A 58,955-nucleotide genomic window follows, 5' to 3' on the forward strand; every position below is an offset into this window, starting at 1 on the left:
TTCAACAGGGGGTCCGGGACCCCTAGGGGGTCCTCAGAGTTACCACAGGGGGTCCTCCAAATCATTGAGTGACACCTTCTTTTTTTCTTTTTTATATTAACCACTTGAACCCTATTGTCCATATTCTGAGAACTTTGACAAAAAACAGCTGTGAGGCGTTGTGAGCTTGAAGATCGGCTGTTTTCGGCAAAGACGTTTGGTGTAGAGGGGAAAAAGAGCAGACTAAGTACAGAGTGAAAGGTCAAGTTTATTAAGTATTGATGGTTCAAGTTGTTAAATATCTGAAAACACAAATTGACATAATCCAAAATACAATGATGATTGTTGTCAAACGAAACTAGATGTAATCTATGAAAAAGGTTGTCGGGGTCACTGCTTCATCTCTCTCAACTAAGGAGTCCTTGGCCTGAAAACGTTGAAGACCCCTGCTTTAGGGTAAAGTGAGTTCAATCTGAAATGATTTGACTTCTATTATTTGCCGCTCTTTAGTTTACCCACTTAGTCATGTGCATTATTGATGATTATTGTAAAACAAAACAAATCTCATTGTGTACATGTTTTTGTGGAAGCAGCACTAATCATCCTCATCGACATTGAGGTAAAAGATATTTGATATTAGTCCATATCACACAGCCCTACTGAAATAAATCGATGGATGGACTGGAGGTTGCCAGAAAGTTGTTTGCATTGCAATGTGATATTCCTAGTTACTACGTGGAGCTGATGTACACGTCGAACTGTGTGATGATCAGTGTTGTAAAGTAACTTAAGGACATTTTTGGAGCTGTGTGGAACACAAGCTCCCTATACGTGGCCGTGTGTGTGGGTCTGTCTGTCTGTCTGTCTGTCTCCGTCCGTGTCTGTATGTAGCCTAAACTTCGGCGCGTAACTAGTGCCGCACCATTTACGCCACTCGCGCAATATATACATCAAAATGTGCGGCTCGGCCGGGAATGGTGTTCTATTACCTTTCGTTCCGATCCGCCTTACCATGCCGACGTAATCGGCAAAAAACAACGCTTAATTGTCCCCATTGACTTATAATGGGACAATGCAAGAAATCACTTTCAAGTATTTTTCTCTCGTAAACCATAGGAGCTACAGTTTGAAACCTCGGAGAGGAGATTCATAATGATTTTAAGAATGAATCGAAAAATAATTACATCACTCGGCCTCATGGTGGCGCTATAACGGCCCACTTTACGTTTTGCCCCGTAACTCTTGAACCGTAGATCGGAAAATTAAAATTATTTTTTCCCTGGATTCCTTGGGTCAAGACGCATCTCCCCATATAGGCCACGCCCATTTGCGCCAGGATAGATTTTCCGCCATCTTGAATTTTCTCCAAAACACACTTTTTGCTCCTTTTCCTACATATTTTCTTCAAATGTCACAAAAATCGGTACACATGATCCTGGGTGACCAGAGAGGTGCTGTTGAGTCTAGCCTGCCCTGAGCATCAACTGCAATACACACACACACACACACACACACACACACACACACACACACACAGCTCCACTTCGAACAGAGGTTCGATTTTTTTTTTTACTTTACTTGACTAATTACAATTTCCAATACTTTTACTCCAATACATCTCAGAGGCAAATATTGTACTTTTACTCCACTACATTTATTTGAAAGCTTTAGTTACAAGTTACTTTGTAGATTTAATCAAACATTCATTAACCATTACAGCCCTATATGTATTTCCTGTTGGAGGTACTGTAGGCCTAATGCCTAGCAGGAATACCATCACCTGCATCATGATATGTAGATCTGCTATTTTCAAAAGATTTTTTATACATTTGAAAACTGTATGGGACATTTAATTTTGGTACTTTAAAGTAGGCCCTATGCTTTGATACCAATACATTTGTACTACTGTCTTGTAACAGAGTAGGCCTATTTCTATATTGCAGTAGGCCTATTGATACTTTTACTTGAGTAAAACATTTGAGTACCCTACTTTTTCCTCCAACTGCGTACTCTACTATAGTCTATGACAGGGGTCTTCAATAGAGGGGTCCGGGACCCCTAGGGGGTCCTCAGAGAGTTACTACAGGGGGTCCTCCAAATCTTTGTGTGATAGAAACTTTTTTTCTCCTTTTTTATATTAACCACTTAAACCCATATTGTGTGTCCATATTCTGAGAACTTTAGCCAAAAATAGCAGATCTACAAGCTCACAACGCCTTGCTCGGCTATTTTCGGCAACGAGCTTTGGTGAATTGGTGTAGAGGGGAAAAAGGAGCTGACTAAAGTACAGAGTGAAAGTTCAAGTTTGTTTATTACGTATTAACGGTTCAAGCTAGTGGTTAAATATCTGATATCTGATAACACAAATTGACACGAATCCAAAATACACATTGACTGTGATGAAACTATATGGAATCTGCCTGGGCCCTGGTGGTCCCTGCAGGACCCTGCTTCATCTCTATCTCAGCTAAGGCCGGGGTCCCTTGGCCTGAAAACGTTGAAGACCCCTGCTCTACTATGATGATGTGAACGTGATCAGGGGAGCTGTGCGCAGAACGTCACAGTGCACGTTCCTATCAGAAGTGTGTGCTTTCCTTACACACACGCACGCACACACACACGCACAGCTCCCCCGATGCTTCCGGATGTGTGAACGCCAGTTCTGAGTCCCTGTTTCCGCCGCCATTGCGGATTTCTGGACTGGACCGAAGATCAGCGCCGTGTAGCCGCCGCTGTGGCCGTTCATTGATGCAGTGGCGAAAAAACCCACACTGACGGCGACGGGGTGGAATACGTTCAACACTATTTTAATGCCATTTTGGGGGAAGTACTGCTAATAAACACTCGGGACGGTATTTTCTTTTAAATTTCCCCCAGACTGGCTCCGACCTACACCGCTCCAGTGAGGAGGTCGTAGCTAGCTGCGCCGCTACTTCCTAGCTATAGCTAGCGTTAGCTTGTGTATTCCGGGGGAAAAAGCCGAAACAGAAGCTACCATCATGGCTCAGATTCTCCCTATCCGCTTCCAGGAGCACCTGCAGGTATGTGTGAACAGAACACACACCACCCAGACACCCACAGACTCACACCATGGCCGGGCTCATTACCGTGGCTGTTTTGACAGCTCCTTCGGCTAGCCTGTTAGCACAGGGCTAACGGGCTAATGTTAAACGTCAACACCACCAAACCAACCAGCAGCAAATGAATGACCTCCCTCCTCCCATCCCCCGTTCAGCCGACAGACAGCTAGCGTTAGCAGCCCCAGTTGGAGTTGACGGGCAGCGGTTACGCCGACGTCGGTGACCTATTGAATTACGTGAGCCCACAACCGTCTCCCCGAGAAAACGGATAGCCATCCCAATATGTAACCGGTCACACGACTGAATATAAACCTCTAACACAAACCAACTATTGTTTGTCCAAAGAAGATTATTGATTTCTGTCTGAAATTGTAAAACTTTAATTATTTTGATGGGGCACCGTTTTCTGTGCAGCATCATATCAGCTCGAGGCTATTTAGCTCGGCTCCATATTAGCTATCTGTCAACGTCGCGACTCAGTGAAATAAAGAAGGCAATACGTTATTTTTGCGATGTTGCCCCATCGTGATCGATTCACGCCCATCGTGATCGATTCACGTTAACCCATGCATGCATGTTAAGCTAGCAGTTTACTAGTCTGTGTTGTGATCAAACTGACTTAACGTCACGATAATGGTCTCTTTAAGCACATTATAATGGAGCTGGCAAAGTTTGACTGTATGTGTATGACGGCTATTTCCAAGTGTTTGGCATCTTTTATCACAGTATATCACGATCAGCATCAGACCCACATATCTGTCAAATACTGGCCGGCATCACGTCATCACATGATTGCTCACATCACTGTCACTGCGGGCCATTTTGACACACCTGCTTAGTTGTGGTTAATACTAACCTGCTTGAGGAGAGCTGAGCTAAACGGGGATTCCTAGCAATATTTTAAGTGTGACATCATCTGCATCATCTTCACTACACCCCCTCCTTCTGTCTTTCTTTCTGTCTCTCTTCCAAACTGGTACCCTAGCTCTGGTCCAGAGCGTCAGCTGACGCTCTGGACCAGAGTTACTGGTACCCATACTTAACTTTCTCTCACAAGTCATCATCCATGAGCCTGATATGTTAGAATCATAGATTAAATTATTACTGGAAATTAATCTTAGAGCAAATCAAAGCAGCTTCCACTGAAAAATTACCCAGTAGCCAAGCATCATTTTAACAATAGGCATTCAAATGGGGAATGGAACCCTGTGGCGTTCTTTGGCTTTCATTTCCGTACTGTGGCTAACTGGTTATGAGCCCCAAATTCACCTTGTGGGTGCATTATTGCATATTAACTTACCAGGTTAATGGAATTTTCCTTCCTTGGATGTTTAAAAGGTTGTATGTTTTTTCCTATTTCAGCTCCAGAACCTGGGGATCAACCCAGCCAACATTGGATTCAGTACTCTAACCATGGAGTCAGATAAATTCATCTGCATCAGGGAGAAGGTGGGCGAGCAGGCTCAGGTTGTCATCATTGACATGGCAGACCCAAACACTCCTATCCGCAGGCCCATCTCTGCAGACAGCGCCATCATGAACCCTGCCAGTAAAGTTATTGCTCTCAAAGGTAAGTTCCAGACACACAGGGCTGTTGGCTCTTAGTTTTACCAGAATAAAAACCGATTCAGAGGATGGCCAAACCTTCATCTATGTCTTACTAGTTTTCTAACATCAGCCTCATTGGTGTAGTTTGTCTGTCTTTGTCTGCAAGTTGCCAAGTTGTCTGCATAGTCTGCTTTACATTGATGTGCGTTATCGTTATGCAGGCCAACCCATTTGTTTGTAAAACAAAAATTCAATGGTAATTAAGATTTGTACAAAATGCGACCTACAGGACATTAATATTATTATGATACAAATAAAAGTAGCAAATAACAACGCTAGCAGAAATGTCACACTATCATGAATGCTTTGTCTATTTTTGCTTGTTTTTGCTCTTTTTCATTTCTTACTGCTTTCTTATGTTTGCAGACGGTGAGTTGAATTTTACCTCATGAGTTGTCAAAGTGTAAATCCTGTATGCACTGTGTTGAAAATGTCTGCACAGTATTGATGTTCCTCGCTGCTGTAGTAATGCGTGCTTGAATGTATAATGGTAGTAATGCAAGCTGGGTGACAACAGCAGAATACAGGGGGATGCTAAAATAATGGGAAGGTTTTTCCAGAATTTGAATCAGGTAATTTACCTACAGTACCTAGTTGAATGTCTGAGACTATGGTAAAATAAAATCCTGCATCATTTGAGTTGAATAATCTAGATGGCAGAAAGCAAGCAGTGGCATTGTTTTGCCACCATGATCTATTATAATCCGAATATATTGCAGACAGTGTGGTGTGTTTTTGCATCTTTGAAGATTCATTAGATTATATTTAATTGGCACACAGAGAGACTTGCATTTCTTTAACCAAGTTTCAAGCACATTGCAAGAGATATTTTTGCAATTTAGGCTTATCCAGAGTGACTTAACAAAGTTCAAGTTCGGAAGTTCATTTTTTTTATGGATATACTGATGATGCACATTTACCTCACAGGATGAGGCCCAAGTAGCTTAAGAAATATAACCTAGTAAGTAACCTCTAATTTGAAAATGAAATAGAGGAGCCATATAAATGGTAGATTCTGTTGGTAGATCTGTTTTTTTCATACTCCCACCCCTACTGTATTTAAGTTGTTACCTAACTATTGTGGTGTTGGGAACTATTGCTTTTGTTTGTCCTGATCTTGAGTTAACCAATAGTTGTGTGTCTACACACTACACAGCATCAAGTGTGTACACATAACGGGAGAAAATAATTTGTTTCGATTATTCACACGGTTTTGAGTGTGAGTAGTTGTGTATAATATATTTATTTTATAGCTTTTTATTATTTTGAAGCTCAGTTAAGTATTGGGTATAGTTAAGTTGAAAGAAGGAGACTGTTGGTTGGTCTTGATGGAGATGCATATTATAGGCCAAAAGGCTCAGAACTCCTCCACTAATAATAATAATAAGGAGAAGCCTGTATTTGGGGGAGGGGCTTGAAACGGAATGGGCGTGAGTGCATCCCTCCACCAACCTTTCTGTCATCACATCTGTTTGTCTGCTTTGTGGTCCTCTTTTTCTTAATCTGCATTCAGCCCCAAACCAAAACTCCCATGTCCCCATTTTAGGATTAACATAATTGAATCCCAAAGAGGCTCTGTCTGAGCCCATGCCTGAAGTTTTCGGTTTATTTATTTTATTTCTGTATAAATATTTGCAGAGCGTGAGCAAAATTAACTAGAATGCTAAATAATACATGGGGGGTTGCACATGGGCCTTGAAGATCCTATTTTAAATCGCATTGGACACCAATTTTTGTCCATGCCTTACCCCTTATCCTTAAACTCTTTTGCCATTTTTTTACTATTTTGAAAATCATTTTGAAATATTTCAAATAGCTGATCTACAAGCTCACAACGCGTCGATGTAGATTGGCTATTTGAAGTATTTTAAAATGATTTTCAAAATAGTGAAAAAAAGACGCAAAGGTTTAGGGGCAAGGCATGGACGAAAATATTGCTATATGCCTCAAATGATGGGTTCCCATTTCCAATTGATCAGATTTCTAGATCAAGAAAACAATTGTCACTGTACCGATGTATAGAAACAGACGAAAGCTATTAATTTAGAACTGCTTGATATTAACAATAGTTTGTACATAATACATTTACAGTTTACAGTTTTAGAATGTAGGCATTTTGCTGTGTATCAGAGTAAATGGCAGTAGTCAACAAACAGGTAAATGGTCACGCAAATAGATAGCCCTGAATACATGACTCTCATATACATGAGAGTCATGCTGTGCCCTTAACATGAGGACCAGTGGGGAATCGAGCCCTCAACGGTTTGAGCTAGGAACGTCAGATTTCAAAAATAAAGTGCTTACCCAAGCCAACTCTGCTAACGATTTGACGCCGTGCAACGTTCATTACACGCCGCTGCCGGATTGTTGAATAAAAAGCATTTTTGTCCGAAATTATTTTGCTTAACATAGGACTTCCGCCTCTAGTGGACAGTCGCGTCATCGCATCATCTCCGTTCACTACAATGATCAACCGGAGATGACGCGACTGTCCACTAGGGGCGGAAGTCCTATGTTAAGCAAAATAATTTCGGACAAAAATGCTTGTTATTCAACAATCCGGCAGCGGCGTGTAATGAACGTTGCACGGCGTCAAATCGTTAGCAGAGTTGGCTTGGGTAAGCACTTTATTTTTGAAATCTGACGTTCCTAGCTCAAACCGTTGAGGGCTCGATTCCCCACTGGTCCTCATGTTAAGGGCACAGCATGACTCTCATGTATATGAGAGTCATGTATTCAGGGCTAGCAAATAGAGTGCAAGAAGAACAATTTACTAGTGCTTCAAATGATCTAGTATACAGGTATACAACACATTTAGCATCTAAAACACAATATCTTAATAACATTCTTAGGTTTTGAGGTCAAGTATGATGAACTAAATAACAATGTATATGAGGACAAAACCAACATGCATTGTATAACTAGCTTCTATCAAAAGATTCCACGTGTGTTTGTAGTTTTGTAGTGGCTTGAAGAGTAGTTTTAGTGCCCAAGGATACCATATGTTTCACTTGAATAGCGTATTCACTTGAGGTTTTAGAATTATCTGTTTTTTTCTCAGTTTCTGTAAAGTTGTCACTTCACTGTATCACAAGATGTTTACATAATATATTCAGCCACAGTTGCATTTGTTTGTCCCACACCTGTTTATTGTCTCAGACCTAACTGAATGCAGATCCTCCTAGCACTTAACTTGCTTTGCCCGTTTGTTGGCCTTGCCCCCTATGCATTTTCAACTGCTGCTGTCTTGATGTTATGGTCATTTGGTGATAACTCGCACCAAACCCTGACTTACCAACATTTCCCCCACAAGTGGAATTTTGGTAGTTCCCCCCCTCCTCCCCCCTCCTCCCAACGCCTGATGTGGTTTGTGTGTATTGGTCTCAGTAGCAATACCTTTTGCTTCTATCAAACCTCCGCCTATGCAATCGGCGCACCTCAACTTGGGTTGTGAAATATTTTCAGCGGCAAAGACCCTGCAGATCTTCAACATCGAGATGAAGAGCAAAATGAAGGCCCACACCATGACAGATGATGTCACCTTCTGGAAGTGGATCTCCCTCAACACGGTCGCGCTGGTCACAGACAACGCTGTCTACCATTGGAGTATGGAGGGAGACTCGCAACCACTCAAAGTCTTTGACCGGCACTCCAGCCTGGCTGGCTGCCAGATCATCAACTACCGCACGGACGCTAAACAGAAATGGCTGCTGCTCATTGGCATTTCGGCACAGGTAGACAAACAGACCCCTTCTGGTTGAAGAGCTTTAACCGATCAGCACTAATTTGCTGCCATTTTCAATGCAATCCCCATCATGTCCTATTCACATTCTAAGTAGATACTGTAGGAAAATAATTTCTTCTGAATGTAAGCAGTAGATTGATTTAATATATTGACTTAATCTTTTGTTTTTGTAGGTTAACAAAAATACCAATGTCTCCTGAAACATGAACAATCATGTGCTTTTCCCTCTGCCTTTATCAAAAAGATGCCATTACAACAATTTATTTGACTGATCACAGGTCATGGGTGTATTTGTAGTTATTTTAAGATTTTGATTTGTCTATTGTCTGTAAAGGGCCATTTATAGTTACGTATGGTTGATTTTGTGTACGTTTGGGGGCGAGACAGTACGTACGGTAATTGCGTTGACATTCATACTACCGTACGGTCTCTGTGTAACAGGGTTCAATAAAGCCTATATGTACATACTATATCCACTAGATGGCACCCAAATGCATCTTCCCAATGAGCAAATGCTACATGCTACATACATAGCGCCTACATTGTTGACAGAGAGGTTTATAGACACCCTTGGAGGATACACTCGGATTGAACGACACTAACCATCGGCGCTAGTCACTGTGCTGTCCGGGTATAATATAAAAAGGACTGGAGAATGGATGAGCTTGGACACATGCCGTTGCGAACGCCTAGAGCGCAATCTCAAGGGGGGGCGCCGCCGACAGTTAATGAGCCACGGTAGCCACCCAAACCGACCCAAAACCGCAAAAATCGCGTGCACGGGAGTGGAGAGAGACGCATTCGAGAGAGCTCAGCTGGTAGAGAGCGCTGATTAGGCTGACATGCGGGTCTGCGTCCTGGCCTGTTCACTGTTCAGCGTGTACTTGTGATTTTTTTGTTTGTTTTTTTTACTTCCTCCTACGAAATGGATACAAGAAAAAAAGACGAAACATTTCTCCCTCTACTGCCCCCACGGTTGACACAAGTTCGCCACGGGTAGTTCATGTGTACGTACGTTCTTATCGGTTTTTATCCGTCGGGTTGAGTGTTGTCCGCAAGGTTACGGAGACAATCAATTACGTCCGGACGGCCGGAGGAACCGGATTAAATCACTCTCCCTTCCGTTTCTTGTGTATTCCTGCGGTCCTTAAGTACTACTATGCATGGTACTTAAGACTTTTCTCATTTCAGAATACAGATCAGTTTTTCCTTGTCTGCAAACATTATAGATGTGATCAAACCTTACAGATGAATACATTCTAATTCTTTAGCATCATTTATTGTGATGCAGCAATATGTTTCAAGGCCTTCCAATAAAACACCATGTAAACAAAAGCTAGTATTGAAACATCAGTGTTTGAGCAGCAGGTCACTGTTATAGCATGGTCTTTTTAAAACGGGCACATTTCTTCCAATTTTCTCCAGCAAAACCGTGTAGTGGGAGCCATGCAGTTGTACTCTGTGGACAGAAAGGTGTCTCAGCCCATTGAGGGCCATGCTGCAGGATTTGCCCAGTTCAAGATGGAGGGCAACACAGAGGAGTCGACCCTGTTCTGTTTCGCTGTGCGAGGACAAGCAGGGGGAAAGGTATTGCCCACAGTGCCAAGTCCCAGCCTTTAGTGCTGCATTGCTAGAGTGATGATATCCAAACAGAAAAATAGTATTGCGCCAGGGGAAATGGACCTCACATCTCTGTTAATCTTGATGACAGTTCGCAATCCTTGGCAACTCTTTATTTATTAATTTAGACATCATCTTGTCACTATCTATTTGATAGTGTTTTCTTTTTAAACATATGTTACATTATCAATAAAGATGTCAAAGCTGTGTTGCGTTATGAATGTTAACTTTTGGCTTTGGTTCTCAGCTGCACATTATCGAAGTGGGGACTCCTCCAACAGGCAATCAACCATTTCCAAAGAAAGCTGTGGATGTTTTCTTCCCTCCAGAGGCTCAGAATGACTTCCCTGTTGCCATGCAGGTAATACAAATTAGTTTAGAGTAGACCTACGGTATCCGTACTTGAATTCAAATATCGTCTTCATTCTCAATGCAAAAAAATTATAATACACTGTCCATGCATAGTGATAATAACTAGACTGCACTCTGTCGAGGTGCCAACTAAAGTTAAAGTGCCAGGCTAAAGTTATGGCCACATACATACCCACAGACAGCTATCTTCACCCTACTTGCGTGCTCTGCTGGTGCATGTAATAATATGGTAATAATTTCTATATTAATAATGAAGTTTATTTAAGCTTTTGTTTCTTCCTTGCCGACCCCTTAGATCAGCTCCAAGCAAGATGTGGTCTTCCTCATCACCAAATATGGCTACATCCATTTATATGACCTGGAAACCGGCACCTGCATCTACATGAACAGGATTAGTGGGGAGACCATCTTTGTCACTGCTCCCCACGAGCCCACAGCTGGTATCATTGGTGTCAACAGGAAAGGACAGGTATTGTGTTTAACTGACACTTGTATGAACTGCACATACAGTATTGATCATTTAGACTCTATAGTACAATTATTGTATAATATGCCCCTTCATTGTGTCCTACGCTTCTGATCATGTTTCAGTGCTCAGTTGGGACAGTAGTAGAAACCCGAGTCACAGTAAAGGTTTATGCAGCACCTGTCCGAGGACCAGCTTACAAGCTAGTAGAAGCTAACACTTAAATCCTTGTAGCGAGAGGTATTGCTTAGTTTTCCACTCAAGTGTCCACTAACCTTGAAGAGAGGAAAACATAAAGTAACTCCTAGAGCCATACGGACATTTGCCTACTTCTAGAATCAGAAACGGTGGTGTACTCTATTGGAATGTTTAGTGGGCTTAGCTCAGTTCCATTTGTCTATTATGTACATCCATGTCATCCACCAAGATGCTATGATTATTATTGCGTAATGTTGGGTGTAACTAGATGCTGTTGACTAGGCCTGGGCGATATGGCTTTTTTTAATATCGGTTTGATATTAAAAATAATATCGCGGTATTCGATATTATCGTCTATTAAAAAATATTTTATTTTTTATTTTTTTAAGTGTAGTCCTTTTTTACGCCACTAGAGGGGCAGCGGTCACATGCAAAACACACAGGAGATGAAAAATCTGCATGCGAGCCCTTGAAACAATACATTATTACGGGGCTTCAGAGAAGGCTGAGAGTTGTTTTTAGCAGTTTTGCTAACTTAGCGACAGAACTAGTTCAACAGAACATGATAGAAACTATATCAGGAGACAATTAGGAGTCAATGCCAACCAAATGGACTTGTAAGGGTCCATTTGGTTCCATTTGTTATTATGGAGCCGACAGAACTAATTCAACTATGATTATTTGGGATTATATAATCAGGAGGAGTCACGCGGAACTCATGCAAGAGTCATCGTTCCATTTATACACTCTCAGAGTTACGGGGGTCCTTGAAAATTAACATTTGGAGAACCACTGCTACAGTGGACTGTGGACTCATAATGTGCGCGGCACATTGGTAGCAAATCAAACCTAGTGGAGAATGACATCTCTCGCCACGGACACATATCATCTGTCCATATACACTACGGATATATTGATGTCCCCTGGATTATATATTATTCATGCCATATGATATGGTCAACCATTTTCATCGGAACATTATGACTTCTTCAGACCCGATACAGAGACTGCCCACAATAAGAAAGTAAGTGTATGCGGTGTGCTTTGCTTTACTAACAGCGTCAGGGCACAACGTCACCCGGCCGCTCCCCAATGATAAAGCTTATGTCTCCTTGAATTAAAATTCACATCACATGTGTAGAGGGTCTTGTTTAAAAAATAACTGAAATAGACACATCAAATTATATCAAATTTACAGATACAGTGCTTAACAAAAAAGTAGTTGGGCGTTTGTTTTGCAAAAAAAAAAAAAGACGATATTTACGGTATTAATTTTTAATATCGATATTGTCATTTGATACCGCGATATACGATAAAACCGGTATATCGCCCAGGGCTACTGTTGACCCAATGGCAATCAATGAGTTTCTTGTCCTAAGCACACTACTGCAGACAGTGTGTTGGGTTGTGTAGGCCACACATTTGATGGGTGTTTTAGACAAACTCGATGGAGAGAAGAGAAATTAACAAAAGTCTATTTCCAATATCTGTGCATTCTGACGGTCCATCTCAGCCTGTTAGTGCTGACATTTTTTAGATAACAGGCCTTGTAGAGTGTAAAAGGTGAAAGGCTTATTCTTCAAGAAGAGAGACCAGATTAAATGTGTCAGTTTTGCGTGTCATCGTGTGACCTTGATTGAAGGGAATCCCTGTAAACAACAGTGTGAGGCATGTGACAGCCCACAGCAGGAGGGCCCATCCCAGCCTGCCAGTTAGGCATCCTAATCTCCTTATTGCGCTTGGCTTTCACCTCAAGTCTGGCCGATATGGCACAATATGTTACTGAAATAGACACATTTGCACACCACTACATATACCGCAACTGCTAAGCCATCTGTGTTAGTTAGTAATGTGACGAGTCCAATTTGACTAATGCTGTGAATGTGATTAACACAACATTAAGTGCCTGATGTGCACATAAAGTCATGGTTATCTTAAATGCAAAAGTGTATTTCATTCCAGCTTTATGAAATTGCAGTGTTCATTCAGGCCTGTTGTAAATATTGTTTAGATATTGTGCTTATAGAGTAAACATGTCATGCACACTTAAGAGCTTGTAGATCTGTAATTTTTCTAAAAGGTTCACCTATAATGGCAAAATAGGGATGCCGGGTTGAAAGGAGTTAACTGCCCTATTCGATTTCATGGCCCATTTATACTGTACAAATACTATACAAAAATATATAAACATATATAAAATTGATTAGTTCTATTACCCATAACATGACAGGTGTCCCGGCAATAGCAGCTGGAATCGTCAAAAGTCATAATGCATGATCGGCATCAGGTCTAAAACATTTGACGTTTTGAATGTTTTTATAACCCCAATATCTGAAATGCATGCTTCCTGAGTGCCAATGTGTTTTTTGTCCAGGTGCTGTCAGTGTGTGTGGAAGAGGAGAACATCATCCCTTATATCACCAATGTCCTTCAAAACCCAGACCTGGCTCTGCGCATGGCCGTCCGCAACAACCTGGCTGGAGCAGAGGAGCTGTTCGCCCGCAAGTTCAACACCCTGTTCACCGCAGGGAACTATTCAGAGGCTGCCAAGGTGGCTGCCAATGCTCCCAAGGTACTGTAACATTAAGCCTATGCAACCGTCTTGCTCCCCAGCAAGTAGAGCCTGACCGATGCCAGATTTGTTTTTGGGACGATATTTTGTAAAAAGGTGCCTAACCTTGAAAGCAATTTGGAAAACTTCAATTTGATTAAAGTTTCTATTTGAGAACATTTCACTTCTAAGCAAAAGCGGTGTGATGCGTTTTAATATAATTTAACACTTTTGTTAAACACAATTGAACAAAAGTGTAGTTTTCTTTTGTTGTGATTGACTAAATTCCCTCAACACCATTACTTGCCTTATGCTTTTGTGTTCAATCAAAACCATAAGACTTTGTTACAGTATATGAATAATGGGCTATACGTTGAGCAAGAAACCTTGTTTTTTTTTTATGTAAAACAGTGACGACATATCATATCTATCGTTGATTTAATCAGCTACCCATCTCCACTGAATTATTTGTTGCTTTTTCACTCTTCCAAGCATCCTTTAATTCTAAAAACCTGAAATGATCATGATCTAGAATGCTGAACATTGACTTATTTTAATGCCTATGCATAATTAATCCTTCCCTCTCCCTCCTTTCTTTTCCTCCTCCTTGGTTCTGTTCTCTCCAGGGAATCCTGCGTACCCCAGACACCATCCGTCGCTTCCAGAGCGTTCCAGCCCAGCCAGGACAGACCTCCCCCTTGCTCCAGTATTTTGGCATCCTGCTGGACCAGGGTCAGCTCAACAAGTTTGAGTCCCTGGAACTGTGCAGGCCGGTCCTCCAGCAGGGCCGCAAGCAACTCCTGGAGAAATGGCTGAAGGAGGATAAGGCAAGTTTGCGTCATTCGCTGATGTCGGTGGTCTCTCCAGATGGGAGTTTTGTAGAGTTTAAATTGAAGTTTAGATTACATGACAGATTTTAGTCTTGACAGGGCTAACCTGGTTTACATTTTTAGGTTACTAGCAAAAGCCGATCAGATGATATCCGTGATACAGAAGTACACAAAAATACACATTTGCTCTGGTTTGCTTTTCACATGATTCTGATATGAAGAATTCTGACATGATTCCGTTTTATCCTGGAGATCATCTCATCATCATGGCCCTTGAAATGCTCTACTTGACAGTTTACTGCCTCAAGTAATTATTATAGATGCACTGTGCTTTTCTGCAAATTGTTTGTATTGTCACTAAGCTCATTGGTGTCTCTGTGTGTCTATAGCTGGAGTGCTCTGAGGAGCTCGGGGACCTGGTGAAGTCAGTGGACCCTACTCTGGCCCTCAGCGTTTACCTTAGAGCCAACGTCCCCAACAAGGTCATCCAATGTTTTGCAGAGACTGGCCAGTTCCAGAAGATTGTCCTCTATGCCAAAAAGGTCAGAAGACACTTGATTTTATCCTGGTTAAATAGGCGAGATTTAGATTTCTGCTAATTAAGTAACTTTACATTATTATTCTGTTGATGGAAATTAAATAAGCTCTTTAAGTTGTCCCTTTGTGCTGCATTATATCATCATATGTCATATATACTGTATACTCTGTCCCCTCTTAAAAGGTGGGCTACACTCCAGACTGGATCTTCCTGCTGAGAAACGTGATGCGGATCAGCCCAGAGCAGGGCCTGCAGTTCTCCCAGATGCTGGTTCAAGACGAGGAGCCTCTGGCTGACATCACTCAGGTCAGATGCACTCAGTCAGTCAGTCAGTCAGTCACTCACTCAGTCACTCGTCACATTAACCCATTCAGGCCGGGTACACATTTTAGTGTATGGGAGGGGCTTACAGTACATGTACAGTATGTATCAACATATTTGTTTTTGTAGGCTAATTTCTGATTTGGGCCTAACTATAGGTTAGGCCTAAATGGGTTAAGCATTGTCACTCCCACCTCATAATTCTTTGCGTGTATCTGCATAGGGGAGGGGTCCTAAAATCCGGAAGTTAATTCACAATGCCTCTCCAAATATCTTAACAGTGAATTGTGAAGCTCTTTTTATGCTGAGACCTTCAGCCAAGAAATACTGGATAGTAGCGTATGTTTGTATGTACAGTATTATCATATTCAGTCCGATACTAGTCTTCAAAAATATGCTTATATGGAGATTTTCTTATTGAACTAAACGTGAATTATGCAAAACCTAGTGCATTTATTCCATTGGAAATCTGACGAGGTAGCGCTTTTAGCCTACAAAAAGATTAAAAGACCGTTTTTTGTTGTAACTGTTTATTCTGTCTGCAGATTGTGGATGTCTTCATGGAGTACAACCTGATCCAGCAATGCACCTCGTTTCTGCTGGATGCTCTGAAGAACAACAGACCCATCGAGGGACCTCTCCAGACACGCCTGCTGGAAATGAATCTAGTCCATGCCCCACAGGTACACAAATACACTGAATATTTATATGTAAATGATTAGTGTGTGTGTTAGGGTATTCACGAATAGTGATTTTTTTGTATTCGAAGTATTCGACCTCAAAGTATTCGAATAGTCGAATATTCGACAGGACTGTCCAAACTGTCAAATATTAACACCTTCTAAGCCAAGGGGGGCCCCTTAATGTTAAAACCGTACTATATCGCACATCCCCCCAGGGACTCTCAGCCAGGCCGTCTATTCCCGGACTTTGTCTTTAAAACCGGAATAAAAGCTTTTGATCCGAAAATCGGCGATCGTCTAACCTTCCCTAGTCACCACTCGTGCACTGATGGCTCATGCAGACCGTGCATGAAGCAGAGGTGACGTCAGCGCCTCTCCTTCTCCAAGGCACCTTCCACCCATCCGTTTACTGTCTACACACTCGAGCTCCTCCTGCAGCCATGCTTGGGGCTATGCTAGCGAAACTTTTCAGTTCTGTTCTTCAGTCACACATGGACTATTTGCGGGGACATTTACGTGAAAGGATCGCGCACGCGAAACGCACGGGGACATCGACGATCGGCCAAAACCCCCATTCTATCCCAACGGAGATCGAGAAAATCATGGTGAGTTACTGGCCTGGGGGGAAAAAAAAAAGAAAAAACAGCGGCGCTGTTCAAGATGGAGGGGCTGCGGGGTCATGTTTATAAACATAATATTATGTCTCAGATCACAATACAATAATAGAAATTTCACGGCTAATCTACCAACCACCATTCTATTTCGGACTGCAACGTGTTAAGTAAGCAAGAGGCGAACATTGTGAAAATAGCCGATCTACATGCTCACAACGCCTCGCAACGCGAGGCGTTGTGAGCATGTAGATCTGCTATTTTCACAATATTTATCTGTGGAACTGAGTCACATTAAATGTAATGCCTACAATTCCAAGTGCTTGTCAGGGTGGGGGTCCCCAGTTCAAATGTGTTTATTTTGGGGGTCACGGCCTAAAAAGGTTTGAGAACCCCTGGTATAGAACATTAACAAATTCATCCACCATTTGTCAGGGGCATTGACAAAAACAAAATAGAATATTCGACTTCGGTGAACAACGTTGAATAGTGACTTTTATATTCGAATATTCGAATATTTGGTGAATGCCCTAGTGTGTGTGTGTGTGTGTGTGTGTGTGTGTGTGTGTGTGTGTGTGTGTGTGTGTGAGCGAGCAGGATAATGTTGTAAATGTGTTAATAACATCGCACTTGGACATGTATCGTTGAACCAAAGCAGACCTGCTATCTTACAGCAGTGGTTCTCAACCTTTGTAGGCCGCGGCCCCCAAAATAATCATATTTTAACTGGGGACACGCCACCCTAAGAGTTGAGCCATTACAACACGGTTCTATTGTGAAAATAGCAGATCTACATGCTCACATGAGCATGTAGATCAGCTCTTTTCACAATTTATGCCTCTAATATTTTGGCCAATGTTTAATTTGTCATTTTAGAGGTATTAAAAAGTCACTTTGGAGTTTGGACATGTGCGGATACACTCTATAGTATAGAGTTTAAGTGAATAGAGTATACACTTAAACTTTGGTTTGTTTACACTTGAGTGAGAAAACAATGTTGCACATTAAGTTAATCGTCTGGGGACCCCCCCAAATAATTTGAGGACTCCCCTGGGGGTCCCAACCCACAGGTTGAGAACCACTGTCTTCCAGGGCCCCAGCCTGTAGTTAAATATATTTTTGTGGTCGTGTCATGATTCACAGGTTGCAGATGCCATCCTTGGGAACCAGATGTTCACCCACTATGACCGTGCCCACGTGGCTCAGCTGTGCGAAAAAGCCGGCCTCCTCCAACGGGCACTGGAGCACTACACCGACCTTTATGACATCAAGCGCGCCGTGGTGCACACGCACCTGCTCAACCCTGAGGTAAACGCCACCTGCCTAGTGCACACAACGCCTCGCACCGCGAGGCGTTGTGTGCTTGTAGATCTGCTGTTTTCACTACTTGTGCGACGGTCTTGTATGATGAAGCCGGGCTTTACTTTGCGAAAGAACATACAACGACGATATTCAAATATAGCATTTTACTGTGGGAGCCATTTAAAACATGAATATCAGTAACGTCTCTTGACATAAATTCCTTGACTCCCTGATTTCCATACAGGACAATGAATTAAATACATATTCATACATTTAAAGTTGGCAGCCATTAGGGTAAATCAAGTAAGGCAACTTTGGCAAGGCAATGTAACTGCCTGTTTCCCATTCAGTAAAACACGATTGCCATTGAGTTGTCCTACTGACCATATTGCTTCTCTCCACTCTATTCCATCCAGTGGCTGGTGAATTTCTTTGGCTCCCTGTCAGTGGAGGACTCCCTCGAGTGTCTGAGGGCCATGCTGTCTGCAAACATCCGTCAGAATCTGCAGATCTGTGTCCAGGTGGCCTCCAAGTACCATGAACAGCTCTCCACTCAGTCCCTCACAGAGCTCTTTGAATCCTTTAAAAGCTTTGAGGGTAAGTTCTGAGGGCACACACATCTCATATTGAATATATACTGTATATCATATTTATACATATGGATGGTGAGATAGACCGATAAATGGTCAGCAGCCAGGTTACACTTAACCCTCCTGTGTTTGCTTATTTTGGTTTTCATTCCCTTTGTTTAACCTATTTGATGCTTCCAGGTCTGTTTTACTTCCTGGGTTCTATCGTAAACTTCAGCCAGGACCCAGAGGTTCACTTCAAGTACATCCAGGCTGCCTGCAAGACGGGACAGATCAAAGAAGTGGAGAGGATCTGTCGTGAGAGCAACTGCTACGACCCTGAACGTGTCAAGAACTTCCTCAAGGTGACTACTAGATCTTTATACCATATACTGCATATCTATATCTATCCGGATTGCTAGTCAGACAATTCAAGTCCAGCCTTTTCTTTATTTTTTTATTTTTTATTATTTAATTTATTCTTTCATTCTTTAAAAATGTTTTACAGGAAGCCAAGCTGACTGACCAGCTGCCTCTGATCATTGTGTGTGATCGCTTTGACTTTGTCCATGACCTGGTGCTGTACCTTTACCGCAACAGTCTGCAGAAGTACATCGAGATTTACGTGCAGAAGGTATGTGAAGCTCTTCGGTCAGAAACCTCGTATCTCCCAAGTTTCAGTTTTTTCGTGAAGTAAAGCCCTGCTTCATCATACAAGACTGCAGCAGAATACTAGTGAAAATAGCAGATCTACAAGCTTAACACGAGGCTTTGTGTGCTTGTAGATTGGTAATCTTCTCTATTTTAAATCGTTTTTAAAATGAGAAATATAAAACACGGTATTAGACATTTCCACCGACAACGACGATATACTTATTTAAAAAGTGTCCTTTTTTATGCGGTGCTTTCCCTGGGGGGAGCCTCACTGCCAATGACAGAAGCAGGATCAACAAAACTATTAAAAGACAGGCTCATACACTCAACCATAATTGGTTTCATCCTCAGCTCTTTATAGGTCACTCACTATAGAAAGAACTACGCTGCAGACCGCTCTGTATCCTTTATTTAGTCATGTTAATGATCTTAGAACTGCAAACGCCTCTTTGTTCCACTGAAAGGCTGCATTTTTGTCTCTACTGTGTATCGTTGCTGCCTGTTTTGGGGATGAATTAATCAGTCAGTATCACATACAGGCAGAGTACATAGAGCAACAGGAATCACATAATACAAACACTCGACACCGGAACTCTACACCTAAGCAATTAAAACGACTTTGAAGTCACTCTTGGCTGAAGTCAGAGGCTCTTGCTATGTACTGTAGGGTTTTGCAGAAAGAAACCTATTTTTCTGTGCTGCATCTACCTAGTGCTTTTCTCTGCATTCCCTCTTTCTTGAACGTTTTTCCTCATGTAAATAAGCAACAGCAACATAAGCATTGCAATGTTCTGACATATATCCACAATGTTTAGAAGGTGCCGTAATTAAGACTGCTGTTTGTTCCAGGTGAACCCCAGCCGTCTGCCGGTGGTCATTGGAGGCCTGCTGGACGTGGATTGTGCCGAGGATGTGATCAAAAACCTGATTCTGGTGGTGAGGGGACAGTTCTCCACTGATGAGCTGGTAGCTGAGGTGGAGAAGAGAAACCGGTAAGGAGGAGGTCCATAAGCCAGCACAGCAAAACCACAACTGCATTGTCAGCATAGACTCACAGAAAGGGTTGTGCAAATACGCCCATGCTCTGAAGCGGGTTTTAAAAGTGCATAATAATACAGCATAGCATAAACCATATAAACAAATGCTATGGTAGAGATAATTGAGCATTTCAATAAACATACGTGGATATAGTAAGTGGATTATGCTTCACAATATGTCTGTGTGTGTTTGTGTGCCTCAGATTGAAGCTGCTGCTTCCCTGGCTGGAAGCTCGCATCCACGAAGGCTGTGAGGAGCCTGCCACCCACAACGCCCTGGCCAAAATCTACATCGACAGCAACAACAACCCCGAGCGCTTCCTGAGGGAGAACCCTTACTATGACAGCCGCGTGGTGGGCAAGTACTGCGAGAAGAGAGACCCCCACCTGGCCTGCGTGGCCTACGAGAGAGGACAGTGTGACCAGGAGCTCATTCACGTGAGTGGGGAGTGGAACCCGATGTTGAACTGAGAGAATCTTCAGGAATGCTGGGTTTTCCTGGGCACATGTGTTTTCTGCTTTCACGTGTTTCAGTCTGAAAGGATTGAAGATTTGATTCACCTGTTTTGAGAAATTTGAGATTGTGTGAAACGCAATGAATAACTGCGATTGTGTTCTATAATCTGTATACTTAAAATGAGGAAAGAATATTGAAAATTCACATTGTTACAACCTTTTATCTAAGCACTGTAATATAGGCAATGTTTTTGTTCTTACTGTTCAGGGATAACGTCTTCACTTTGCATATCCTCAATACAGCAGAAGAATAATAAAACAAAAAGAGTAGGAGACCGAGACAATCAAACCATTTCCATCTCGTATTTATTGGCAAACATGTTTCTGCTCCAACTGTTCCGTGTTTCTTCATCACAGTCGTAAAATGATGGTGACATCGATGAGTCTAATTTGTTTACCATTGTTTGTCATGGTGTAGGTTTGCAACGAGAACTCCCTGTTCAAGAGCCTGTCTCGCTACCTGGTGAAGCGCAAGGACCCGGAGCTGTGGGCCAGTGTGCTGCTGGAGACCAACCCTTACAGGAGACCTCTCATTGACCAGGTATGACCAAGCCAGTGGTTCTCAACCTTTTTTCTGCATGGGCACACTTTTCATGTCCCAAGAATCCATGGGCACACCAACATGATACGGGGGTGTAAATATCGTCACTGTCGGGAAGAAACCTTGTATCTCCAAGTTTCAAATTTGTACGTTTCTTCGCAAAGTAAAGCCCTGCTTCATCATACAAGGCTGTCGCACAACGGTAGTGAACACAGCAGATCTACAAGCACACAACGCCTCGCGGTGCGAGGCGTTGTGTGCTTGTAGATCGGCTGTTTTCACTAGTTTTAAATAATTTTTTAAATGATAAATACAATACTGGCTTTCAAGCAGTTTCAAGGGGCACACTTGACCCTTCTCAGGGGAACACCAAAGATCCCCAGGCACAGTGGTTGAGAAAGACTGGACTAAGGCACTCAATGCACCAATCACCAGCCGAGTACGAGCAGGTTTTGTTTTTTGTAGTTGAACCTCCACAACCTTTTGTCACCATTTACATCACATGACATACAGTATGGGTGTTGTCCTGAATGTGTGTGCGTTGAGCTAAATGTTAATGACCAGAAAAACTGTTCATTTATTCAGAATGCCACTTAAATCACTACTTGTGGCTGTAGTACATTTTCTCTTTTTCATGGTGACACTAACTCTTTTTCAATTAAGGTGACTAATTCAATTTGTTTGTTTACTTAAACTACTCATTTACTGCCAGATGTATGTATTCATTTACCTCTCTGCCAGGTTTTTAATATTATAGAATAAAATGTTTTGATCCAATCTGTCCATTGGTGGTGCACAACGGTGCACATAGATGTCATAGAATCAGTATTAAATTGTCCAGTTTGGATAATGCCCATGTAAAGTTACATCATGTTGAATGATACGCACGCACGCACACGCGCACACACACACACACACACACACACACAATCATGTCATTGACACCTGTAGCCTCACACACAAGCCAGAGACCAAGTCTGACTGCATAGCCTGGTGAACAGCACCCTCTAATGGCCAAAAGTGGACTCTCACAAACTAGATCTTTGGCAGATTGGCTTATGTAAGCACTCTTGTCATTCTACGTCCCTGGTAGTAAACAAGTTAATAAACTTTTCCTCCATGAACCTTTGAGCTAATCTGCTCTTCATCTTTCCTCCAGGTGGTGCAGACAGCCCTGTCGGAGACCCAGGACCCAGAGGAGGTCTCGGTCACGGTGAAGGCCTTCATGACCGCTGACCTGCCCAACGAGCTCATCGAGCTCCTGGAGAAGATCGTCCTGGACAACTCTGTCTTCAGTGAGCACAGGTGAGGCTCTTTACAGACACATGAGACACGTTTTGACTGTATTCAAAATGAAATCAGGAGAGAATATTTTCTGGAATGTGGCTGTCGGTGCCCATTTGATTCAGTATATCCACGAGTCTACACTGACGGAGTAATTGTCAGCGTAATCTGTCTATCCTCCAATCTTCTCATTTAAACTCTTAACAATTGAGTTGAGGCACTTTTCTTTGATCTATAGTCAGTTGAAAATATTCCATCCGGTTTCTTTCAGAAACCTCCAGAACCTGTTGATTCTGACGGCCATCAAGGCGGACCGGACCCGCGTCATGGAGTACATCAACAGGCTGGACAACTACGACGCCCCGGACATCGCCAACATTGCAATCAGCAACGAGCTCTTTGAGGAGGCCTTTGCCATCTTCAGGAAGTTTGACGTCAACACTTCCGCCGTGCAGGTCAGCGCACAGTGTGGTTGGCTCTTTGTAGCTTTTTCTTAACCCTTCTTGTGCCTATCCCGAACAAGTTCGGGATATTTTCAATCCAATACAATATTTCTTTTGCTATTTTACATACCCTGAGCTGCTTGTAGAGATGTGGGTGGTCCTGTGTCGCTAATGGCTAAGTGTTAGCTAACTTCCTCCTCTCGCCATACATAACAGTGGCTGGAGTGAAATCCCAAGGCACTATGGGCAGTGTCGACGGAAGCTAGAGCGAAGGCCTATAGAGATATTTCTGGCACTCTAGCGGCACCTTGTGGCCCGGGGCACTCATTGGGTTAAGCTAGTCTATGAACGATGAGACCAGTGACCTAAACATAGATTTTGAGTTCCTGTTTTTTGATACTGTGATTGAGATTAAATATGGAAAAGAAGGGGACCATATGCTCCTTGCGAGTGCGAGGATTGGTGTTTGAATCCGGCCCTCATCTTACCTAAATAAAGTATAAAAATGCTGCAAAAGAAATCTTGAGAAATCTAGAAAAGCACTTCAAAGACTTTAGCTAAATGGGTTTATAAATCCTATCACTAACTGTTCAACATTCCATGCTTATATTCAGGTCCTCATTGAGCACATCGGTAACCTGGACCGGGCCTACGAGTTTGCGGAGCGATGCAACGAGCCTCCAGTGTGGAGCCAGCTGGCTAAGGCTCAGCTGCAGAAGGGCCTGGTGAAGGAGGCCATTGACTCTTATATCAAGGCTGACGACCCCTCAGCGTATATGGAGGTGGGACAGGCTGCTGCCCAGAGCGGTAAGAGGATCTCGGTTAAATCATTCATCTTTCATTTATAATATTTGCTCCAAATCCATGTGTACATGATATTCCTTACTATAACGAAGTATATTTTAAGTGGTTAATGTAAGAATATCTAATCACATTTGATGTTGTCTCTGTGCCTGTGACATGTACCAGGTAACTGGGAGGACTTGGTTAAGTTCCTCCAGATGGCTCGTAAGAAGGCCCGCGAGTCCTACGTGGAAACGGAGTTGATCTTCGCCCTCGCCAAGACCAACCGCCTGGCTGAGCTGGAGGAGTTCATCAACGGACCCAACAATGCCCACATCCAACAAGTAGGCTTTATGTTGCAAATACGCATGGCCATTCAGATACACATACACTCAACCTGATGTGTTATTTCTCTTTTTTTATCTAAAGGACTTTAGGCTGCATTTGATGTCATGAAAGGTGCTACACAAATAAAGTTTATTATTTCACTCACATTGCTTTCTTTCTTCCCTCTCTCAACCTCACCCCCACTTTCTATTGCTTCTCTCTCTCTCTCTCTCTCTCGTCCTCTCCTTCTCCTTGCTCAGGTGGGCGACCGTTGCTACGACGACAAGATGTACGACGCTGCGAAGCTGCTATACAACAACGTGTCCAACTTTGGCCGTCTGGCCTCCACCCTGGTGCACCTGGGAGAGTACCAGGCTGCCGTGGACGGAGCCCGCAAGGCCAACAGCACCCGAACCTGGAAGGAGGTCAGAGAGAGTTTCCGTTTAGCTTTTCTAATTATGCGATGCGTCGTAATTTGATACATATATTTGATTTATTGAAACGTAACTGTACTCAGAGTATAGTGACTGTTTTGAAAGTTAAAAGGAGTTTCCCCAGCCCACTATCCTTTTTTTCAAGATTGGGGAAGAGGACAGTGAAAACATGGTACTGAACTAGTCAGAAATGAGTTGGATTGTTTTGTATGTTCCTCCAGGTATGTTTCGCCTGTGTGGAGGGCAAGGAGTTCCGTCTGGCCCAGATGTGTGGTCTGCACATCGTGGTCCATGCTGACGAACTGGAGGAGCTCATCAACTACTACCAGGTAGGTGGCTCATTCTCACATTTGTCCAAAGAGATGTAAACATTGTTCCTTCACCCCAGTCATCGTAGCATGCACCATATTCGATTTATGTTGTTCTATATATTTTTTTTTACATTGCATCAATGCCAGTTACAAGTTATTGTTGTCTGTATCTAACTCCATATTTGAAAAAAACCAACATCATATTTGTGACATTCTTTTCACAAATCCACACCTAGTAACTTGTTATCCATAGTTGTGGATTGCACTGGAAAGACACTCGTTTTAAAGGAAGATCTTATTCAGGGCAGGATAACGTTTTTCATCAACTGGCATTAGAAGCTGGTGCATTTCAAAGTTCACCAGACCGTTTCTGTAATTCACCTGCTGCTTTGAGAAAAAGAGATATGAGGGTTATATTAAGTGACTACTTGAGTGTGACTATTCATTTCCCTTGCTGGTTTTATGGAGGGAAGACCATCTCATTGTATGTTTTATTCAAGGATCACAGAAATATTGCATGGCAATTTAGTAAAGCTTGAGTCTACTCTTGACAATCCATTCAAGTTTAAATGCAATGTATAGCCAGCTGTAAGCCGCTGTGGATGAAGGTGTAAATCTCTGCTTGCAGGACCGTGGCTACTTTGAGGAGCTGATCACCATGCTGGAGGCCGCCCTGGGCCTGGAGCGCGCTCACATGGGCATGTTCACTGAGCTGGCCATCCTCTACTCCAAATTCAAACCCCAGAAGATGAGGGAGCACCTGGAACTCTTCTGGTCCCGCGTCAACATTCCAAAGGTAGGTGGAGGGGGAAATCACTACTGTAGAATAGTTCATAGTTTCACTATCACTGATAATTTCATAGTGTTATTATGATGTGCTTCAGGCAGCACCATATTTTACTCTTTAGACAATATTAGCCATCAGAGCCAACCAAGCCGTAAATGGGTTGATGAATGAATGTGTACTTGTGTCAGGTTCTGAGGGCAGCAGAGCAGGCCCACCTGTGGGGGGAGCTGGTGTTCCTCTATGACAAGTACGAGGAGTACGACAACGCCATCATCACAATGATGAACCATCCCGCAGATGCCTGGAAGGAGGGGCAGTTTAAAGACATTGTCACCAAGGTATTGCAGGCAGCTATTCGCTGTGCTTGACTGAGGGATTATTGGAGTAATCTGCAGTCATTTGATCATGCATCCTTCACTTGACTTTACTTGTCTTCTGCACGTGTTCGGTTTTGTCACTGCAGGTGGCCAACGTGGAGCTGTACTACAAGGCCGTCCAGTTCTATCTGGAGTTCAAACCGTTGTTACTGAATGACCTGCTCATTGTACTCTCCCCAAGGCTCGACCACACGCGCGCTGTCAACTACTTCAGCAAGGTACTAAGACGCCGTTCCTCTTTTCTGCTATTTAGTCTTTCTAACTAACTAAAATATGTCTAACAATAACAGATATAAAAGCATTTTGGTTAGTTGAATAGATGATAGCATATGGTTGTCTATCTTTTATGTAGTTAATGTTGTGTGGTCTTTTACTTGTATGTTTAGTTATTGCTGACATGTCTCATGTCTCCCCTGGTTAAATAAAGTACTAAAGGGGGCCTTCCTTTTCCTCCTCCGTTTTTCTTTTTCCTCTCTTCTTTCATTGTCTTTCTTTCTCTCTTCAGGTTAAGCAGTTGTCCTTTGTCAAACCATACTTGCGGTCAGTCCAGAATCACAACAACAAGTCCGTCAACGAAGCTCTCAACAACCTCTTCATCGGGGAGGAAGACTATGCTGTAAGACATATAAATATTCTTGCTACAACTTGACCCATGTCACATGTCCTCTCGTAGGAAAAAAACTCACAAGTATTCTCATCTTTGGCTTGCCTGACAAAGTCCACAAGTTTGATTCCAGGCCAGCCGGGCCATTCTGCTGTGTGCCACTCCCCCACACTCACTGTCAAAAACAGTGCCCCAAATACCCCTAAGGATAAAAAGCATTGCCAAAAATAGAGAAAGAAAAAGTATTCTCATCTTTCATTCCATAAATGACCGTCCAGAAGAGACAGGAAGAGTAGCTGGGCAACTCAAATGTAAATGACTTGGCGAATTGTGATTAATTATGTTTTATATTTATCCTAATACCCCTCCTTTCTCATAGGCCCTGCGTACCTCAATCGACGCCTATGACAACTTTGACAACATCTCGCTGGCCCAGAGCATGGAGAAGCACGAGTTGATTGAGTTTAGGAGGATTGCTGCCTACCTGTTCAAGGGCAACAACCGCTGGAAACAGAGTGTTGAGCTCTGCAAGAAGGACAAACTCTACAAGGTACTGAAACACTATAATGTTTGTTAATATAACGAATCTGTTATTCTATTCTATCGCTGTTATTTGCTTAATGCCAACAAGATGCATGATAAGACGGATGTTATTACCATTCTGGTGCAATGTTTTATCTCTGTATTACAATATGGTGACTAACTATAACCATCACAAATCTAGTCTCGTTTTTTCTTTTTTACAGGTAGTCTGATTTATCGGATTGACCGGTATATCTGTATTAGCTTTTTACCATATTGATTGGTTGGATCATCATACCGATATCAATATGGTAAAAAGTGAATTCTAGGATGCTCAAATTCTTTTCTTTTTTCAACACAAATATTTGGTACTTTTTTTGTTTATAGATACATTGTTGATGTTGGGTACCAAGTGTAATTCAAAAGGATTTAAATGTATTTTGGATGCGTAAAAAAATGAAATGTGAAATAGGCAAAACAATAAACATGCCTCGCAAAGATGTTGCCTTTTAGGGTACAGAATGTGCTACATTAATTATGGGGTATCCGAATCTTTGAGAGAAAGGGGGGGACATTTTTTTTTGGTTGATATTGCCCCCTTCGCCTTCCTGTTCTCAAAACAACCGTTGTGTTCCCGTGTCTCCAGGACGCCATGCAGTACGCCTCAGAGTCCAAGGACACGGAGCTGGCTGAGGAGCTGCTGGCCTGGTTCCTGGAGGAGGACAAGAAGGAGTGCTTCGCCGCCTGCCTCTTCACCTGCTACGACCTGCTGAGGCCCGACGTGGTGCTGGAGACGGCCTGGCGGCACAACCTCATGGACTTCTCCATGCCCTACTTTATCCAGGTCATGAGGGAGTACCTCAGCAAGGTGGGTTGGCCTCGGAGGGGCCTTTTGTGGACGGGAAATCACACAGCCGGTCTTGGATGAAAAAGGGCAGTTATGATCACAAAACCTGACTCTGCAGGAAGGTTTCTGAGGGTAGAAAGTGGTAACTTGTCACAGTTCAAAAGAAGATATTTGGTTGGAGGAGATGTGTCTTTACTGTATAACTGGAAAGACCTGGGCCAAATAGTAAAAAATATTTTTCTTTTTTTGTCCACTTGGTGTACCACATGGGTACAGAATTAGTTTTATGCAGACAGTCATGTTTCCATATTATGTGGTCAATCAAGAGTATTATAGACCTTGACATACAGTACTTCCTTTGACTGTCCAAAATGGCAAAACTTGCTCATCTGGTACCATCAAGCCGGTTTAAAATAAACTGATTTTTGTTTTTATTTTTTTGTTAACCCTATTTCACCCAGGTCTTGAGTTGCCTGTTGAATAGGCTGCCTCATGTCGCCCAGACAGTGTTAGAAGCAAATTTGAACAGCCTCCAATCTAAGCCTTTTCACTCCTTGTATTCATTCTCATCATTCTGCTGTGATGCTCCTATCAGCCACGTGTCCTATGGACATTGGTGTGTCCCTTTTTTGTTATTGGGTTACAGTTTTCTGCTACTTTTCCATACAAATGTGTTCCAGAAGAGATTCACCACGTCCACGGCCGTATTCTCTCCCGTGCCTCGTGTGTGTTACATGGCATGAGATCCTATTCATTCATGTTTTTGGTACTCTGCACTATAGAACTGTTAGGCAAGATATTGTGTAGGCTTTAGACCTGGGTCAAACTGTAGATACACTTACCAATGATCTACCTTGCATTGTTTAATGCCAATGCTTTAATCTGGTTGCAGTGCCAAATCAGTGGTGTTTACTTTATTAAAGACAATTTGAATTGTCTTAGCTATGTTGTTTTAGTAGGGCTGTCAATCAAATAATAGAACCTTGAATAATTATCGACTTTGGGGAAGAATTGCACAATGTAAGAATCAACTGTACATACTATTAGTATTTGTGGCTTCCGCTCAATGTTTTATAGTGTCAATTAGGTCTTTGATATGCCACTTTGTAAACAACACATTCCATGTCCATAACATAGACAACTAAATACTAACTAAATATACTCCAACACCAGACAAACAAAACGGCTTGAGGGATGTTAATAGAGTTTAACTGACTTTGGTCAGTTGGGCAACTATTGCAGAGAGACCTAGTGTATTATTTTACACCTTCTTATTAGTCCTACTTGTTGTCATACATAAGGGTATTATTCATTAATATAAACCTTTGTCAGCTTTTTGACAATCGGCTGCAAGCGCCCTCTTGTGGATATACCGGTACTGAACAGATCTTGTGGTACATGCATTATGTGCATACTTTCTTTGTAAAATATGATGATTATTTAATTGAACACAAAATCTGCCAAATTTTAATTGAAATCATTCCTGAGCTCAGTTGACAGCCCTAGTTGTTAGTCATAGAACGGTGTGCTAAGTGACTTTCAGATACTGTCGTAGGATTGACATGATTGTTCAACCCTTCTGGTACTCACCGCTTTCTCGTCTGTGTCGAATCCCCACCATCTCATTTGTTAATTTCTATTTTACCCAGGTCTGAAAAGCAATTAGCTCTCTGCTGAAATACTGCACCTTTCAGTCTAATATTTCAGAATGTAGTAATAGCTCTTAAGATTTTCAAACAAGCTGTCTCTTAAAATAGACAGTGACCATGTCTGAACTACTTTCTTTGAGCAGTACTACAGTATGCTATATGCTTTGAGCAGTATTTAAGCGCTGGGAATATTAAATCTCTCCCGTTGTTGTAAGTAAATGATAGAAAGTGCAATGTGCCAGTGTAATCTCAACCGTGTGCATTTGTATCAAAAGTGGCGTATGTCGCATGGCTTTTGATGACTTTATTTTTTCTTCTCCTGGTTTTCTGTAAGCGATGATTTCTCTTATTTGTTGGCTCTATTTTTCTCTTTCTGTCCCTCTTTTCCTATATGTTTTGGGAGACTTCTGTTTTTTGGTTTTTCTCCTTAAGTTGCCTCTCTGAATTTCCCTTTCAGGTTGATGCGATTAAGGAAAAGGTGAAAGTCGAATCCATTTTCCAATTCATTCTTTTTGAGCCCGTCCCCCCTGTAGCGTGTAGTTTGGAGGAGTGATATACTAGCGGAATCTGCATGAGTCTGACCCCCAACCCTCTCCTCTCCTTTCCCTTCCCATATGTCACTCTGCTGCTTTTGAGTCCACACTCCACACCTCCACTAGATTTCTACCTTTCCTACCTGTACAAACCCAACAGGACTCCAGAGTGGGGCTCTCCTGTACTCACCCTGCCCTCACACATACACTGGGTTTACTGGCATCTGTGATGGCCGGCTCCATTCGTTTTCTGGTCAGAATACCATGTTGATGATTACGGCTGGGTCAGTGTCAAGGAAGGAAGGAAAGGTTGTTGACAGTTGAAGTACCGCAACAAGCATAGTGTCAATGGATGTTTGCACAGACCTTTTTCCAAACCAAAATTAGTAATAAAACAATGGCTTTTTGAGAGTTGGTCAGATGTTCAGATTTATACAATAGAATTAAATACAGTTAATTGTTAGTGCAGGCTACCACTCAAATGTCATTTTGCAGCAAGTTCATGAGCTACGTTTACAACATCATTTGATTGATTAGAATTGGCAGAATGACGTAAAGACCTAGTTCAGGCTGACTGATGATACGCTCAACCGTGAAACGTACTTTTCAATTTGTCAATCCTGGAAAAGGTTATCCACGTTGAAGGATTTGTTTCTAAACTTTAAGTCTGCCCTGAAACTACTTCCGCATTAGTTTGTGTACAGTACACTTTGTGATAAATACATTTCTTACTCCAAGCCACAGTCAAGAGTCATCAAACCCTTTCCTCCCACACCTCACATAAAGTGGTATTCTGCACCTGATGCCAGCATGCCCGGCTCCTCTCCAGGGGCGGGGCATGGGGAGCACTGCTCTGGATAACTGACAGACCACCTGCTCTTCTCCCTTAGACCCGTAGATACGTAGATACTAATGTCAAAATTGACTGTAACGGCGCTTAGCTGCAGTCTGCTGCTGACCGCCAATCCTTATGCACTCTGTCCGATTTTGGGTAAGGCTTGGTTGGGAATTTAGCTGTTTATTAATAATAATAATAGTTACCTACTCCTCCCGCGAGGGAAATTCAGATATCGCAGCCCAACCCAGTGCTGCCCACAAGGAGCGCGAGAGCGCGAGGGGGAGGGGAGCAGTGATAGCTGTAGCGGGGAATCTGGGGCCTCCGGAGTCCTAGGTATGGACACTAACCACTCAGCCATCACTGCTTAGAAGATGGTTGAGAATGTTCAGCCATTTAATCAGAGGAGGCTACAGTGGTTGGCAGGCAGTAATGTAGACCGCAGCAAAGCATCAAGACTTAATTGCAGGAATAGAAGACCCAGTGAGTGCAGCATTGATGAAGTGACCATCATTACAGAGATTTCTTCCCCATTATCTTTTCCATGTCTGCCTATTAGACTGAACCTCAAAGCTGTCAAAAGAAAACAGACATTTCCATTACTTTTCAATTCATTTGGAGCACTTTTCTTTAGTGTTTTACTTTTTTCGCCTCATGTTTGAGTTTTTCTTGGTACTGTAAAGTGTGGTCTCTTCAGTGACGTGACTAGGGCCTGTGGAAAAGGCATAACCTGTACAGTAGTTTGAGTGTGGAAAAGGAGCTGAATTGTGTAGAGCAACAAGCATGCGTTCCCCACCGCCCCTCTCTATAGCAGCACTCTGGACAGGCTAGGAGACATCGTTGTTGGCTGTGCCTGCTTCTGAAAGCCTTGAATTGGCCGTACAAAACCATTCCCTCCACCCCTCTTTCACTCTCCCTCCACTTTGCTGTCTCTCTGTCTGTCTTTCTCACTCTGTTTCTGTCCGTCTCTCTTGCACTCTTCTCTTTTAACAGAGAAATTAACAAAACTGCCGCTTCAGCATGTTGGTCTCTTCCCTGTAATACTTTCTCAATTGAAACTAAAGCCCGACTTGACTTGAAACAGCCTGCTTAACCAGACTGACTGACTGGGTGATTGTTGACCAGTATGTTGAGAACTGAACCCCAGGCTTGTGAGAGAGGTATTATCGTATGTTGTGAGCTATAATACTTAAGCCGCAGACTATCCTATAGCCTGAGACTAATTTCTGAAATTAGCTGCTTCCTATGTAATCGCGTGAATTATTTGTCAGAACTGTTTCTGTCCTCTGCCAATCCACACTTTGTCTGAGCTGCCAATACATACATATTTAATTTGCGCATTTCACTCTTAGATTCTGTGCTGTACAGTAAGAAGTTGACTGAATTCTGGTCTTTCCATATGGCAATAGTTTATGTATCTTAACTTGTGTGAGGTTTGTAATGCTAGTTATTCAGAATGTGGTAGTTGAAAGTGAAACTTGAAGGGGTTTGGTTCTCTACATACTTACAATACTTGAGATTTAGACTAATTGGGTGGCTGGATGGTGGGACCATTATAGTCTAGTAGCTATTTGTTTCCCTTTCTAATTCCTAACTAGTCTCCCTCACCTGCCAAAATGCTGGTCTATCCCTAGAGCTAAATGTAGCCAAGCGTTCATAGAGTAGCCAATAAGGTCATAGCTCATAGTAGTTTCCTCTTTGGCCAGTAGTGGCCTTCCCTCCCAGTAGCGAGGTCGGCCTCTTCGGCCTTATTTTAATCTGGACTCTTATTCATCTTCGCCTGTCAGGAATGGTCCCATCCGTCAGCCAGTGAAATAACCCAGAGGTCAGTTTTTTTCTACAAAACCCGCCCTCGCTCTTCAAGAGCCACTGTTTGTGGCCCTATCCATGGTCTCACTCCAACACTGTTCTGTTTTTCAACCAGGTCGACAAGCTCGAAGCCTCCGAGTCCCTGAGGAAACAGGAGGAGCAGGCCACAGAGTCCCAGCCCATAGTTTATGGTACAAACAAAACTAAATATCACCAACAAATATGTACAAATATAATATTGATGTACATCAGGGGTCTTCAACAGGGGGTCCATAAATCTTTGTGTGATATGATCATCTTTTTAACATTAACCACTAGCATCCCTATTCTGAGTGGAACAGTAGCCAAAAATAGCAGATCTACAAGCTCACAACGGGTGTTGTGAGCTTGTAGATCGGCTATTTTTGGCAAAGAGGTTTGTAGAGGGAAACGAAGAGCGGACTGTATTCGACGGTTCAAGTGGTTCAATGTCTAAAAACACACATTACTCAAACATTCTGTCAAACAAGTCTAAGCTTTAATATGCATCACAATTGTATACAATATGTAGTGGGGGTCCCTGCTTCATCTCTCTCTCTCAGCTAAGGGGTCCTTGGCCTGAAAACGTTGAAGACCCCTGATGTACAATTTAATAAATGCAAAACAAAGCATGCTATTGAGATGTGTCACGGATATCCTTGAAATACTTTCTCTTGCATCTGTGCAGTAAATATCTGGGAACGGTTGGAAGGGGCTGCATTTTGTAATCATTCTTGTTCTTGTTCTGGCAGGCACACCTCAACTGATGCTCACGTCAGGGGCCAACGTGGCCGTGCCTCCTCAGCAACCTTACGGCTACGGATACACAGCAGCACCCGGCTACGGCCAACCCCCGCAGCCCGGCTTTGGCTATGGCATGTGAACACACCCCTCTACCACCCAGCCAGCACCCCCCTCCCAATTGACCAAACCTGTCCCTTAAAACTTCCTCAAGTCACCCATCATCCCCATCTCTCTCGCTTCCTCTTTTTTGTGGTCCCACACCAGCTTTACCATGGTCTGTCTGACTTCTACTCACAACAGAGGCCGCAAGCAACGACCCGTTCTCGTTTTAATTGCTATTTTATCATTTTTTACCTTTTCCTGTTAAAGAAAAATGCAAAGTGCGATGAAGGACTTTTATTTGTATTGTTTGAGAAGAAATCTGAACATATTTCATGTTTGTTTTTCACATTCCATATTTATGACGACTACTTTTTTTGTGTTAGAATTATTATTATTATTTCTTTGTATGTTTGTTTTTATGGTTTGTGGGGACGTGACCTTGCTCGAGCTCAGCAAATGAACCTCTTGTAGTAGGTGGAGGAGCATCGGATTTGCACTCTGTCGTGAGAAGAAATGAATAGAGAAAGCTCTTAATTTTGATGTACTGAACATGTGAACAGCTTACATTGTCTCTTGTTTGTCTGTATAATGCATTTCATCATTGTATATTCTGAGAAAAAGAAGTTACATATAATATTTGAACATATATTGCCATTTGGGTGGCTATAGCTAGCAACACTAAGTAACAATAGTATATTCTGCACAGGCGTGTAACTTTATGGAGTTTTAAATGCATACAGACGTGTGTTGGTGATCGAATGAGTGTGTGCGTGTGTTGGTGAGCGTGTGTGTGTGTGTAAGTGAGAGTGCGTGCATATGACCTAATGATCTAAATAAGAATTTTAAACCCCCTCAGCCTGTACCGGGCTGTCCAGTCCACCCCATAGATGTTAGCACTCCTTCATTGGCTCCGTGTGTTTAGGTGACCTTCTTTCTCTTGTGCCGTGTACAGTGCTTGTGCGTGAGTCGTGAGACCGTGTCTGTGTATGTTGCAGGGAGGGGACCACGGCTACGATAAAAACTCTCCAGGGGACCTTAACGTTACAGTGTGTGTGTATTTACTCCGACCCCCGCCTTCCTCCCCCTCTTGCGCGGGTCCCTGTATGCCAGGTGTCGTGATGTTTCCTAGGTCACCGTTACTTTCTCGTGTGTACAGATGTGTGTGTGTGGGAGGGGGGGGGAAATGACGAATTGAAGAAAAAAACAGAAGTCCCACCAGTCCTCTGCCCACTGTCTGTCCAATCGACTCGGTCAATGTGTTCAGCGCAAAAGAACAAACAAGAAAAGAAGAGGAGCAAAAAAAGAAGACAGGGCGGGGGAGGGGAGGGGGGGGCCTATTGATGTCCTAATGTCAACTTGATTAGATCAGTTAAGCACTCCTGTAGGTTATGTATTTAGATGGTTATGATGAAGAACTTAAATCTCAAGTACATCATACAGTTCTCTGTCAAGAATGGTCTGAAATAAAAGCCTGTATTTACCTTGATGTACTAAAACCTCACTTAAATACTTTGAGCTGTGTGTGTGTGTGTAAAAACTTGTCATCCTTGAGTTGAATTTCCTTTCTGTTGTCATGCACATTAACAGCAAAAGGGACTGCCAGTAATACATGGAAGGTGACGAGACTTAACTGAAAGGGAATTACTAGCCTAAATAAAATAATAAAAAATGGTATCCTGATTATGTGGAGTTAATCTGTGGGGCAAGGCAATTTTTATATTGCGGCATTTTCTTTACATTAATTAATTTTGTAGGATATTTTGAAAATGTACACAACCTCTGGTATATAAAGGGATATTTCAATTTAATATTAAATCAACATTAAATATATTTTAAATGCATTTAAAAAGTAATGGAAAAAGTCACAGCCAACTCATGCATTAGGAGATTCTAATGCGCTAGGGGCCTGCAATTTCGTCCATTATTTCTTTATATATGTTTATTTGAAAGTGAAATATCCCTTTAAATATGAATGTCCACTCTATAATGTGGTTCTTCCTTCTGACCCTGGGGACCCAACACACTGCTAGTTGTGTAATTCTTGTCATTGAACTGTGCAGGCATTTAGACCCAGGACACCAGGTAAAGTGAACAATGGTCAAACCATTACATCGGTGATGTGGGGTTCAGGGACCCTCTGGGTTCAGAATTGACCCTTAAGGTCTGTTCACTCTGAGAGTGTATGGAACCAAATGGACCAGTATCAGTACACTTAAGGGGTCCTTGAAATTAAAATGCTTGATTCCCTGCCCACGTCAACACTTCATGGTTCATCTTGAAGTGGATGAGGCGGACAAACTGGACATTTCCCAGTAAAGACGGTCCAAGATTAAACAAGGAATACAGTAAAATGCAAATGTTAAAATCATTTCATAATCAAGCAGCCATTAAAGTGCAATGTGAAGCTTTATTCTTACATTCCCAACTGTTTCCATTAACTAGCCTTGATGAAATTGCTTATGAAAATGTACTCTAGACGACGGACTGGTGGCGTTGCTCTCTGGATGAGTGTATTTTGGGATTGGGTTTGATGGTGAAAATCAAGCTATTGAATTACAGCAGACAACACACGGGCCTTCCTTTCCACGCCTCTGCAGTATTTCTCTGGTAAACCAGCAGCCCTACAAACACACAAACATTTCAGAATGAGGGCACTTAGAATATACCAGTGTTTAACTTTCATTGTGTTGAGCAGGGCAAACTTAACCAGCAGGAAAATCATCTGCTTAGAAAAAGTCTACGGTATATATTTCTTTCTGTAGGAAATTAGCATGACTAATGGGCCATCCACACCAATCATGATAACTATAACTACAAATATATTACTATAGCAGGGGTTCCCAAACTTTTTTGTCTCAGGGCACCCCATAAATATTTGTTTTAATCCGAGGCACCCCTACATATAATTTTCACTCCAAGCATCTTATATTTATAGCATATCGGCGTTGTCGGGTGGAAACCTTGTTTGTCCAAAACCGTTCATTTTGTATTTATCATCTATAAAATGTACTAAACTAGTGAAAACAGTTTTCACTAGTTTTGTGCGACAGTCTTGTATGATGAAGCAGGGCTTTGCTTTACCAAAAGACGTACACATTTGAAACTTGGAGATATGAGGTTTCTACCCGACAGTGATGATATTTTAGTGATTATATTGTGAGGAAAACGTTCAGATAATAGCCATTTTGGTTAGAACTGACTGAAGATAACTTTGTACTTCAAGTTTAAAATGATACTAAATATTTTTACAAGTGTCCAAATAAATTCCAAATATTGTCAAATTAACTCGCGGCACCCCTGGACTGCCGTCACGGCACCCCAGGGTGCCCTGTCACCCACTTTGAACTGTACTATACTACAAATAGTTCTAACTCTGGATTGCAGAGTCTACACCATAACTATCAACAGAATCAGTGTGGATACTCACATGCCGGTAAATGTTATGCTTAGTAGTAGCCTACTTGGTGTGGACAGCTCCTGTCCAGGTGTTGAACTTGATCTTTATAACTGCCTGGCTTTCACTTACTTCAGCTCCATCAGCTTCTTCTCCTTGATCTCATTGAGACGGATGCGTCTCTGGCGGGCCTCCTCGTTCAGCTGGTCTCCTTCCTTGAAGATGTCCCTCCTCTTAGCCACGGCCAGCATCTCTCGCTCCCTCACCTGCTGCCGGACACCGTCGGCATGGTGCAACACTCTCTGGAGCTGTCTCTCCTCTTCCTCTTTCTGCTTGGCTATGGCCTCCTGCTGGGCCCTGAGTGAGAGGATGTCCATGAGGAGGAGGAGAAGATAACAGCGTGGCACAAGAGGACAGGTCATGTTTTTGTTCCTAAGCCAATCATTTGATGATCAGCAGTGGGTTCCCTATGGAGACACAAAGAGCCTGCTTTGTTCCCTATGGAGACACAAGGAGTCTCCTCAAATTATGGTGCCATGGCATTGGTCCAAAGGTTCATTAGTCCGAAGGTTCATTAGTCTGAATTTGTCAAGAATACTATGCCTAACTCTAACCCTAACCTTAACCTCAGTAACCCCAACTAAATTCGGACTAACGAACCTTCGGACTTATGGGCAGTCCCCCAAATTATTGGCTTAGGAATGCAACAAAAACTAAGAATATATCCAAGTTTCTGTGGGGTGAGTAATCGATGGAAAATAATTACATTTTGGGGGTGAACTATCTTTTTAAAACTTTTGCAATAACTTGAGTGTAGGTATAGAAAGTTGGCCTAAGGGTGGCTCTAGACTAGAGCAGCGCCGGCGGCACGAGGGGGATGACAATCTGCCCATTAGATTTTGAAAATCTGTGCAATTCGAAGATTTGGCCTAAGGGTGGTGCTAGAGAAAAGGAAGAATGAATACCTCAACACCCTCTCAAACTCAGCCCTCGCCCGGCCGGCTTCAACGGCCTGCAGACGCTCTTTGTGGACGACCTGCTCCAGGCGAGAGGCCTTCAGCAGAGCGTCGTCCTGTGCTTTCTTCTGGGCCTGCTCTTTCTCCTTTCTCCTCCAATCCCTCTCCGCTGCCTCGCGGTTCCTCCGGGCGCGGAGCTCATCCTTAGCACAGGAACAAGGTGTTATGCTGAAGCATAACCCCTCTTCTATTCACCAAATGTTTTACAGAATGAATGTTTTCATTTTGAGAAGACATTAAAGTCCATTCATCCCCATGCATTCTCAGTGGTTCATTTATTTTGTTACACCCTTTTGTGTGAGAGTATGCTTAAGGCAATTAAATGAGTACTTCACCAAAAAAGTCACACATAGTCTGATGTGAGCGGTGCTATTTATGAGTTCATTTCATTAAGAGTCACACAAAGCTTGGCCAATGTGACCCTGGGCGTATAACAAACTTTGAGCACTTTGTGCCAAGATTTAGGCCAGATGTAGGCCATGCTTCAGAGCCCAGACATTTTTGACAAAGCTCTTCTTGCCCCCCTAGTGACGAGAAAAAGAACTTGTGGAACTCAGATTAGGACATATCAGACGTTGGAGCTTAGCTCCTTCAAAGAATAACTTATTTTCTATCAATTACAAACCACCTGAAGCCTTGAAATCATGGGGATTCTTTTAGCTTTTGTCACATTCCTAAGTCAATACTAAATGTCTCCGGGAGGAGACTCCGCAAGTGTCCTCACGGAGCCTTCATGGGAGACAAATCTCCATGAAGTCAAGGGGTATGTAAATTATAGAAACAAGGGAGAAAAAAAAATACTCCTTCACGGCACACAACACTGAGCACTCCATCCTATGGTCACACTAGGTGAAATACTGCTTACCTGCTCTGCCTTGTAGTCTCTGTCTCTCTCCTGCAGGGCTCTCAGCCTGGCCACCTCCTTCTCCTTCTCCCTCTTTATTCGCTTCTGCTCCGCCTCATATTCTGCATCACGCTCCTGCGGGGTGTTCATCATGTAAAGGTTAAGGTTACCACTCACAGTGCTCTAGGCTTGGTGCTTGATTTAACCACACACACACCCCCAGCGTTCACAAAGGAAAAAGAACATGTGGAAGTGTAAAGTCAGTCACAGAGATGAAGACATACATGCCTGTTAAACCTGTGTTGACGAAGAACATGAAAGTGTGGATTGTGGACTAGTGTTGACTTTTATGAATGTTAGAATAGTTTTGCACTTTAGAACAATTTTTCTTGCATAAGGGCATTCAGAATTGTTTACTGTATAGTAGGTTTCCCGCGGTTTAGAGACAGTCGCACTGATGAAAAGACTAGCAGAGACTAAAAATGTTGAGGTTCTTTCTGGGAGTAACAAGGATGGAAAGGATCAGGAACGAGTACATAAGAGGGACAGCGCATGTCAGATGTCTTGGAGATAAAGCCATAGAGGCCAGAACTGCTAACTAAATGTACTACACTACTACATGTTTAGCCTTAATACACCTTGACACCATCACCTATACAACTAAAAAGGCTGACAGACGTTGTGCATCAAATCAGATGCAAAGAGTTTCCTCCAACTTATCGCAAGGCACAAAGACTACCATCATTTGCATCATTTGGGGGTCAATTTACTGTACACTAAGGACATAGGCCTAAATATAAAAATAAATGTGTGTACTTACGGTATGCTAAGGTATTTCAAAAAGCTTTTCTCATCTTGATCTGTGTTACCGACAGTTTCCTAAATTGTCTCTATATCACATGTTCCTCTAGGTTTTTCCATGAATGGTTAAATGATCAGCGATTCAGCCAACAGGAAGATTAAAAAACAACAATCAAATGCTTGTTCTCCATAAGAGTCTGACCATTTTCTTTTGCGTGAACTCCATAGCTCGGAGGTCTGCCAGCCTCTCCTCCTCTAGCTTCAGCTCCTTGGCTCTGAGCACCTCAGCATTAATACGAATGATCTCCTGTTGCAGAAGCCGATGCTCCTCCTTCTTACGCTCCATGGCCTGGAAGGCAACAAGACGAGTTTATTTGTATTCAATATTTCATAAACAAATGCATTTGAAGATACCTTAATTAAGATAAATTATGATAAGAATAAAAAAATAACATTTGAAAGTCTGTCTGAGGGTTTTATAAATATTGTACCAATGAAAGGTATTAACAACAGCTTGTGTGACTAAATATAACTATATTGGATCTATTGGAACAAGTTTAGTTTTTCCTGAAAAGTAAAGATTTTTGGAGAGAATGTCTTTCTGTCTGTGTTATACTGTACATGTGAATGTATGTATGACGCACACATGCACACGCACATCCATACCTGAATCTCCTCCTCCTGCATCCTCTCCAGATTCTCCAGTAGCTGTTGTCCCTCCTGCTCCTTCATCTCCTCCTGTAGCAGCTTGTCTTCCAGACGCTCCTCAATCTGATGGATAATCTGCTGCTTCCCCCTGGAATAACACGCACACACACACACACACACACACACACACACACACACACACACACACACACACACACACACACACACACACACACACACACACACACACACACACACACACACACACACACACACACACACAACACACACACACACACACACACACACACACGCGCGCGCGCACACACACACACACACAGTCACACACACGCAGGCGTGCGGAGAGTACAGATTTTACTGTGTGAACCAGTCTCGTTAATGTATGCAGTGGTGTAAAGTAACTATACGTACATTTACTTATGTGTAGTACAAGTACAATTTTGAGTTTTTTGTACTTTACTTGAGTATTTCCAATTTCCATTGCTTTTACTTCTACTCCACTACATCTCGGATCCAAATATTGTACTTTTACGCCACTACATTTATTTTAAAACGTTAGTTACTAGTTACTTTGCAGATATAAATTATAATATTATAAAACATACATTAACCACTTGTAGGATTTTTGAAAATAGCCGGAGCTTGTAGATCTGCTATTTTCAAACATTTTGTACTTTTACTTTTGGTACTTTAACGTACATTTTGATGACAATACTTTCGTACTTTTACTAAAGTTCATTTTGAATTCCGTACTTCTACTTGTAACAGAGTATTTCTACATTGCAGTATTGATACTTTTAATCATTTGAGTACCAATCATTTCATTTCCACCACTGAGTGTATGTGTGCGTCCCAGCGGACACGTCCCATCGCCGAGGCACTTAACGTGCTCTCGCACGCTCACTTGAGAAGCACTCAGCAGGGTGAAGCTGGAAACTGCTTTTCCCCTGTGAGATGACTAATGTCAAATAGGTGTAATTGACACCGCTTACCGGATCATCTGCTGCTTGCGGAGCTGGTCGATCTGCTCCTGGATCTCCATGGCCCGGAGGCGGTCCAGCTCCATCATGGCGTCCAGACGCCTCTCCTCCTCCGACAGCTCCGTCTGGATCTGCCTCTTCTCCAGGATCTGGGCGTCGCGCACCGCGTGGCACTGGGCACCCCGGATCAGCTGCAGGGGACCAGGAGGGAGATAATATCGTCGTTGTCGGATGGAAACCTTGTATGTCCAAAACCGTTCGTTTTGCATTCATCACTTTAATAAATGATTTAGACTAGTGAAAATAGCTGATCTACAAGCTTGTGTGCTTGTAGATCTGCTATTTCCACTAGTTTTGTGCAACGGTCTTATATGATGAGGCAGGGCTTTAATTTACAAAAAAAACATGCAAATTTGAAACTTGGAGTTACGAGGTTTCTGTCCGACAGTGACGGTACGGTATGCACTTTGAGTTTGGTTTACAATGCATGTGGCTGTATGTGACTGCGAAGCACAGGGAACTGTGGATTCATGTTCAGTCCTAATACTTTCCATGGTTAAATTAAAAAAGAAAACAGAAACATGGGGGTGCCCGCTGGCCTACTGGTCCAGGTGCATATCACATACTAGGCTATGATGCCTGACAGCGTCACCGGTTCGATTCCCGATCCAGACGACTCTCTCTCCCCATTTCCTGTCAGTCTACTGTCCTATCATTAATAAAGGCATAAAAGCCCGAAAACAAATCTTTAAAAAAAAGAAAACAGAAACACGCACCCACGCACACGTGCGCACACAAACCCCCTCCCCCACACAAACACACATACAGTCTGAGCAGTAGTAGAGCAACTTGACTGCTCTTATCTGTACTTCGTACCTCGTTGAACTTCTTCACCTCGTCCTCTTGCTCCATGCGCATGGCGTTGGCCCGCTCCAGCAGGTACTGCGCCCGGTCGCGGGCCTCTGCCTCCAGCTCACTCAGCGGCTGGTTCTTCTTACGGGACAGGTCCGCTTGGTGCGTCTGGGCCTTCCTCTCCTCTGCTGCAGCCTAGAGGATGGTGGAAGGGCAGCGGTGGGGGGGAAAGGTGAGTGAGGGACTGACAGATGGGTGGAATCTGACTAAATGGGTGATAGACCACTGTTTCTTACTAGTTATTACAGGTGGTCCATGGAAAAATGGTCCTTGCAGATAGCAATGCTATAGGGTTTGTTTTATCCTATTTACATACCAAATGGGCAGAGCGTGGGAACACTACAAGTTCCAGAGAATACCAAAAGAGTCGCCGGGAAGAAACTCGCCTGAGCTGATGGTTTATGCCTTTTGATTGATTATGGTATTTATTAGAAGTCATGGATAGGAAAAGGTACAGTTTCATGACTATGCCTAAACGGTTAGACCTAACCTTATTCCTAACCTTAACTTCAGTAAAACAGTGCCAAAGCCTAACCCTATTCCTAATCCAGAAAGATATGCGTAATCCTAAAGTTATTTCTAACCTTATTCTCAGTAAAACAAATACAAGAATAAAAATCTCGGCAAGTTTCTTTCTGGCGACTCTTCCGGTTACCGTTCCAGAAGGTTAGTAATAATGTGATTACAATGTGAGCTAACTAGTCAAATATGCAACATGCATTTCTATTGGTGATATAACATTCTCACAATGGTCTCCTCTCTCTTCTTCTGAAGCTCTTCTGTCATGGCCTCCCTCTCTTCCTTGGTGGGAACCCGGGATGCAGAGGTGATGCGCTCCAGTTCCCATGGTGGCAGGATGATAGACAGTCCTGATGGGTCCGTGTTTCGGATCCTGGATTAAGGAATGTTTGAATAGCTTGTGATTTCTTGACCAGTTAAATTATGTAGATGCTGGGGAATATTTGTGTGTGTGTAGGCTAGTGCAGTGCAGTGTTTCTCAAACTTTTACATTTCAAGGTCTCCCCTTAACTTTGACAGTGTACAGATGGAACCAATTTGGTTCCATTTGTACACTGTCAGAGTTACAGACTTGGGTATGGGTCCATTTAGACCCCCCTAAAGGAACCCACAGAGTCCCTGGAATACACTTTGAGAAAGACTGGGCTAGTGGATGAGCACCCCGAATGTCCCCTGTCATTCAGAATAGCAAACATCTTATTGTGCTTACTTTATGAAGAACAGAATGCTGGCTCCTGTATATTCTTACCTAGAGAACCCCCCAGGTGTCCATGAGGGGGTTCCAGGGGGTCCCCAGCTAAATGAGTTAATACTGTAGTATCAATAAGTTTAACTATTCAAAAATAGCAGATCTACAAGATTATTTTTATAGCCTACTTCAGGTCACGGATGAGGTCCTTGGTGATGATGCGGATGTTGTCTGGTTGGTTCCTCTGAGGAGGAGCGGAGCGGGACTGACCCTTGGACCTGCCTGGCCCCGAGGTTCTCCTGAGCTCCAAGTGTTTAGTGTCCTGGGGCAACGGCTGGACAGAAACATATACAGGTAGGCCTATTGTCACTGTCGGGCAGAAACCTCGTAACTCCAAGTTTCAAATTTGCATGTTTTTTATCGTAAATTAAAGCCCTGCCTCATCATATAAGACCATTGCACTAAACTAGTGAAAATAGCAGATCTACGAGCACACATCGCCTCGCGGTGCGAGGCGTTGTGTGCTTGTAGATCGGCTATTTTCACTATTCTATTTTTTAAATGATGAATGCAAAACGAACGGTTTTGGACATTCAAGATTTCCACCCGACAACGACGCTATGAAAACATCCCATCGTGTGTGTTTTTACCCTGACCAGGGTCAAATAGAATGGTCAAAATATTTAAAGCGTTTGTCTTTGCTGCCCACACATTTTTAAGTATCGGTAACTTATACTGTGATAATGTCTACCCATCTTAAGCAGGCAAGGGGTGGGCTAAGGGGGATATTGAGTCTGGGCCAAAAACGCACGCACGCACGCACGCACGCACGCACGCACGCACGCACGCACGCACACACACACACACACACACACACACACACACACACACACACACACACACACACACACACACTTTCTTAGACGTTTAGATATATAACTTAAATTAATACCAGTTTTGGGGTCCCGAAGAGGCTCTCGTCCACTTGGGAGGTGAGGGCCAGGGTTCGGTAACGGCGGGTATAGGAGCTGCCACTGTGCCGTGAAGCAGACGAGACGGTCCCCACACTCTGCGGCTGCATCATGAAATGCATTATACATCACTGCTTCTCAAACCTTTTTCATGTCAAGGACCCCCAAATTAATGTATTTTGCTGCAGACCCCCATCTGAAAAAATGTTTTGTGCCAGGGTGGTCCCTGGCACATTTTGTTAAAATGTTTAAAACGTATTACATTATTTTCAAATTGTTTCAAGAAAATAGCACTGGCCAGCAGAGCTTGTAAATCAGTTATAACTAGTGGTTAAACTGATGCTATACATGTACTCGTTTTGCTGGGGACCCCCTGGCACCCCTTCAAGCAAGGACCCCTAGGGGTCCCCAGACCCAAGCGCGAAACCTATTAATAATAGGCCATTATACAGTAGGCCTATTAAAGTCTAATGTATCAGTACCATCATGTTAAATATGCATAATAATGTACAATAGACATACTTGGATCAGTGGGAGAGCTAATGTTTCAGTTTATTTGTATTTATAGTGCAACATCGTTGCAAAAATAATAGCAAAATAATTATAATAATGTCAAATGAAACTCAAACTTACCATGATATTCATAGACAGTAGACTATAAGCAAAGAAATACAAACTGAACATTATACATTGAAGTCTAATGTATCAGTATCAGTAGGCCTATACTGCCTAATGTTAATGTAGTAAGCCATTAATAATGTATAATATATAACTAAGCTACTTGGGTCAGTGCCACTGTGCCAGTGGGAGAGCGAATATAGGCTATAAGCTACTGAAACTGAAACTCACCATGATGACAGACTCAGGAATGAAGAAATAAGCAACTACGATGCGGAATACAAAGTCCCTAATCTTGACATTGGTTGCATAAACTAAATAAGCCTTTTAAACTGCGGTGATCTAATCTTTTGATAACGATCGTGGGTTACGGTTAGAGGTGGACGTATGCATCCCCATATCCAACTTGTTGTGGTTGTGTCACCATGGAAACGCGTTTAGGGGGAGGAGGCCGTTTGACAGGCATCATCATCATCCACGTGGTCTCTTCTGGTGGCGGATGCGTGATTGGAAATGACACCCGGGCTCCAGACGGAGCCGCTCGATTGTCCACGACACTGCAAGCGGCGCGAAGGCCAGCGGACCTTGGTCCTGCTCTTCGCCCACGAGCGCCGCAGGCGCGAGTGGCCGCGAAGAGCGGGCCAGGGCCGCGCGGCCGGCGGAGCGCCGCGCGAGTTACGAAGCCGTGGTGAATGCAATCGTTATATTTATGCCCAGGCCGTAAGGCCTGGGCAAGCCCACGATAAACGCCCTGTCCAAGCGACTACAATTGAGCGCTCCCTAGCTCCGCTTCAGCCAATCAAAAGCTTCGGTGGGCGGGGTTTCCCTGGAGCCCGGGTGTCCTTTCCAATCACGCGTGGCGGATATGCCAATTGCCAAATAAAAATAAACACCTAAAGCGTTTCATGGAACAGAGCAATCCGCTCATAGCTACTCAAAATCCCCATCCTTGTCAGTTTGTCTCATATATGAATCACTTAAATTAAACTAAAATTGCATTCTGACTTTTTGTGCCACCTGCCACTCTTTCCACCATTTATATGCAACATTTTATAATGCATAGTTTTAGGAGGCCCATCGCTTAAAAGTAGGTTACAAACATTACCATACCTGAACAAAACGTATAGGTTCCGGACGGAACCATGTTTATTTAATACCGGAGGACAAGGTCCCCCTATGGGATAACCAGCGCCATCTGGCGCTGCAACAGAGTAAAACTCATAAGCTCCCGTACGAGAAATATCATTTGTCGGTAGGGCTGTCAATCACAAACGAGGGCACCGCCCCCGAGTGTATAAAAGCCCTGCGGGCTATCATAACTTCCTCTAAAGCCGCACCTCTGCGCCCGCAACTAGCGAACCGAGGGGCTTTATTCGGGGGACCTTGTCCTCCGGTATTAAATAAACATGGTTCCGTCCGGAACCTATACGTTTATTGTCATACCTCCAGACAAGGTCCCCCTATGGGACTCATATACTCCCCGAGAAGTCATGAACCGACAAGACTGTCGTGCACACCGACCACACCCGGAAAGGAGGTCCTGTCAACCGACGTGACCCCTTTCAGGACTGATCCGACCCAGACCCACAGGGCCTGGGCGTGTTCAGACAGAAAAGAAGAGACCCTGACAGACCGAGGCCCGCCTTATGCACTAAGGGCAGACACAGGTCCACCTTATAAAATTGCAATAAAATAAGGGAAAAACTCAGGGTCCCCCCCCACGTATCCTAGAGACAGCAGCATGCTATCTCCGGAAGGGGAGAGAGCCGCCCCCCTACGTAGTAGGAAAGGCAGCAGCACCCAGAACCGTATGCGCCATAGCAGAAGGCGCAACGTCCAGGTGATAGTAGGTCGCAAAGGTGGACGGCGAAGACCAATTCGCCGCTGCACAAATCTCCTCAATGGAGACACCTTTGGACAAAGCCCAAGAGGTAGACACACCCCTAGTACTGTGGGCCTTAAGTGCTTCCGGCACTTCAGACCCAGACCGGGTGTAAGCCAACCTAATAGCATCCACAAGCCATCTCGACAGAGTGGGCTTGGACACCGCTTTCCGTTGACGGGCATTCATGACCACGAAAAGCTGAGAAGTAGACCTGCTGTCCACCGTCCTATCACAGTAGGCCTTCAGGGCCCTAACTGGACAAAGACAATGAAGACGCCTATCCTCCTCTGATGCAAACGGAGGAGGATGGAAAGCCGTCAAAACAACAGGTTCCTTCGGGACCACCCGGTTCTTAGGAATAAAACTCAAATGAGGTTTGAGAAGAACCTTGGAGTCATTATTGAGAAACCTCATACAATCAGGGCTCACAGAGAGCGCACGAAGGTCGCTCACACGCTTAGCCGTAGACAAGGCAAGCAAAAGAGCTGTTTTGAAACTTAAATGTTTCAAAGAGGTCCTCCCAATCGGTTCAAAGGGTGCCTTGCAAAGGCCCTCAAGAACCACTTGTAGATCCCAAACAGGAAACAAGGCTCTGGTCACAGGTCTCAAATGGTCCACACCATGCATGAACTGGACCACCTCAGGGATTTTAGAAAGGCCTTTACCTGCCACCCCCAGGTGGCAGGCATCAATAGCCGCTAAATAACCCCTCAGTGTAGAGAACGCCAGACCAAGGTCCAGGCGGTCCTGCAGGAAATCTAACACCCTCTGGGCCGAAGCTATATGAGCCACCACAGGTGGCTCCTGTAGCTCACACCAGTCCAAAAAGGCATTCCACCTTCCATCATACACAGCCCTAGTAGAGGGGGCTCTAGCACTCTGAATAGTGGCTACAACCGTCGGTGAGAAGCCTGCTGCAAGCAGGTTCTCCCTCTCACGGGCCAAACCCACAGGTCTAGGCCCCGTGGGTCTGGATGGAAGATCTCGTCCCCTGCCTGGCGCAGCAGATCCCTGAGCAAGGGAAGCCGCCAAGGGGGTCGAGAGAGCAGTGGGGTGATCAGAGACCTCCACACTCCCCTGGATGGTGTCACCAGAAGAACCTCCTGGTTGGAACATCTGATCCTCTCCAGAGTGGGAAGAATCAGTTCCAGGGATGGAAACGCGTAGAGAAGACCTTGTGGCCATTCGTAAGCAAACGCGTCCATCCCCAGAGGAGAAGGTCCCCTCACTGAAAAGTAAAGGGGACACTTCGCGTTCTCCTGGGAGGCAAAGAGATCGACTCGCGGTCGACCGAACCTGGAGAAAATCTGCCTCACCACCGCAGGGTGGAGAGACCAATCCTCGTAACGAGGCTCCCCCCTGGACAACAGATCGGCGCCGCCGTTCTGAAGGCCCGGGACATGGGAGGCTCTGATGGACCTCAACCGAGGCAAGCACCAGAGGGTCATCTCGCGCGCCAGCTGATCCAGCGTACGCGAGGAGAGGCCGCCCTGTTTGTTGAGATAATACAGGGCCGCCGTGTTGTCCGTCCTGACCAGGACATGGCAACCCCGGAGAAATGGTTCGAAATGCTTGAGCGCCAAGTAGATCGCCATTAACTCCAGATAGTTGATGTGGTACTCCAACATGGCCTGGGTCCAAAGACCCCTGGCTGAGCGCCCCTCGTGGGTGGCGCCCCACCCTGAGCGGCTGGCGTCTGTGGTGATCACCTTGCGTGACACCACTTCGCCCATGGAGACCCCACTTGTCAACAACGCCTGGTCCCTCCATGGGACCAGAGCGTCCATGCAGACCTGGCTGACTGTCACCTTCCTGTACCCTTGCAGGGAAGGAATCCTGAGCGCCAGTGACCACCGCTGGAAAGGTCTCATATGAAACCTGCCCAGACGCAGAAGTTGCACTGCTGACGCCATCAGCCCAGTCAACTTCATGCACTCCTTGTACCTGACCACCTGGTTCAGTCGGAAGGAGCCGAGACAAGTCAGAAACCTGTCCACCCTCTCCGGGGAGAGGCGAGCGGACATGGTGGCCGAGTCCAGAGATATTCCTATAAAGGAAATCTGCTGGGAGGGTAACAACATGCTTTTGCCAAAATTGACGTTGAAACCCAAGGCCTTCAGGTGTGATAACACCAGATTGGTATGGCGCGCCGCTTCTGAGCAGGAGGCGGCGGAAAATCATCCAATCGTCTATGTAGTTCGCCAGCCTGACTCCCTGATGCCTCAGTGGAGCAATGGCTGCCTCGGTCACTTTCACGAAAACCCGAGGGCTCAGAGAAAGACCGAAAGGGAGGACCGTGTACTCGTACAGGCGCCCCTCGAAGGCGAACCGCAGGAACTTCCTGTGTGGGGGATAAATGAGGATGTGCTGATAAGCGTCCTTCAGATCCACTGAACAGTGGAAATCCCCCTGTCTCACTGATTTCATCAGTGACTCTGACGTCAGCATCCTGAATTTGAACTTTTTCAAGTGCTTGTTCAGAGCACGTAAGTCCATAATCGGACGCAGCCCCCCTCCTTTTTTCTGAACCAGAAAATAACGGCTCCAGAAGCCTAAACGGCTCTGGTCGCGTGATAACTCCACTATAGCGCCCTTGCGCAATAGTGAGCTTATCTCCTCCCTCAAGGCATCCGCCTTCAAGCCGCGGGCTCGAGTATAAATAACCTTGCTGGATAGGGAGGGTTTTTTCGCGAACTGTAGTCTGTAACCCCGTGTCACCGTCCGAAACACCCAGTGATTCGGATTGCAACGTTTCCATTGCTCTGCACACTGTGCTAACGTGTTGCTGAGCAACGGAGAAGCCTTGGGGTTGTACCGCCTGAGCGGAACTACTGGGCCGGGAGGGAGAGGTTCCGTATCCGGGCACGTATCCGTATCCGCTAGACGCCGGGCCGGAAGGCGCGGAGTCACCGGCGGAAAGAGCGTTTCCGTTTCCGGTACGCTTATTTCCGTATCCGGTGGGAGACGAACACGTGACCTCCAAGAAGCCTCGCTTGTTAATAATACAGGCGACACACAACGTGGAGCCCGGGGGACAGGGTTCATCGCATAAGTAACATAATCCCCGGCTCGGGGAATTGTATTTACGTTTATAACCTGTGCTAAGGCCTTTATATGCTTCCTTGCGGGAAGACGAGGCCGACCCTGGGTGATATGTGTTGGCTTCTTCCCGGACGCTAAGACCAAACTCCTGTCCTGAACTAGAGTCGGCATAACAGTGCCGCTCGGTGGAGACAGAGGGGTATTGCACACTAGTGAGACCATACCATTGTGAATAGGAATTAGCTTGTCTGGGAACATTTTGCAAAGAGAAATATTCTGCTTGTAACCTGTCTGCCTGACTGGAGGAAGCGATATTTTCTGAGTGGAAAGAAATTCCAGCCTGGACTTCTCTACACTGGTTAAATTCATGCAAAATGGGGTCGTCTGTAGTAAAGCAGGTGGGTTTGAAATAAACAGGCATTGTTTTATCAACACACTTTTTATTACAGGCACTGGAGGAGAGCACAGAGGAGGAATAAACATTAATTTCTTGGCATAAGAAAAATTGTTCGTATTGTCCAAACGTCTGCGCTTGCAAGGGGGGGTCCCCTGAATTTTCAGGGGGACCCCGCCAGAGTCCAGTGTCACTTTCGCGGCGGCTTCCCACGGGCTTTGTGGGAGCTGGCCGGTATCCCGTGCCTGGGAGGGTGGCGGGATTGAGAGCGGGCCTGAGCCCCCGCTGCAGTGTGAGGGGGTCCCGCGGAGGAAGAAGAGGGGGTCCTAGGGGGATTGTTCTGTTTCCCCTGTTTGGAGGAAGAGCGCCCCCTGTCAGCCTGACCAGGGGCCTTGCTCCGTCCCTGTCTCTTTTCCTTTCTGGGTACCTGGGGGTCCGTCGTGGCTCCCAGGAGCTCCAGAGTGATCTTCTTATCCGCCACCTCCTGGCGGAGAAGCTCCAGTCCACCGCCCATGAGGGAGGAAGGGTGGCCGGGGAGGTCTTGCAGGACCTTCTCGGTCTCCTCTCCGGAACTGCCAGGACACTTTACCTTGTCCAGCCACCTGGCACGTTCCGCCTGGATGCAATAATCCATGCCGTGTCCAAGCCACTCGATTGCGTGGACATTCAGGTCCATCAGCATGCGCAGCGACTTGTCCATTTCCTCCACCAACACGTCAGGCACCTCCCGCATCTCGCTGAGGAGGCGCCTGGTGGAGAAAAGCAGCAGCTGGGTGGCGTTCATCGTCCTGGCTGCCAGCGCGGATGATCTGTAAGAGTTCCTGACCCTGGAAGACTGCTTGTCGTCAAAGGGGATGGCAAACCCAGGAGGCTTCTTACCCACGGCCAGATTGAGGGGAGGACGGCCTCCAGGACCGGTCCGCTCATGACTTGGCTTGAGGCTCCCTACCAGGGACTGGGCCATCAGCTTGTCCATGGGAGGGCACAAGGGGATTCCCGCCTTCTCTGCGTCGCGGCAATCGACCAGGAAGGGGAGCTTGGGGGGGTCCTTGTGTGTAGTCCAGGTTGAATGCAGGGCCTCTGCAAAGCCTGGGACCAGTGGGAGCTTTTCCATCCGAAGCGGGGGAGAGGAATCCACATCCTGGCCAAGGAGGGGAATCCTAGCCCGTGGTCCGAGTGGCGCGTCTCCGAGTGGCAGCTCCAGGCCACAACGGATGGTGGCACGTTCCAGCACCGAGAGCTCGTCCATGGGGATGGAGTCTGGGTCTTGTGCCGCTGCCCCTCTCGCCCCAGCCGGCATGGAAGGGGGGAGAGAGGCAGAAGGGGCTTGGGAGGACGCGGCGGAGATGGAAGCCTCGGCATGAGGAACCACCCTGGCCGCGCCTCCGCCCTGTCCGGAGGGGAAAGAGGACTCGTCCTCCTCCGAGTACTCACCCTCCGTGTCCAACTCCTCCATGTCGCAGTCCTCTAGCTCCGGTTCGTCTCCGTCGCTAGCATGCCAGGAGACGGGGCTAGGTGGCCGCATAGCCCGTAGCTGGGGGACGGAGAAGGAGAGAGGAATGTCACCGACGACTAGAGGGTGGAATTCCTTGGGGGGGACGGTCCAGGTTGCAGCTGGCGGAGAAACAACGTGGGCGGTCTTGCATGTTCTCTTCTTGGGCACGGCACCAGTCGAGCCCGTCGGAGAAACAGCAGTGGAAACAGGGGCCGCAGACCCGCTAGCAACGGGGCTACCGAAGCTAGCTGAGGGCGAGGCCGCTGGAGGCCTAACCACGTGGCGAGAAGCAGCGCTGTGGCGTGCAGCGCTGTCCGGCACACGAGGAGAGGTGTCTGGGAGGGATCCGGCGGAGACCGTGGTGTGAAGGCCGTAACCAGCGCCAGCGATCTCACAGCGGGCCTCGAGGGCTGGAACATCATACTGGAGGCAGTCAGTACAGTTCACCCCCGTGGCCGGGGCCGGAGGGGACAGAGAGGCCAAAGCGTGTCCTACCCCCATGCAGACAATGCAGAACGGATGAGTATCTTCATTGGCGATGAGGCCTTTGCAGCTGGGAAGGCCGCACTTCTTCGGTACCCTAGCTAGCAGGTTGCTAACTGTGGGCCGACGAGCTGCCATCGTGAGCTAACCGAAGCTATGCGAAGCTAAGCTAAGGCAGGGAGACACGTGGCAGAACGTACAGAGAAGAAGTAAAGACTCAAAGCGAAAGTGAAGAAAAAGACCGAACTGTTAGGAAGAATAGAAGTAGAAACGTACAGGAGAATAATCTATAAAGGCCAGTGGCCGACTTCCTAGTCAACGCTTAGGCTAAACTTTACAGAAAAATATACTTATATGGCTGAGTTCGCGACACTCTAGTTGCAGGTAAGCAGAGGTGCGGAAGAGGAAGTTATGATAGCCCGCAGGGCTTTTATACACTCGGGGGCGGTGCCCTCGTTTGTGATTGACAGCCCTACCGACAAATGATATTTCTCGTACGGGAGCTTATGAGTTTTACTCTGTTGCAGCGCCAGATGGCGCTGGTTATCCCATAGGGGGACCTTGTCTGGAGGTATGACAATAAACATAGTGGTCAAGCACATCTCATTTTCCTTAGTATGACCTTTGCATGCCTTAAAATGCAAAAAACAAAAAAAAACAAAAAAAAAACATTTTAAATGTGACTGCTTCAAACACAGCATCCCCCAATAACATTTTTACATGCTGTTTATGCCACCCATTATACTTCCCTATTACAAGATGTTTCAGAAAGAGAAATTCCACGATAACAAACCCTGTTAATCACACAAAAAAACGTTTTATTAAATGAATTACTATTTACAGAATTGAATTAAGATATGCATGTTAAATGGATCATACAGTAGGCCTACTCTACCATTTGTAAGACACCTCAGGGCGACATATGCGACCTCGCCCTCAGACCAGTTACCCATATATGGAGATCCACTGTATAGACAGTACATCCCTTTTATGCCCATACATGGAGTTCCCTGTCTGAAGCTAATGGGCAGGGCTGTCTTCCTCCATATATGGGCATTCCCATATGATGTCCTGTTAGATTGGCTTAATATTGATGACATCAGGGTTCTCCATGTATGGGCAAAAAAGGGATTATTTTAGAGTGGTTTCCATGACATCAGCTCCATTGAACTGAATTGAATTGACATCACAACATACAATATATTTTATGCCCATACATGGAGATCCCTATCTGAACAATCCACACAGATATAGGCCATGTCTTGTCTTGGCTGAACTGAGCTGCTGTTGAATCATCACACAGTGTTGGAGCATGACTTGCGGATGGTGAGACAACACAGGACCCCCCCACAAGTTAGATCCTCTGTATTTAGTAAGACTGACCTGAGTTGGCACTGTACTTGTTGCCAGCGGTGGCTCCAGAGAATTCACTAGTTTGCAAATCCCGCCCCATTCTGCCCTGTTACTATGATGGGACATTTGACCCTGGGCAGATTGTTTTTATAGTGGCAGTGAATGGGATTTTTTTATTTTTTCATAGCCTCATTACAGCTATATAAAGTACCAAAGGAAAAACATCTAGGTGATATTAACCAGTAAGGCTCCCTAATCGGGAGATAAGCGACCGTAGGTCACTTATCTCCACAAATAGGGCAAAAATGTGTTTTGCCAAAATCTTCCTGATCCATGTTGATGACATGAGTGTAGACATACTGTGTAGTGATTTTCGTGATTTTAGGGCAAAATCTGTAGGAGCAGTGTCCAAAAATGTGTTTTTAAAAATCGGCCTGGAGGTGGCGCTATATGGGAGAGATTCATGTTGATGGGATGAGTGTAGACATACTGTGTACCGATTTGCGTGATTTTAGGGCAAAAATTGTAGGAGCAGTGTCCAAAAATGTGTTTTGCAAGAATCGGCCTCATGGTGGCGCTAGGTACCGGCCCCGGCTGTCCCGGTCGCTCCTAGCCGGAGTTACGGCATTTTATGTGAGCTGCAGTGTAGGGGGTCCTCCACTGGGGGCGCCACCACTTTTGCATCCGTTCTGGAGCACCAGGAGTCGGTGGTCCCCGGGAATTCCCCGTGAGCAGCCCCGTTGGGGTGGTCATTTGGTCAGTTTAGCACATTTGGTCATTTTTTACATCTGGGGGTCCCCCAGGGACCTGGGGGTCCCTGGAGCTCCGGGGGTCCTTGGAGGTTGTAGTTTGGCAGTCGAGGAACGTGTGTGCAAAATGTGGCATGGATCGGGGCAACGGTTGCGGAGATATGAGCAGGGCAAGAGTGTGACGTGTGAGGTGTGACAGACAGACTGACGGACTCACTCACAGTTTGTGCAGGTTTTGATAGTAAGTGCGACCTACGGTCGCAATAAAAAGGGAAGACAAATGTACAGTAGTTACATTGCAAAACAGGGGGTTTCCCCGAAAATATATGTTTTAATTTGTTTAATCCCAGTGGGACAGAATCACTATTGCAGATTCTTTTATAGTGGAAGTGGATGGGATTTTTTTTTCCTTCATAGCCTCATTACAGCTATATAAAGTACCAAAAAAAAACACATCTACGTGATATTAATAAAAAGGGAAGAAAAAGGTACAGTAATTACATAGCAAAACAGTAATTTCCCCCCGAAAATATATGTTTTAATTAGTTTAATCCTCTGGATCAGAGAGAGAATAGAAATAGAAAAAGAAAGCGCATTGCATCTTGGGTAGGAAGAGGACAGGCTGATTATAGTTCTCCTCACATAATAGGCTGGCTTTTCGTAATTCTGCCCATTTAAATTATATGTACCCAATCGTGACTCTTAGACCATTGATAAGGTCCATGTGAACTAGTTTGTTGAAGCTTATTCGTTATGATGAGCGAGATCGCTTGCCGTCGCTATCACCTCCCGCGGCCGTACCGGGCGAACTCCGTGTCGCGCAGTGCGGACAGTTCTTGAAAGACACATTCAACATTCTCCACTGCACAAACTCCACCCCCGATAGCAAAAAGTGAATGGTTTTTTCTGGTTGGCCAGTCAGGGAGTCTCAGGGACCAATCAGAAGGCTGACAAACGGTGAATTGTTACTGGGGGGGCTATGGGGGCGCTGGCTTTTTTTAGAGAGGGGGCTAATGAATTTTGGCAACAAACAATAATGAATAGTACTAATATGACAAACGAGATTCTCTCGCTTAGGGTATTGATAACTGAACAGATCAGATCATTGGCAGTTTCCAGCTCCAAATCTAAGGACTGTAGGTGATCGAATAGGGTTTTTGTGAGGCTGAAGATGCTTTCCAGCATAAAAAGTATGATTTTATAGTATGGTATACATAGAATTAAGTCAGTCAATTGTCGTTCACATATACATTTTATTTATTTATTCCTTAAATATTTTTCATCAGTATTCGGTTTGTGGGGTGGGGGGGCTTAGGGGGTGGTAAGCCTTCACCAGGGGGGGCTAAGCCTTCACCAGGGGGGGCTAAAGCCTCCTCTAGCCCCCCCCTGGAGCCGCCACTGCTTGTTGCTCTGTTTTCTTCCCCCTCTAAACCAAATCAATTTGCAGTTGAAATGCTTGTGGATCGGCTATTTTCAGCAAATTTTCCCCCTAACCAGGCCCAGGGCCAGGGTGTATTATTGCATGGGTCTAAAACAGGCCGTGACCCCCAAAATAAACATATTTGAACTGGGGACCCCCAACCTGACAAGCACTTGCAATTGTAGGTATTACATTTAATGTGACTCGGTTCTACAGATATATATTGTGAAAATAGCCGAACTACATGCTCACAACGCCTCGTACTGTGAGGCGTTGTGAGCATGTAGATCGGCTATTTTCACAATTTTGGCCTCTTGCTTACTTAATATTTGATAGTTTGGCCAGTTTGGTATTAAAATTGTCTTGAAAGTCCTTAAATTGTCACTATTAATGTGCAGATACCCTTTATACACATATTTATGTGTTGGTTTGTTTAACGTTGAGTGAGAAAAAAATGACATTACGCTAATCATCTGGGGACCCCACAAAATAATTTGGGGACGTCCCGAGTTTGAGAACCACTGGTCTAGAAGGCCCTGGGGCCCCTAGCTAGAGCTCTTGCAATGTTGAGATGCAGGTTGTGTTAATATGGTGTTGGCGTTCTGTGTAGCCTATTCATGTGCACAAATATTTATTTTGGTGTTGAATGCAGGTCAGTGTAGCTGCTGCAGGGATGGGGAGAGCTTTTACAAGTCTGTGCCCAGGGCCCCATTTCTAATGGCCCCATTTCTATTTAGACATTTTGGTTACCACCCATTTCTAATTAACAACCCATTTACTGCCATTAAAAAAGCAGCGTTTATCTGGGTTGCCTGCCACGATGTCCTTACCTTTTAACGTGGGCTATATACATATATGTCACATATATGTGACGGAGAGAGTTGCAGCCCCAGCCTTGACGCCTCAAAAGTCTAGTATCTCCCACAGACCAAAGGAATTTCTCTTTGGTCTAGCGGTTAAGATATTGGACTTTCGCGTGGGAGACCCGGGTACGAAGCCGGGTGGGGAGGTTCGGATTACCTCCATTACATATATATATATATATATATATATATATGGTTATGAATTAGAGCAGCGGTGCTTAATAGTAGAACATAGCAGCAGAATAGTGGTGGTATGTATCCATCCATCCATCTTCAACCGCTTATCCGGAATCGGTCGCGGGGGTAACAGCTCCAACTGAGACCTCCAGATTTCCTTATCCTGCGCAACTTCCTCCACTCCCTCTGGGAGTATACCGAGGCGTTCCCAGGCCAGTCTGGAGATATAATCTCTCCATCTGGTCTTTGGTCTGCCACAGGGTCTCCTCCCAGTGGGACGTGCATCGAGGACCTTCCTAGGAAGGCGCTCGGGGGGCATCCGTACTAGATGCCCGAACCACCTAAGCTGACTCCTTTCCAAGTGAAGGAGCAGCGGTTCTACTCCAAGTCTCTCTCGGGTGATTGAACTTCTCACCCTATCTCTAAGGGAGATACCAGCCACCCTTCTGAGAAAACTCATTTCGGCCGCTTGTACCCGAGACCTTATACTTTCGGTCATGACCCACACTTCATGACCATAGGTGAGAGTGGGAACGAAGATTGCTCGAAAGACAGAGAGCTTTGCCTTACGGCTCAACTCTTTTTTCTTCACAACAGTGCGATTCAGCGACTGCAAAACCGCTCCTGCTGCTCCGATTCTCCGGCTGATCTCCTTCTCCGTCTTCCCCTTTCTCTCACTTGTGAACAAGACCCCGAGATACTTAAACTCCTTCACCTGGGGTAATGTCTCATTCCCTACTTGGACTGCACAATCCATCGGTTCCCTGCTGAGAACCATGGCCTCAGACTTAGAGATGCTGATCCTCATTCCGGCCGCTGTACACTCGCCTGCGAACCGATCCAGTGAGAGCTGAAGGTCTTGGACCGATGGTGCCATCAGGACCAAGTCATCCGCAAAAAGCAGTGACTCAACCTTTAGCTCACCAAGCCTTATACCTTCTCCACCACCACTTCGCCTCGAGATCCTGTCCATGAAAATCACAAACAGGATAGGTGACAAGGCGCAGCCCTGGCGGAGGCCAACCCCCACCGGACTTATTACCGAGCACACGGACACAGCTCTCACTTTGGGCATACAGAGATTGGATGGCCCTCAACAAGGACCCCCTCACTCCATATTCCCGCAACACCTCCCACAGAACCTCCCGGGGGACCCGGTCATATGCCTTCTCCAAATCTACAAAACACATGTAGACCGGATATGCATACTCCCAGGCCTTCTCCAGGATCCCTGCCAGAGTGAAGAGCTGGTCAGTTGTTCCACGACCAGGACGGAATCCACATTGTTCCTCTTGTATCTGAGGTTCGACTATCGGCCGGACCCTCCTTTCCAGTACCTTGGCGTAAACTTTCCCGGGGAGGCTGAGCAATGTGATGCCTCTATAATTGGCACACACCCTCTGGTCCCCCTTTTTAAAAAGTGGAACCACCACCCCGGTCTGCCACTCCCTCGGCACTGTCCCAGACTTCCACCCAATGTTGAAAAGACGTATCAACCAAGACAGCCCCTCAACATCCAGAGCCTTCAGCATTTCTGGACGAATCTCATCAACCCCCGGGGCTTTGCCACTGTGGAGTTGTTTCACTACCTCAGTGACTTCCTTCCGGGAGATTGACATCAACTCTACATCATCCTCAGGCTCTGCTCCTGTCAGGGAGGATGGGTCTGATGTGATTGGGTTTAGGAGTTCCTCAAAGTGTTCCTTCCACCGCCCTACGACTTCCTCATTTGAAGTTAGCAGATCCCCATCCTTGCTGTACACAGCTTGGATGGTTCCTCGCTTTCCCCTCCTAAGGTGTCGTATGGTCTTCCAGAACAACTTTGGTGCTGCCCGAAAGTCCTTCTCCATGGACTCCCCGAACTCCTCCCACACCCGCTGCTTAGCCTCAGACACCGCTGTGGCTGCTGCCCTTCGGGCCTGTCGGTACCTTGCAACTGCCTCCGGAGTCCCTTGGGATAACATATCCCGATAGGCCTCCTTCTTCAGTCGGACGGCTTCCCTGACCACCGCTGTCCACCAGGGTGTTCGAGGGTTACCGCCCCTTGAGGCA

At 44.8% G+C, this 58,955-nt stretch overlaps 2 protein-coding genes across 2 annotated transcripts; one reads left to right on the plus strand and one right to left on the minus strand.

Annotated features, from left to right (window-relative positions):
* Positions 1-2,770: 2,770 nt before the first annotated feature.
* Positions 2,771-34,919, plus strand: LOC308289712 (clathrin heavy chain 1-like). The gene is made up of 32 exons (XM_080731456.1): positions 2,771-3,020; positions 4,422-4,629; positions 8,133-8,401; positions 9,838-9,999; positions 10,280-10,393; positions 10,700-10,873; positions 13,443-13,640; positions 14,246-14,446; positions 14,839-14,991; positions 15,171-15,293; positions 15,854-15,991; positions 17,746-17,910; positions 18,321-18,501; positions 18,675-18,838; positions 18,982-19,107; positions 19,977-20,119; positions 20,368-20,602; positions 21,099-21,221; positions 22,381-22,526; positions 22,777-22,960; positions 23,563-23,755; positions 23,918-24,075; positions 24,319-24,483; positions 24,714-24,821; positions 25,432-25,599; positions 25,779-25,928; positions 26,054-26,185; positions 26,473-26,583; positions 26,951-27,121; positions 27,740-27,961; positions 32,882-32,957; positions 33,537-34,919. The coding sequence occupies exons 1-32, from the start codon at positions 2,979-2,981 to the stop codon at positions 33,665-33,667; spliced, it is 5,034 nt and encodes a 1,677-aa protein (XP_080587582.1). The 5' UTR covers positions 2,771-2,978; the 3' UTR covers positions 33,668-34,919.
* Positions 34,920-36,175: 1,256 nt separating this feature from the next.
* Positions 36,176-44,534, minus strand: cfap45 (cilia and flagella associated protein 45; the record flags this gene model as incomplete). Its single annotated transcript, XM_080731751.1, has 11 exons — positions 36,176-36,251; positions 37,157-37,381; positions 37,990-38,183; positions 38,906-39,019; positions 39,888-40,034; positions 40,352-40,481; positions 41,347-41,525; positions 42,211-42,381; positions 42,994-43,138; positions 43,642-43,787; positions 44,406-44,534. 11 exons carry the CDS (start codon positions 44,532-44,534, stop codon positions 36,176-36,178), a joined length of 1,656 nt encoding a protein of 551 aa, XP_080587877.1.
* Between the last annotated feature and the right edge of the window lie 14,421 nt (positions 44,535-58,955).

Source organism: Nannobrachium achirus, assembly GCF_963921795.1.
Source record: "Nannobrachium achirus genome assembly, chromosome: 8".
NCBI lineage: Eukaryota > Metazoa > Chordata > Actinopteri > Myctophiformes > Myctophidae > Nannobrachium > Nannobrachium achirus.

Bases quoted from the DNA above. Each gene is read 5' to 3' on its own strand.
- LOC308289712 (XM_080731456.1), top strand. From the start codon at position 2,979: ATGGCTCAGATTCTCCCTATCCGCTTCCAGGAGCACCTGCAG. The intron at 21,222-22,380 runs GTATGACCAAGC...TCTTTCCTCCAG, and splicing joins GGAGACCTCTCATTGACCAG to GTGGTGCAGACAGCCCTGTC. The intron at 26,584-26,950 runs GTAAGACATATA...CCTTTCTCATAG, and splicing joins TCGGGGAGGAAGACTATGCT to GCCCTGCGTACCTCAATCGA.